This window comes from Staurois parvus, unplaced genomic scaffold (genome assembly GCF_062004578.1).
Source record: "Staurois parvus isolate SC_StPar_1 unplaced genomic scaffold, SC_StPar_1.0 ptg001984l, whole genome shotgun sequence".
Classification (NCBI taxonomy): Eukaryota; Metazoa; Chordata; class Amphibia; order Anura; family Ranidae; genus Staurois; species Staurois parvus.
The window spans coordinates 2781-74869 of record NW_028319780.1 but is presented as its reverse complement, the minus strand read 5'-3'; the positions used below and the strand labels follow the sequence as shown (position 1 = coordinate 74869).

Below are 72089 nucleotides of genomic sequence, written 5' to 3'. Positions count from 1 at the left end.
AGAGACCACCACCAGCCTACAGGGGGCCACCAAGGACAGTCACCACCCTACAGGGGGCCACCAGAGACCATCACCACCCTACAGGGGGCCACCAAGGACAGTCACCACCCTACAGGGGGCAACCAGAAATCATCACAACCCTACAGGGAGTCATTACAAACCACCACCACCTTACAGGGGGCAACCAGAGATCATCACCACCTTACAGGGGGCAACCAGAAATCATCACAACCCTACAGGGAGTCATTACAAACCACCACCACCTTACAGGGGGCAACCAGAGATCATCACCACCTTACAGGGGGCAACTAGAGACCATCATCACCCTACAGGGGGCAACTAGAGACCATCATCACCCTACAGGGGGCAACCAGAGACCATCACCACCTTACAGGGGGCAACCAGAGATCATCACCACCTTATAGGGGACAACTAGAGACCATCATCACCCTACAGGGGGCAACTAGAGACCATCATCACCCTACAGGGGGCAACTAGAGACCATCATCACCCTAGATGGGGTCATTACAAACCACCAACACCCTACAGGGGGCAACCAGAGACCATCATCACCCTACAGGGGGCAACTAGAGACCATCATCACCCTACAGGGGGCAACCAGAGACCATCACCACCTTACAGGGGGCAACCAGAGATCATCACCACCTTATAGGGGACAACTAGAGACCATCATCACCCTACAGGGGGCAACTAGAGACCATCATCACCCTACAGGGGGCAACTAGAGACCATCATCACCCTACAGGGGGCAACTAGAGACCATCATCACCCTACAGGGGGCCACCAGAGACCATCACCACCCTACAGGGGGCCACCAGAGACCATCATCACCCTACAGGGGGCCACCAGAGACCATCATCACCCTACAGGTGGCAACCAGAGACCATCATCACCCTACAGGGGGCAACCAGAGACCATCATCACCCTACAGGGGGCAACCAGAGACCATCACCCTACAGGTGGCAACCAGAGACCATCATCACCCTACAGGGGGCCACCAGAGACCATCATCACCCTACAGGGGGCAACCAGAGACCATCATCACCCTACAGGGGGCCACCAGAGACCATCATCACCCTACAGGGGGCAACCAGAGACCATCACCCTACAGGTGGCAACCAGAGACCATCATCACCCTACAGGGGGCAACCAGAGACCATCATCACCCTACAGGGGGCCACCAGAGACCATCATCACCCTACAGGGGGCAACCAGAGACCATCACCCTACAGGTGGCAACCAGAGACCATCATCACCCTACAGGGGGCCACCAGAGACCATCATCACCCTACAGGGGGCCACCAGAGACCATCATCACCCTACAGGGGGCCACCAGAGACCACCACCATCCTACAGGGTGCGCTAGAGACAGGCACTACCCTACAACCCTATTTTGTCTTTTTTTATTCTATTCTTTTCTGTTCTATTCTTTTATTTTCTATTTGATTTTTTTTATATCCTTTTCTACTCATTTATATGCTATTCTTTTCCATTCTATTCTACTCTATTATTTTACTTTCTATTCTTTTCTTTTCTAGTCTCTTCTACTCGATTCTTTCCTATTTTTTTTCTTTTTTGTTCTATTCTGTTCTTTTCTATTCTTTTCTCATCTATTCTACTCTATTCTTTTATTTTTTATTCTGTTCTACTTTTCTGTTTTTTATTTTATTCTTTTCCATTCTGTTCTATTCTATTATTTTCTATTCTGATCTATTGTTTTCCTTTCTATTCTACTCTATTATTTTCTATTCTATTTTTCTTTTTTTTATTCTATTCTTTTCTATTCTATTCTTTTCTCGTCTGTTCTACTCTATTCTTTTATTTGATATTCTGTTCTATTTTTCTGTTTTTTTAATGTTATTCTTTTCTATTCTGTTCTATATTTTCTGTTCTGTTCTATTCTTTTTCTTTTCTATTCTATTATTTCATTTTCTATTGTATTATTTTCTAGTCTAATCTACTCTATTATTTTATTTTTTTTATTCTATTCTTTTATACTCTATTCTATTCTTTTCTCATCAATTCTACTCTATTCTTTTTGTTTTTATTATGTTCTCTTTTTCTGTTTTTTTTAATTTAATCTCTTCTATTCTCTTCTATTCTGTTATTTTATTTTCTGGTCTATTCTATTTTTTTCTTTCTTTTCTATTCTTTTATTTTCTATTGAATTCTTTTTTAGTCTATTCTACTCTATTATTTTATTTTCTATTCTATTTTTTTTTTAAATTATATTCTTTTGTATTCTATTATTTTCTTGTCTATTGTACTCTATTCTTTTATTTGTAATTCTGTTCTATTTTTCTGTTTTTTTATTTTATTCTTTTCTATTCTGTTCTGTTCTATTTTATTATTTTCTGTTCTATTCTTTTTTTTATTTTCTATTCCGTTCTATTCTATTTTTTTATTTTCTATTCTATTTTTCTTTTTTTGGAAATTATATTCTTTTGTATTCTATTCTTTTCTTGTCTATTCTACTCTATTTTTTATTTGTTATTCTGTTCTATTTTTCTGTTTATTTATTTTATTCTGTTCTATTCTATTATTTTCTATTCTATTCTTTTTTCATTTCTATTGTATTCTTTTCTAGTCTATTCAACTCTATTATTTTATTTTCTATTCTATTTTTTCTTTTTTATTCTATTCTATTCAGCAGCCTAAGTAGGAATCATCATCTTATTTCACTTTTACACCTTGCTGCAATATGTTTCCAATTCGAATTCGGATATCTCTCTTTGTTGGAATCCACTTTGGATCGGCTGCAGCAATCACTTGCGGAAGTTGCGGCTGCTCCTGCGATGATGCGATCCCACCCGCAGTGACCGGCATTTGATTGGATATCAGAATTGGCCACTAGAGGGAGACCGTTGAATGGAGGGGGGAGGAGTCTGTTTATTGCAAATGGAAACATTGTACCAAATCTTTAGAATCACGGCTGTGATAGGAGTGTTCAGGACAGGCTGGGAAAACATGGAAGAACATTCTAAGGCCTTGTTTACCCTTGGCGTTGGGGGATGGTGTTAAAAATGTGTCTTTGAGCCGCATTTTTACCTCCCCCCAATCCCCCTTTCCTTAAAGCTATACTAAAGTCTCCAATTCAAAAAACTGCGAGCAGGCAGCAATTTATTACCGAAGAGACGGGAAGATTCTTTTCTGCAAGAAAATACACCTACCTGCCTGCTTGCAATTTTTTTTTTTAAAGGCTTGTTCGAGGGCTGCTGCTCCTCTGAAAAGCAATTCGCTCCCAGATCGCTTTTTTTTTTCTGTTAGAGATGTTTGACAGACGGCAGGTGAGGAGGCGATATACACCTACAGGGGGCAACTAGAGACCATCATCACCCTACAGAGAGTCATTACAAACCTCCACCACCCTACAGGAGGCAACCAGAGACCATCACCACCTTAAAGAGGGCAACTGGAGATCATTACCACCCTACAGGGGGCAACTGTAGATCATCACCACCTTACAGGGGGCAACCAGAGACCATCATCACCCTACAGGGGGCAACTGTAGATCATCACCACCCTACAGGGGGCAACCAGAGACCATCATCACCCTACAGGGGGCAACTGTAGATCATCACCACCCTACAGGGGGCAACCAAAGACCATCATCACCCTACAGGGGGCAACTGTAGATCATCACCACCCTACAGGGGGAAACTGTAGTTCATCATCACCTTCCAGGAGGCAACCAGAGACCATCACCACCCTACAGGGGGCAACTGTAGATCATCACCACCCTACAGGAGGCAACCAGAGACCATCACCACCTTAAAGAGGGCAACTGGAGATCATTACCACCCTACAGGGGGCAACTGTAGATCATCACCACCTTACAGGGGGCAACCAGAGACCATCATCACCCTACAGGGGGCAACTGTAGATCATCACCACCTTACAGGGGGCAACCAGAGACCATCATCACCCTACAGGGGGCAACTGTAGATCATCACCACCCTACAGGGGGCAACCAGAGACCATCATCACCCTACAGGGGGCAACTGTAGATCATCACCACCCTACAGGGGGAAACTGTAGTTCATCATCACCTTCCAGGAGGCAACCAGAGACCATCACCACCCTACAGGGGGCAACTGTAGATCATCATCACCCTACAGGGGGCAACTAGAGACCATCATCACCCTACAGGGGGCAACTAGAGACCATCATCACCCTACATGGGGTCATTCCAAACCACCACCACCTTACAGGAGGCAACCAGAGACCATCACCACCCTACAGGGGGCAACTGTAGATCATCACCCTACAGGGGCAACTAGAGACCATCATCACCCTACAGGGGGCAACCAGTAACCATCACCACCTTACAGGGGGACAACTAGAGACCACCACCACCCTAGAGGGGACAACCAGAGACCATCACCGCCCTACAGGGGACAACCAGAGACCACCACCACTTTACAGGAGGACAGCTAGAGACCACCACCACCCTACAGGGGACAACCAGAGACCATCACCGCCCTAGAAGGACAACCAGAGACCATCACCACCCTACGGAGGCAACAAGAGACCTTCACCACCCTACTGGGGGTCATTACAAACCACCACCACCCTACAGAGGACAACCAGAGATTGGCATCACCCTACATGGGACCACTAGAAACAGCCATTATCCTACAGGGGACAACCAGAGATCACCCTCCTTCAGGGGACAACCAGAGACCACCCCCCCTACAGGGGACTACTAGAGACCACCACCACCTACAGGGGGCCACCGAAGACAGTCACCACTTTACAGGAGGGCACTAGAGACAGCCACCAGTCTACAGGGGGCTAATAGAGACATCCACTATTCTACAGGGGACAACCAGAACCCACCCAAGACAGTCACCACTTCGAGGACTGCTGCTCCTCTGATAAGCGATTCGCTCCTGGATCGCTTTTTTTTTTTTTAGAGATGTTTGACAGACGGCAGGTGAGGAGGCGATATGTTGCCACCTCAGGACCTGATTGTACCCTTCATAAGCCACACTGCTGCTCCACAATTGCGTGCATCATACGCCATGGCGGGGCAGTTGCATGGTGGCTCCGTAGAACAGCATTAGTTGCGTTCAGCAGCAACACGCGCCAAAAGCGACATGATGTTTCATTTTTGCTGCGCCATGTCATGTCACACGGCAGGCGAAGGGTCGGGGGGAAGGTTCTACTGCCCTCTGAAGTTTTTGCATGTACACTAAACTCCAGCGAATGCACAGGAGTGATGTCATCCTGCGTTGGCCAATGAAGACAGCTGCAGCACAACACCCAGAAGACGCCGGGTAGAAGATTTGGTGCTAGCGAAGGATCTCTGACCGGTTGAGGAAGGGCAGACTTTAGTAACAGTAAAGTGGCGAGCGAGCGACCAGATACGATTATTGCACCACATCCCTTAAAATTGCAAATATTCAATAGCGAAGATGGGACTTTCAGGGTTCATGAACATGAATACCAAACATATTAAAAAGTTATATCATTTTTATTTCGTACTTTAAAAAAAAAAAGAAAAAGGAAAAAATACAGAAACATAAAAACAATTTCAGTACTAAGAGTGGAACTGAGATTCAAACTTGATTATATAATTGTAGTTACTCCCTACATGTTTCGTCCTCACGGGCTTCTTCAGGGGCTGCAGTTGAAATCTCTTCAAAAATCTTCCCTGAAGAAGCCCGTGAGGACGAAACATGTAGGGAGTAACTACAATTATATAATCAAGTTTGAATCTCAGTTCCACTCTTAGTACTGAAATAGTTTTTATGTTTCTGTATTTTTTCCTTTTTTGTTTTTTTTTGTTTTTTTAAATAAGAAATAAAAATGATATAACTTTTTAATATGTTTGGTATTCATGTTCATGAACCCTGAAAGTCCCATCTTCTCTATTGAATAATTGCAGACTTTAGTTCCACTTTAGGATGTACACATGCTGCAGACGCAATGTTTGCATGTGGTGTAGCAAAAATGATCCCTACGGTGCATTTGGCTCCAGCAGAATGGGGATGTACCACAACCGTCCATTCACATAAAACACCTACCTAAACGATCCCATTTGTATCCAATAAGGCGGGCCCCTGCGCTACATACACTATATTGCCCAAAGTATTGGCCCCGCCCTTCCAATCATGTGATTCAGGTGTTCCAATCCCCTCCATGGACACAGGGGTATACAATCCATCCCCTAGACATGCAGACGGCTTCTACAAACATTGGTGAAAGAATGGGTCGCTCTCAGGAGCTCAGTGACTCCAAGCGTGGTCCCGTGATAGGTGGCCACCTGTGCAATAAGTCCATCCGTGACATTTCCTGGCTACTAAATATTCCACGCTCAACTGTTAGTGGGATTATAAAAAAGTGGAAGCAACTGGGAACAGCAGCCACCAAGTGGTAGGCCACGTCACATGACAGAGCGCAGTCAGCGCATGCTGAAGCGCACAGTGCGCAGAAGTCGCCAACTGTCTGCAGAGTCAATAGCTAAAGACCTCCAAACTTGGTGTGGCCTTCAGATGAGCCCAACAACAGTGCGTAGAGAGCTTCATGGAATGGGTTTCCATGGCTGAGCAGCTGCATCCAAGCCTTCCATCACCAAGTGCAATGCAAAGCATTGGATGCCATGGTGTAAAGCACGCCGCCACTGGACTCTAGAGCATGGAGACGTGTTCTCTGGAGTGACCAATCATGCTTCTCTGGCAATTCGATGGATGTGTCTGGGTTTGGTAGTTGCCAGGAGAACAGTACTTGCCTGACTGCATTGTGCCAAGTGTAATGTTTGGTGGAGGGGGGATTAGGATGTGGGGTTGCTTTTCCGGGCTTGGGCTTGGCCCCCTAGTTCCAGTGAAGGGAACTCTTAAGGCAACATTTTGGACAATTTCATGCTCCCAACTTTGTGGGAAGAGTTTGCGGATGGCCCCTTCCTGTTCCAACATGACTGCACACCAGTGCACAAAGCAAGGTCCATAAAGACATGGAGGAGCCAGTTTGGGGTGGAGGAACTTGACTGGCCTGCACAGAGTCCTGACCTCAACCCCATAGAACACCTTTGGGATGAATTAGAGTGGAGACTGCAAGCCAGGCCTCCTCCCCCGCAATCAGTGCCTGACCTGACAAATGTGCTTCTGGAAGAATGGTCCAACCTTCCCATAGACACCCTCCTAAACCTTGTGGACGGCCTTCCCAGAAGAGTCGAAGCTGTTATAGCTGCAAAGGGCGGGGCCAACTCAATATTGAACCCTACGGACTAAGACTGGGATTCCATTAAAGTTCATGTGCGTGGAAAGGTCAGCCGACCAATACTTTTGGCAATATAGTGTACTTGCTGCTAGATCTATAGGAGACTCTACAAGTCTTTCTGGCCTTCCTCAGAATGCCCATGATTTTTAATAAACATCTTGTTTTGGCAAGTCTTTCCCTTTGAAAACCCAAACCATAAAATGCAGGTGAGAGGGACAAGGATGGACGACTGACCCTTGAACGGTTTGGCCAGCTGGAATGGGAACAGGATCTTAAAGCTCGAGTTAGCTTAACAGCTAACCATCCTTTCTCAACCTTTTCAATACAGAGGAACCCTTTGATATAACTCTCCGATCTCAGGCAACACCTGCTAAAAATGACTACATTATTGTGCTGGTCAGTGGGAAGAAGGCTCCTTACACTTGTGGTCATTGGGAGGAATGACCTTAGAGAAAGCTAAAAATATCAATGGTGGCAGTGAGAACTTTTTTAAGAGACAGACAGTGCACATTGCTCAAGGAACCCATAGCAACCTCTGGAGGAAACCTGGTTGAGAAACCCTGGTTGGAACCATGGACCTTCTGGCAAAATGGAATCACAGCTAGGATCCAGACCTTCTCTAGAACAATCTGAAATCACCTGGATGGGGGAAAGACATAGGCTGTTAGAACATTGCACTGTCATGATGTCCACCACCATTGGTCTTGGACATGTGAAATATGGGAATCTTTTTGTTGAGTGGTGAGGCATGCAGATCCACCTGTGGAAGTGGCCATGACTGAGCTGCTAGACCAGGGGTGGGCAACCTGTGGCTCTCCAGCTGTTGTGGAACTATATTTCCCATGAGGAATTGCAAAGACACAAGCATGACTCTACTGGTTCCATGAGACATTTCAAAACTGACAGTTATAGCTATGGCTTGCAGAGGCGTGGTGGAACTTGTAGTCCTGCAACAGTTGGAGAGCCGCAGGTTGCCCACCCCTTGTCTTTAAGAATACTTCAATTTTCTCACCTTGTCCTCACCTGGAATTTGGTTTGAGTATTCCCCAGTTAGTTCTTTAATTTCTTTGTCTGTTTCCAGAGCAAAGTCATTTCTGATTCATTAAAAATTAGATACTTTATGGCCATCCATGCTTCTCCTTGTGTCAGGGACCCCGGATCTGGCCGCGATCTCGCACGGGTTTTCGCATGCACGGTGTGCCCGGCCGCACTAGCGTGCGAGCATTGGGACCTGGGCACCCGCGAAGGCAGCGGCGTTCTCGCATGTGCACTCGCGATCACGGACACGCGCCTGGCACCAATCAGGGCGCCCTATTTAAAACAGGTCAGGTCTGGCTCTAATTGCCGTATGGTCTTACCTGTATCCTGTGTTCCTGAAGATTAGATTGCTTTGTTGCCGACCCTGCCTGACCTTTGATGTGCTGATTGTCTCCTGCTCTGATCCCTGGCTTGCCTGACCATTCTCCTGTCTTATCCCACACGTTTTGATCTTCTGTTACCGAACCCGGCTTGTGAGCCATTTATCCTTCTGTCTACTGTTTTGTACCGTGCTGCCTCCACCGCTACCGACCCGGCCTGCCCGACTCCGCTCTTTCTACCTCCTCACATCAGGCTCTCACCTGCTATACACCTCCGGCAAGCGCTTCTACCACAGCTGGGTGAACCCAGGGGCCCGCGACCTGGTTTTGGCTTGCTCCAAGTCCATCCCCACCATCAGGGGCCCTGGTGAACAAGCAGGTCGGGGCTTAGATTCCGCTCCTTGGGGAATTCCGGTCTGTGGAACGCTAGAGGCTACCGCCGGCAGTTCCCTTGTGGCCTACCACTGTTGTATTGTCCATTCCCCAGAAGATTGACGTGTTCAGGATTAGATGAGAGAATGTTCATTGGGCTTTTTCTAGCTCCAGAACATTGGACACCACTCTCTGATCCATGTGGTTGGAATTAAAAGTGGTAGTTGGAAAGGTTGAGTTTGATAGTCCACCACTATAGACTAGAATGTGATAGATTTTTATGTTCTTGTCCAGATCTGTTGCCAAACCTCGCCCTGAAAGAATCACATGTGCTACTGTGCCCACTTCACTATGTGGATGTCTGCCACCATTTTGTCTAGAATTTGTAGACACTTAGGGGTTGATTTACTAAAACTGTAGAGTGCAAAATATGGTGCAGCTGTGCATGGTAGCCAATCAGCTTCTAATGTCAGCTTGTCCATTTGAGCTTTGACAATAAAACCTGGAAGCTGATTGGTTTCTATGCAGAGCTGCACCATATTTTGCACTCTCCAGTTTTAGTAAATCAACCCCAAAGAGCCTCTGAGATGCAACGAGAGCTGAGCTAAAGAAAATGAACCCATGACTGAAAGTCTTGACTTGGGCTCCAAGGTGAACCAAAGTGCTTTAGTTGACATTGATGTAGAACCTCAAAATGAGAAGATTTCTGTCTTGGGTCAGCAGCAAGATGTCATTGAGGTCATGGTGATTTCTTATCACTCTTTGCCTCAACAGAGCAACTATGGGCAAAAGTCATTGGAAGCATTTAAAGAGTTGCATGTGCTACTGTGCCCACTTCACCATGGGGATCTCTGCCACCATTGTGCCTATAATTATTAGATACCGGTACTTTGAGATGCGAAGAGGACAATGCTAGAGAAACTCAACTCTTTATGATTGAAACTGGGTGTCGTGACTTGGGCTGTCAGGTGGATCAAAGGGCTTAAGCTGGTTGGTCACCCATCCAAAGGTGGTTCAAATTTACTTAACGGTGTCTGTATCAAAGGAGAAAGTCTCTGTGTTGGGCTAGCAGCAAGATTCCATTGAGGTAATGATGGATTCTTATCCCTCTTTGCCTCAACAGATTAACTATGGGCAAAAGTACTTTTGTAGAAGTCCGTGAAGACGTTAAAAGAGTTGCACGTGCTACTGTGCTCACTTCACCATGGGGATCTCTTCCACCATTGTGCCTTTAATTTTTAGACACTTAGAGGCTCTGAGTTGCAAAGAGGATTCCACTAGACAAACTCTTTATGACTGGAATTGGAAGCCTTGACTTCTAGGTGAATCAAAGGCCTTCAGCTGATTTTTGTTCGAACTGATCACCCATCCAAAGGTGGTCCACATTTGAACCTCATCATTGTATGAAAGGAGAAAATCTGTGTCTTGGGCCAGCAGCAAGATGTCCTTCACCTAATGATGAATTCTCATCCTGGTTTGTCTCAAGAGAGAAACTATTTGCTAAAGTTCTTTTGTAAAAGTCCTTGGAAGACATTGAAAGAGTCGCATGTGCTACTGTGCCCACTTCACCCTGGGGATCACTTCCACCATTGTGACTATCATTTTTAGACACGTAGAGGCTCTGAGATGTGAAGAGGACATCGCTAAAGAAACTCAACTCATATGACTATAACTAGAAGTCTTGGATTGGGCTCATTTTCGTTTCAACTGATCACCCATCCAAGGGTGGTTCAGATTTGTTGAACCTCATCGTTGCTTGAAAGGAGAAGGTCTGTGTCTTGAGCCAGCAGGAAGATGTCATTGGGGTAATGATAAATTCTTATCCCTCAAGGTCATCCAGTGGCCAAGGCAAAGATGCAAAAACCACGCGACCCCCCCCCCCCCCTCCCCATTAATCATGTTCAAACTTAGGGATCCTAGTGCTGGGCTGATAGAAGTAGTGGTGCCTGTCAGCCTTGTAACAGAAGGAAGGTGCCCTCATCCCTATAGTAAACCTTTGCGCCCAGGGCAGCCACCCCTTCCACCAACCCCTTGTCCTGGCCCTGCTCTTTACCTCAGCAGAGCAGCTATAGGCAGAAGTAGCTGGAGATGTTGAAAGAGTTGCATGCGCTACTCTGCCCACTTCACCACAGGGACCATTGATGTAGAGGTCCTTGGACACCATGAGGGTCCGTAAGGAAGGTAGGTGATTTTGTAGTGGTCCTTACCAATTGCAAAGGGAAAATAGGATCGAAAGGCAGGGTCTCCTGAGACTCGCAGATAGAGGTCTCCTAAGTCTAAGGAAAACAGCTGGTTGTAGTGACCACACAATTTACTTCAGAGACTCCATGGGGGGTTATTTACTAAAACAGGAGAGTGCAAAATCTGGAGCAGCTCTGCACAGAAACCAATCATCTTCCAGGATTTACTGCCAAAGCTTAAGGCTAGGTTCACATCTCCGAGTTCCTGCGGGCCGAGCTTTGCGCGGGCACGAGAGCCCATTCATTTGCCCCGGGACACGTAGAGAAGAAGTCCTTGCACTTCTTCGGAAAACGTAGCCTGCACAGGAACCTCTGTTCCCAGTACGGTTGCGACTTCCAGTTTGGGCGGCGTGCCATTAGAAGTAATGGCACCCGCCCGTGGGTCCGCATTCCTCTGTGCGGGTGGTGCGGCTGCACGGATTTTTGTGTGGAATCGCAGCGGCACCACCCGCACAGATTTGAACCAGGGGCAACTGAACAAGCTGAGCAGGGGTGGACTGACAACTCATGGGGCCCCCAGGCAATAGGGGATCATGGGGGCCCTGTGTCCTTGCCCACACTCAAAAAAGCCTATGAAAAAGGTACCAGGGGCATCTCATGGGGCCCCCTACTGACCCCGGGCCCTCGGGCAGTGCCCGAGTTTCCAAATGGTCAGTCCACCCCTGAAGCTGAGTGTAGAAGCGGATTGGCTCCCATGCACATCTGCACCAGATTCTGAGTGCTCCAGTTTTGGTGAATGTCCCCCACATTGATCTTCTGTCTGCACATGTTCCTATTGAGGCCAAAAACGTGTTTCAGCTGCTGGATTGTTTTACTATGAAAATGGAGAAGTGTACTAGAGATGTGCACAACGGAAATGTTTGTTTTCTTTCATTTCGGATTGATTCGTTAAATTATTGAATTTTGCTTCATCATATTCATTATGTTTGAATGATTCGTTTTCGGAATTAATTTCATATATTCGGACTCAGCAAGGCAGGCTCAATGGAGGGACTCAGCAATGCAGGCTCAATGGAGGGACTCAGCAATGCAGGCTCAATGGAGGGACTCAACAACACAGGCTCAATGGAGGGACTCAACAACACAGGCTCAATGGAGGGACTCAACAACGTAGGCTCAGTGTAAGGACTCAGCAATGCAGGCTCAATGGAGGGACTCAGCAATGCAGGCTCAATGTAAGGACTCAGCAACGCAGGCTCAATGGAGGGACTCAGCAATGCAGGCTCAATGGAGGAACTCAGCAATGCAGGCTCAATGGAGGGACTCAACAACACAGGCTCAATGGAGGGACTCAACAACGTAGGCTCAGTGTAAGGACTCAGCAATGCAGGCTCAATGGAGGGACTCAGCAATGCAGGCTCAATGTAAGGACTCAGCAATGCAGGCTCAATGGAGGGACTCAGCAATGCAGGCTCAATGGAGGGACTCAACAACGCAGGCTCAATGGAGGGACTCAACAATGCAGGCTCAATGGAGGGACTCAGCAACGCAGGCTCAATGGAGGGACTCAGCAACGCAGGCTCAATGGAGGGACTCAGCAATGCAGGCTCAATGGAGGGACTTAACAATGCAGGCTCAATAGAGGGGCACAGCAATGCATTCTCAATATAAAGACTCAGCAATGCAGGCTCAATGGAGGGACTCAGCAACACAGGTTCAGTGTAAGGACTCAGCAACGCAGGCTCAATGAAGGGACTGAACAACACCGGTTCAATGGAGGGACTCAATAACGCAGGCTCAATGTAAGGATTCAACAATGTAGGCTCAATGTAAGGACTCAGCAACGCAGGCTCAATGGAGGGACTCAACAATGCAGGCTCAGTGTAGCGACTCAACAATGCAGGCTCAATGGAGGAACTCAACATCGCAGGCTAAATGGAGGGACTCAAGAACACAGACTCAATGGAGGGACTCAGCAACGCAGGCTCAATGGAGGGACTCAAGAATGCAGGCTCAATGGAGGGACTCAAAAACGCAGGCTCAATGGAGGAACTCGACAACGCAGGCTCAATGGAGGGACTCAAGAACACCAGTGCATGCATGGTATAGGCATTAGAACGCTCGTTGTGTGCATTGCGGCATGCGTTCTCATTGTGCACCAGCGCATGCATGGTATAGGCATTAGAACGCTCGCTGTGTGCATTGCGGCATGCGTTCTCATTGCGCACCAGCGCATGCATGGTATAGGCATTAGAATGCTCTCTGTGTGCATTGCGGCATGCGTTCTCATTGTACACCAGTGCATGCATGGTATAGGCATTAGAACGCTCGCTGTGTGCATTGCAGCATGCGTTCTCATTGCGCACCAGTGCATGCGCACTATACACACAATAATGCGCACTTTGTGGTTTAACAAGCCCTTACAATCTGGAAACATATAAAAAGGAGGAAAATAAAGCACTTCAGCGCACAGTCTCACTGCACACCAGCGGACGCATGTTGTACGCACAATAATGCACGCTGCGTGGTTCCAATTACCGCCTTATTTACTGGAAGCATAGAAGGTGAATAGAGTAAGGATGCGTCAGGGAGAAACGATGGGATAGTCCTGACCCGTGTGACCGGTTTGCCGCCGTTTTCATTGATTCGATGTTTTTCTCTTTTCGGCGAACCATCTGTTACATTGTAGCGTGCCGAGATTTGCATCTTGGAACAAAAGCGTCCTACCAGAGGGGCTCCAGCAGGTGGCGCTACTATTCCTGCAATGGCACTGACATCTCCATTCAGGAGGGGGGCTCTGGCTGCAAGGCTGTCAGCAAATCACAATGCCCGTGTGTTCTCCCCCCCCCTTGGAAGGCCAGAGCTGGTTGGATCAGCCGCATGGAGATGTCTGTGAGCTGAGACTCAGGATCAGCCCTCTCCTTTCAGTGTCTCCTGTCTCTCATCAGATGCTCAGCACTGCCTTCCCCCTGACCAATGCGGCAGATCTGCGCTGCCCTGCACCTCCAGCAACCACTGACAGCTCAGGTCTCAGGGGGGGCGGCTGCATTGGGGTGCCGCATGTCCATCCAGTAGACTGTCTTCGCTCATCAGCCTTCATCCTAAGGGAAGACCCCCCCCCCCCCTGCCTGCATCAGCTTCAGCATCACGGAGGTACCAAGACCCTCGTCTGACAAAAGCTGGACAACCCCCTCTTTTCGTTTCCCCCCCCAACGCTCCCCGCCTGGACTGCACTACAAAGGCTGGATCATCCAAAGCTCACTACGGATTGCTATTCCTCACCAATACCCCCCCCCCCTTTATCTAGGTGGGTCCTCTTTTATCCAAAGACCAATGGCTCATTCTGCATAAACGCAGGCTCGGTCCATATTGCCACCACCCCCACCAAAGATCGAGGCTTGGCTATCTTCATCAACGCCGCTCACAGTTAGTATTTTGCAATGAGCAAACCAAGGACAGATCAATATAGAATTTGTTGAAGGTGCGAGTGAGCCAATCTCTATCTACATTCCATTTCATCCTTGGCAACATCAACCCCCCCCCCCACCCCCTTCCCCTCCAGCTATCTGCAGTCCACATCGCAGATTGCAAGGAGGACCACCGTGCAGCATCTGACTAATACCATCACCCACCCCCCCCCCTCCACATCACGGGAGACCCACAGCTAATGAATCAGCTGGCTAATTGAATTATTTCTTTTGAAAGGACTTTCATTGGAGCGTTGGGGGGGGGGGGGGGAAGAAGAGACCACTGAGCTCTTGTTTACCACCAGCGTGCCGTATTCGGGGGAGAAAGCTGCATGTGTCCTGCAATGCAGGCAACAAAGAACTGCCAGTTTCATTCCTCCGCTGGTAATTAATTCTCCCCGTGAAGATTGGATCTTTATTGGACTAATTGCTTTCCTCTGAGGTTGCTCAGACTCCTCCCATTCCCCCGGTTTTCTGGTGAAGATCTTCGTTAGCATGGGCACGGTCCTCTCTCTGTCTCCGGGTTCCCGGAAGGCGAGCCTCTACGACGATGGTTCTGGATCCCTGGCGCATTACACCAGTGTCAGCAAGGGCAGCGGGCAGAAGCCCGATAAGGGTTTAAAGCGGCACTCCATGTTTATCCCTGCGCTGACCTGGAAAAGGCTGGTGGCCTCGACCAAAAAGAAGACCTCAAGGAAAGGAACCGCCAACAGCAATTACCAGAAAGACGTCGCCCATTTAAACCACGAGAATGTGAAAAAGTCCTTATCCTGTGCCAATCTCTCCAGCTATGACAGTCCAGCCCCTTGCCCCGCTCACGTCCAAGCAGATATCCTCCATCAAGAAGGTCTCCAACACTACTGGTGGTGGCTCTCCAAAGAGGGTTATAGTCCAAGCCTCCACCGGAGAACTACTCAAATGCCTTGGGGAATTCCTTTGTAGGAGGTGTTACCGGCTGAAACATTTGTCACCAACAGACCCAATTCTATGGCTGCGCAGCGTGGACCGCTCCTTACTTCTTCAAGGCTGGCAAGACCAGGCCTTCGTCACTCCCGCCAACGTAGTATTTGTCTACTTGCTTTGCAGGGATGTCATCGACGGGGACTCTGTGGCCACTGAACATGACTTGCAGGCCACTCTGTTGACCTGCCTGTATCTCTCCTACTCTTACATGGGCAATGAGATATCTTACCCTCTCAAGCCTTTCTTGGTGGAAGCCGGCAAGGATGCCTTCTGGGACCGATGTCTTTGCATCATTGATGCCATGAGTGCCAAGATGTTGAGAATTAACGCTGACCCACATTACTTCACCCAGGTGTTTGCTGACCTAAAAAACGAGGGCAACCGCGATGAGTTTTCCAGAGTATTAGACCGGTGACTGTCCATGGAGAGACCAGGTCCAGCTCTTTCACAGCACTTGAAGGCCAGATCCTACACATAATGTTGCTGGCCAACCTTGATCCAGTAGCCAAAAAAAAAAAGAAAACAAAACGGGACCACATTCAACCTTTTGTGCATTGCCTACGTTGAACAGTGGTGGAAATTCGAGGCATCTTGGCCACCATCCAACGTGCATCTTTTATTTTGTAGGCCAAAAAGTGCCTGACGCTCACCACCTCTTTTTCCCACTTAGTATTCTCCGAGGGCTGCACGTTGTTTTTTTTTTTTCTTCACTACACCTTGGTAGTGGCTGCTCATACTCATTCCAAAGCGAATCCCCAAACCTTTCCTATTTTTTCTGTACAAATGTACGATAAGGAACCTGAATTGGCCAGTCAACGTCAAGAGCCTTCAATCCCATCTTCTCCATCCGGCCAATTGTGGTTGGAGTCAGCAAGCTTGCAGGATTAAAGAGGCCGCTGAGGCAGGAGGATCGTTATGGGGCCCTGTTGGACTTCTTCAGTTCCTTTGCATCCACGAATGTGACGATATATGGATTAGACTTTGGTTTTATAACACCACATCGGTAACAATACGTCTGCTTTATTGCTCATTTCCTTTCATGTGGGGTACCACCAGTACAATTCCGCATGAGAAGTTACTTTCAGATCCATAACACCGATCTGATAGGGAGCGTTTGCAGTCCAGTCGTGCAGATTACGAGAACAATTTTGCATTATGCTGAAATTGGGTCATTTTCTTCTTTCGGTTTTTTTTTTCGGCAGTCAGGAAATCCCCTGCTGAGTGATTTATTTATGCTAGGGACCTTGTCAGGGGGGAGGTTATCTTTGGCAAAGACTTGTTTTTAATGTGTTGTAATGCTAGATAGAGCGCAATTGCTGCAGGCCATGCCAAATGTGCCCTCGGTTCCATGGAGGCTGCCACTAGCGATGCTTGCTGGGGGATGGGGGGGGGGGGGGGGGCAATGTTATTTGAAAGATGAAATTTCATGATACCGGCCTTGTTCTACGTGTGTTTAAAGGGAAGGTTCACCTCTGCGCCAACACAAGGCTCAGACGATGTAGCCTGCTAACCGGCTCCCGGGGATTATTGCCTGCCTTGGAGGGGGGGGGGGTGGTATGCTGAGCTGGCTTTACATTAATGAGGAATAGATTGGTGTACAGGAGGAGTGTGACAGGCAGCTCACATGCTTGTCTGCTGTATTACATGGATTACATGCATGGGCTGACTACACGCACCCCTCCGGTCATGTAGATTTACTGGACAGGGACCCTTACTAAAACTGGTGCATTCAGAATCTGGTGCTGCTGTGCATAGCGGCCAATCAGCTTCTAACCTCAGCTTGGCCAATTAAGCTGTGGCAATAAAATATGAAAACTGGTCTCCATGCAAAGCTAAACCAGATTTTACACCATGCAGTTTTAGTAAATAACCCCCTCCATGTATGTCTGTGTAGAGGAACACTGGGATATTTTACATGCGGGTACACGGCTATCTCCATACTTGATTCTACTATGGCTTGCTGGAACAAAGAGGGAGATTGTTCGGCTGCTTCCCATCACTCCCTCCCTGCATCCTCCTCTCTTCCTCTTTGTCATCTCTTTTCACCGTTCGTATCTGACACTTCTCCTCCAGGATCCCGGAGTCTGTTCTGTGTTTCCTCCATCTCTCCTCCAGGGCCCCGGGGTCTATTCTGTGTTTCCTCCATCTCTCCTCCAAGGCCCCAGGGTCTATTCTATGTTTCCTCCATCTCTCCTCCAGGGTCCTGGGGTCTATTCTATGTTTTCTCCATCTCTCCTCCAGGGTCCTGGGGTCTATTCTGTGTTTCCTCCATCTCTCCTCCAATGCCCCAGGGTCTATTCTATGTTTTCTCCATCTCTCCTCCAAGGCCCCAGGGTCTATTCTATGTTTCCTCCATCTCTCCTCCAGGGTCCTGGGGTCTATTCTATGTTTTCTCCATCTCTCCTCCAGGATCACGGGGTCTATTCTATGTTTCCTCCAACTCTCCTATTATATCCTTTACCCCCCACCACCACCATTCTTAACTGCCATTTCTCCTCCAGTACCCTGGGGTCTATTCTACATTTCATCCATCTCTCCTCCAGTATCCCGGGGTCTATTCTATGTTTCCTCCATCTCTCCTCCAGAATCCCCGGGGTCTATTCTATGTTTCCTCCATCTCTCCTCCAGTATCCCGGGATCTATTCTACGTTTCCACCATCTCTCCTTCAGGATACCGAGGTCTATTCTATGTTTCCTCCATCTCTCCTCCAGTATCCCGGGATCTATTCTACGTTTCCACCATCTCTCCTTCAGGATACCGAGGTCTATTCTATGTTTCCTCCATCTCTCCTCCAGGTTCCTGGGGTATATTATATGTTTCCTCCATCTCTCCTATATTATCCTTTATCCCCCCCACCATTCTTATCTGCCACTTCTCCTCCAGTATCCTGGGGTCTATTCTACGTTTCCTCCATCTCTCCTCCAGTATGCCGGGGTCTGTTCTACATTTCCTCCGTCTTTCCTATATTATTCTTTATCCTCCCCACCATTCATATCTCTTCCACTTCTCCTCCAGGGGCCCAGGATCTATTCAATGTTTTCTCCATCTTTCCTCTATTATCCTCTCCCCCCCCCCCACATTACTCCCTCTCTTCCTCCCTATGATCCTTCTATTCCTCTCCTCCTATTCATACAGTTTAATTCCCTCATTCTTGGCTTTGTATTCTCTCCTCTTATTCTAATGGCGGCCATACACCGACCAATTTTTTATATGATCGTATTGTTGATCAATTTACTGTTTGATTTTCTTTCTGGACTGATCAGAATCCTTTCAATGAAATTGATCTGTTTTACTCAAAATTGATCAACACCACATATTTTGTATCTTTTCAATAATCCATAGGTCTGATCGTATTACACGAGTCTGGGAAGAATCATTCCATCAGATTGTTACAAGTATGACCACCATGCCTTTGTCTCCATCTCTCCCTTTCTCTATCTCTCTCCCTCCCTTTCTCCCACACCTCACTCTTTACCCACCCTTCTTCCTCACTCCCCTCTTCTTTCCTTCCTTCCTCTACACTTCTTCCTTCCTTCTTCTCTCACTCTCTTTCTTCCATCCTCATCCTTTCCCCTTCCTGCTTTGTTATTTCCTTCCTTCCTATCTGCCCCTTCTTCCTTTCTTCCTTCCCACCTTCCCTCTACTTTTTTTCTTTCTTTCCTCTCCCTTTCACTTTTTTCCTTCCTTCCTCTCCCTTTGACTTTTTTCCATCCTTCCACTCCCTTTCACTTTTTTCCTTCCTTCCTCTCCCTTTCACTCTTTTCCATCCTTCCTCTCCCTTTGACTTTTTTCCATCCTTCCTCTCCCTTTCACTTTTTTTTCTTCCTTCTTCTCCCTTTCACTTTTTTTCCATCCTTCCTCTCCCTTTCACTTTTTTCCATCCTTCCTCTCCCTTTGACTTTTTTCCTTCCTTCCTCTCCCTTTGACTTTTTTCCATCCTTCCTCTCCCTTTCACTTTTTTCCTTCCTTCCTCTCCCTTTCACTTTTTTTTCTTCCTTCCTCTCCCTTTCACTTTTTTCCTTCCTTCCTCTCCCTTTCACTTTTTTTCCATCCTTCCTCTCCTTTTCACTTTTTTTCCATCCTTCCTCTGCCTTTCACTTTTTTCCATCCTTCCTCTCCCTTTCACTTTTTTTTCCATCCTTCCTCTCCCTTTCACTTTTTTTCCCATCCTTCCTCTCCCTTTCACATTTTTCCATCCTTCCTCTCCCTTTCACTTTTTTTTCCATCCTTCCTCTCCCTTTCACTTTTTTTCCCATCCTTCCTCTCCCTTTCACATTTTTCCATCCTTCCTCTCCCTTTCACTTTTTTTTCCATCCTTCCTCTCCCTTTCACTTTTTTTCCCATCCTTCCTCTCCCTTTCACATTTTTCCATCCTTCCTCTCCCTTTCACTTTTTTTTCCATCCTTCCTCTCCTTTTCACTTTTTTTCCATCCTTCCTCTCCCTTTGACTTTTTTTCCTTCCTTTCTCCTTCCCTCTCCATCTCTTTCTCCATCTTTCATCCCCCCTTGCTGATTTGTTTGTTAAGGTGCATGTTCCAGGGTGGCAATCCTCATCATTCCTTTACAACTCGGTGACTCTCCTGGAACAAGCATGTGCATATCAAGTGTCAGGGTGATGCCTCTGGAGTTGCACCTTCACAGGCAGGTTGGCAATGGCGTCTAACATATTTCTGCTGTTGCAGGTTCATTGGTTGATGATTGATCCCTCACTAGAGCCGAGTGTTCTGATGGACATGGCCACTGTACAGGGTGGGAGATGATCAGGAGTTTTGCGTTGTTGCATTGTATTTTGCACACATCTTTATATACCTGTCAGTATTCCTAATCTGTGTGCTGTTACGAGGTGCCTGCCAGGATTGGTATGGACACCCCATGGGCATTCTCATGGGCACCATGATCCTTGTCTATACCGGGTTTGCAGTATTACCTCCTTGAGAACAAACACTGGCAGGTACGACGTATAAAAACTGGAGCCCAGGGTTCCTGCTATCCATATCAACCAATCAGATTTCAGGATTCGTTTCTCCAATACAGAATAAGGAAGAACAGAGAAAATCTGATTGGTTGCTTTGGGCAACATCATTATTTTCCCCAGGTCCAGTTTTTAGAGGTCTTCTGTCTTCATGGGAGCTGTACCTGATACAGACCCCCCACAATGTGAATGGTGATTGTGTTATTCTGGAAGTGTAGATGCTGCTTTAGCAATCTATCGTATTTCACCTATTATTCTTCAAACTACACTGGAAACAAAATGCTACATTTTTATTGGTTGATGTAGGCAGATCATCTGTTCAGCTGCTTTCAACCATTGGTGGCTATAAATGACATGGCAAGCTGGCTAAAGGGTTCTTTGTACACCTGTACACAAGTGGTGGGAATTGTCTTTATGCAGAATGCCTACATGAGAAGCTGCTGATTGACCAGGGGCGGACGGACAACTCATGGGGCCTCCGGGCAATAAGGGATCATGGGGCCCCTGTGTCCTTGCCCAAACTCAAAAAAGCCTATGAAAAAGGTACCAGGGGCATCTCATGGGGCCCCCTACTGACCCCGAGCCCTCGGGCAGTGCCCGAGTTTCCAAATGGTCAGTCCGCCCCTGTGATTGACACAACCATTCTGACTTCCAGGCAGCCTAGGAGTTTGGTGGTCAGAGGGCTCTTCACTTTGACTCGATGACTCCAAAGGTTGCAGGTGTTTCACCGGTTTTTATATAAGTCTGAAGGGAGAGCATCTGTGTTGTCCACTGCAGCCAAATAGAAACCAGGTTTGAGAATTAAAGCTTTTAGTTGCCATGCAACACCACAAATGAATTTCCTTTCTCCGACCTTGGCTGGTGGAGGCTGTTAATGGAGGAGCTGAGGAGTTTTGTGCTTGGCCCCATCGTGCATTTGGGTGGGTAATGTGAGATGTGAGATGCCGGGAGGTGGACACATTAAAAATGAGCATATGGCTTTTTCCTGACCTCTTTGATGTCCATTCATAGGGGAGGGTTAGCGGTTTTGCATTCCAAATGTTTTATAATGAATGTCTGAGCAATGAAGACATTTTATATAGTGTCTGTTCCAAACAAAAAAAAACATGAGAATCCCCCCCTTCTAAGTTAGGTAATCCTGGTGTGTCCAGTGAGGGCTACTGTTAATACTGCAATATACAAAGACATTGTAAACAATTGTGCTGTTCCAACCTTGTGGTAACAGTTTGGTAAGGACCCTTTTCTGTTCCACCATGACTGTGCCCCGGTGTACAAAGCCAGCTCCATAAAGAAATGGTTTGACCAGTTTGATGTTGAGGAACAAATGCCTTTCAAAGGGCCCTGACCTCAACCCTACTGAACACCTTTAGGATGAATTGGATTGCTGATGGTCTTCTCGTCCAACAACAGTACATGACCTCACAAATGGACAACGTTTCCAACAGAAACCCTCCAAAATCTGGTGGAAAGTCTTCCCAGAAGAGCAGTGGATGTTATAGCCACAAAGGAGAACCAACTCCATAATAATATTCATGGTTTTTGAATGGAGGACAAATCCATATTAATGATCATGGTTTTGGAATGCGATGGCCAACAGCTCAACATCATGGGAACAGTTTGTTCAACCAAGAGTGTACCCCTGTGTAGAATCCAATTCATAAAGACATGGTTTGACTAGTGTGGTGTGGAGGAACTCAAGTGTCCTGCACAGAGCTCTGACCTCAACCCTACTGATCACCATTGGGATGAATTGGAAGGTCGAATTGTGAGCCAGGTGTTTTATTTTGGGCCCAACGTGGAGCACAACATGTAAGCAAGGTCTTTTCATCCATCATCAGACCCTGACCTGACAAATAGGCACAAATTTCCACAGACATCCTCCAAAAACTTGTGAAAACTCTTCCCAGAAGAGTAGAGGATGTTATAGCTACAAATTGACCTGCAATCTGACTCCATATTAATGGCCATGGTTGGACTGGGATGTGCACCTAGCTCACAATTGGACTCCATATTAATGGCCATGGTTGGACTGAGATGTCCACCTGGCTCACAATCGTACTCCATATTAATGGCCATGGCTGGACTGAGATGTCCACCTGGCTCAGTCAGACTTCATATTAATGGCCATGGCTGGACTGAGATGTCCACCTGGCTCACAATCGCACTCCATATCAATGGCCATGGATGTACTGAGATGTCCACCTGGCTCACAATCAGACTCCATATTTATGGCCATGGTTGGACTGAGATGTCCACCTGGCTCACAATCAGACTCCATATTTATGGCCATGGTTGGACTGAGATGTCCACCTGGCTCAGTTGGACTCCATATTAATGGCCATGGTTGGATTAAGATGCCAATTATGTTGCTATCAAAGTGGTGTTCAGGTGCCTTCAAAAATGTGCCCATATAGTACATATGTTTGACTCTCTAGAGGATCTGTGACTAGCATGGGATACAATGTTACAGTTTATTCTCTTCCCTAAAAAACATAGAACTCCCAAATAAAAACTAGTCAATAAATTACTAAAGTCCCCAACATTCACGTTGGAATACCCTTCCCAAACTGCTGATCTTAAGCAGTGGTCTCTAACTGCAGCCTGAGGGCCAGATGTGGCCCTTTGTTTGCCTTTATCTGGCCCTTGGGGCACTATTCCACAAATGATGGGACACCATTCCTGACTCCATAGATGGCACCATTTTTACCACTGATACCAACATTCCCCCCATTAATACCAATGATGGTTCATTGTTTATGCCTACTGATGTCGGGGCATTTTCTGCTCCCACAGGTCACAGTCCAGCCCCCCAGTAAATTGGCCCTGTGCTTAGAAGATTTGGAGAGCCTTGATCTAGAAAAAGGAAATGCAGAATCTGGAAGTGAAACAGCTGCCAATTTAGCTTCATACTGGGGACAAAATACTTCCCTGACCCTATTATTCAAGGGGTCCAGAGATGGGTCCACTAATAACAGGTGGAGATATAATTTTTAGTAGGAAAGGCATCCATTTGTCATTTCAGATCATAAACACTGCTGGTCATTAGATGGTGGCTTTTGACGGTGGAATGTCTGATTCTAGGGTGGCTTACAACAGTTGAGTGATGTTCAGACAGGATGTTCCAACTGTCTGTGGAGACAAGGAACCATTTCTTACCACCACCCAACCCCCATGTCGAGGAAGACATCTCAGAGGGTCTTGGTCGAGTGGCGTTCTCATCCAGGACAGTCGTCTTACTGCCTGATGTTCCTTATGAGGCTTCTGACTGTCGTTGGTTACCCAACACACCCTGCACACCCAATCAGATTCCAGCTACTATTGCCATATCAAAGGTAAGCTGCTAGGAGCAGAAATGGCAAGTTGATTTGTTCCAATTTATTTCCTTGGGACAGAAGACAGTTTGCCTTATCAATTGCAGCCGTGGAATAATGAGAGCTGGAATCTGATTGGTTGTACTGGGAAGCCAATCCAATTTTCTTTGAAAGCTTTCCAAATTTTGTTTGGCCATATCACTGCTTCCTGGCTGTGGCAGGGCATGCTGGGAGACAAAGTTAATATTATTGGTGCGTCTGTAGGGTTTTCTACTTCAAATGTTATCTTCAGTTCTTCTATTTGATGCAGAGTTCATTGTAAAATATTGGCCATCCTATCGTAGTCATTGGCCATTATACCACCATTGCCACAGAAACATCTGGATTCTGATGCAGGTTGACATAGAATTAATAGAAAAAAAATTGACCATCCTATCGTAGTCATTGGCCATTATACCACCATTTCCACAGAAACATCTGGATTCTGATGCAGGTTGACGTAGAATTCATTGTAAAACATTGGCCATCCTATCGTAGTCATCGGCCATTATACCACCATTGCCACAGAAACATCTGGATTATGGTGCAGGTTGATGCAAAATTCATTGTAAAACATTGGCCATCCTATCGTAGTCATCGGCCATTATACCACCATTGCCACAGAAACATCTGGATTCTGATACAGGTTGAGGTAGAATTCATTGTAAAACATTGGCCATCCTATCGTAGTTATTGGCCATTATACCACCATTGCCACAGAAACATCTGGATTCTGGTGCAGGTTGACGTAGAATTCATTGTAAAACACTGGCCATCCTATCGTAGTCAACGGCCATTATACCACCATTGCCACAGAAACATCTGGATTCTGATGCAGGTTGACATAGGATGGTCAATGTTTTACAATGAATTCTAGGTCAACCTGCATCAGAATCCAGATGTTTCTGTGGCAATGGTGGTATAATGGCTGATGACTATGATAGGATGGCCAATGTTTTACAATGAATTATATCATAGTCATCAGCCATTATACCACCATTGCCACAGAAACATCTGGATTCTGATTCAGGTTGATGCAAAATTCATTGTAAAACATTGGCCATCCTATCATAGTCATTGGCCATTATACCACCATTGCCACAGAAACATCTGGATTCTGATGCAGGTTGACGTAGAATTTATTGTAAAACATTGGCCATCCTATTGTATTGATCAGCCATTATACCACCATTGCTGCAGAAATGTCTGGATACTGATGCAGGTTGATGTAGAATTAATAGAAAAAAGTTGACCATCCTATCGTAGTCATTGGCCATTATACCACCATTTCTACAGAAACATCTGGATTCTGATGCAGGTTGACGTAGAATTCATTGCAAAACATTGGCCATCCTATCATAGTCATTGGCCATTATACCATCATTTCCACAGAAACATCTGGATTCTGATGCAGGTTGACGTAGAATTCATTGCAAAACATTGGCCATCCTATCATAGTCATTGGCCATTATACCACCATTGCCACAGAAACATCTGAATTCTGATGCAGGTTGACATAGGATGGTCAATGTTTTACAATGAATTCTAGGTCAACCTGCATCAGAATCCAGATGTTTCTGTGGCAATGGTGGTATAATGGATGATGACTATGATAGGATGGCCAATGTTTTACAATGAATTATATCATAGTGATCAGCCATTATACCACCATTTCCACAGAAACATCTGGATTCTGATTCAGGTCGATGCAAAATTAATTGTAAAACATTGGCCATCCTATCATAGTCATCAGCCATTATACCACCATTGCCACAGAAACATCTGGATTCTGATGCAGGTTGACGTAGAATTAATAGAAAATAATTGACCATCCTATTGTAGTCATTGGCCATTATACCACCATTTCCACATAAACATCTGGATTCTGATTCAGGTTGATGCAAAATTCATTGTAAAACATTGGCCATCCTATCATAGTCATTGGCCATTATACCACCATTGCCACAGAAACATCTGGATTCTGATGCAGGTTGACATAGGATTAATAGAAAAAAATTGACCATCCTATCGTAGTCATTGGCCATTATAGCACCATTTCTACAGAAACATCTGGATTCTGATGCAGATTGACGTAGAATTCATTGTAAAACATTGGCCATCCTATCGTAGTCAACGGCCATTATACCACCATTGCCACAGAAACATCTGAATTCTGATGCAGGTTGACATAGGATGGTCAATGTTTTACAATGAATTCTAGGTCAACCTGCATCAGAATCCAGATGTTTCTGTGGCAATGGTGGTATAATGGCTGATGACTATGATAGGATGGCCAATGTTTTACAATGAATTATATCATAGTCATCAGCCATTATACCACCATTTCCACAGAAACATCTGGATTCTGATTCAGGTCGATGCAAAATTAATTGTAAAACATTGGCCATCCTATCATAGTCATCAGCCATTATACCACCATTGCCACAGAAACATCTGGATTCTGATGCAGGTTGACGTAGAATTCATTGTAAACATTGGCCATCCTATCGTAGTCAACGGCCATTATACCACCATTGCCACAGAAACAACTGGATTCTGATGCAGGTTGACATAGGATGGTCAATGTTTTACAATGAATTCTACGTCAACCTGCATTAGAATCCAGATGTTTCTGTGGCAATGGTGGTATAATGGCTGATGACTATGATATAATTCATTGTAAAACATTGGCCATCCTATCATAGTCATCAGCCATTATACCACCATTGCCACAGAAACATCTGGATTCTGATGCAGGTTGATGTAGAATTCATTGTAAAACATTGGTCATCCTATCGTAGTCATCAGCCATTATACCACCATTGCTGCAGAAACAGCTGGATTCTGATGCAGGTTGATGCAGAATTCATTGTAAAACATTGACCATTCTCTCCTACTCATCGGCCATTATACCACCAGTGCCACAGAAATGTCTGGATACTGATGCAGGTTGACGTAGAATTAATAGAAAAAAGTTGACCATCCTATCGTAGTCATTGGCCATTATACCACCATTTCCACAGAAACATCTGGATTCTGATTCAAGTTGATGCAAAATTAATTGTAAAAAATTGGCCATCCTATCCTAGTCATCAGCCATTATACCAACATTGCCACAGAAACATCTGGATTCTGATGCAGGTTGACGTAGAATTCATTGTAAAACATTGGCCATCCTATCGTAGTCATTGATCATTACACCACCATTGTCGCAGAAACATTTGTATTCTGTCTGGCGATCCTTTTTACATGTGAGAAATGTTTTTCCTCCCCCTCGCAGTGTAAATGGATCTGAGTCACTTGTGTGGGTGGAGTGATGCCACAAGCCTACAGAGATTTCACATCAGAGTTGACTGCGTTGATCTACCTACGATAGGTATTCTTAGCATCTGTTGTAGGAATCCCTCATGGTCAGATCACCTCTGTGGGTGACGTCATGAAGCAGATCATTGCTTTTTATACAATATTTATAAAATATACCTGTATATTATATTATATATGTGTATTAGGTATATATACCTGTATAGCACCATCAATTTACGCAGTGCTTTACGTATACATACAGCCTATTGTACATTCACATCATTCCCTAACCCTCAAGGTGTGGCCAATCTAAGGTCCCTAACTCACATACTGGGTCCAATTTAGACAGGAGCCAATTAACCTCCCAGAATGTCTTTGCAGTGTGGGAGGAAACCGGAGGAAATCCACGCAGGCACAGGGAGAATATGAAAACTGCGGGCAGGTGGTGCCTTTGTTGGGATTCAAACCAACGACCCTAGTACTGCCAGGCGGAAGGGCTAACCACTTAGCCACTGTATAATGTCACATAGTTCACAGGACACATTGTCAAAGACATCTGCAGATCTATGACGATTCTGTACCAAAATTCTCCCTCATCATTGGTGATGTGCCTTTATGTGGGCCATATGGAGCAGCTTCCCCTATTTAAATTATGAGGTATATTTAGTGGCGGACATTTATATTTCCAGCCTGGAAGAAGTCCCTCCTTTCTTTCAGTACCATTAGACCTGATCTCACCCTTTAATTTCCAAAAAAAGAGGCCTATACAAAATATCAGATCCCAAGATGAGGGTAAAAAAACGGTGATTCTTCGGGGTTAGACGTGAATTTCCCAGTGCCTGGTCGGGTCATATGACAGAGAAAAATATTCTGTTAGTTGTGAAGAATGAGAAGCTTCCGCTTTGTGGTGATGTGTCAAGTAAGAAGAGCTAGTACTCTATGACGTCTAGAGTCACCGGGTGTTATCGGGAAGAAATTAGTTCTCCATCTCTGGTGAGGAGGATCATGGATATTGGTAACCAATATGGCCAAATCCTTAGACTTTGACTTGACAAATGGCTTTATTTTAGCTCATATGATAGGAGTTGAGATGCATTTGCTAGAACGGTTCCTTGTCTACTCTGTCCTCTCCTGTTGCTCACCCTACTATCAGTAGGTGGTGGTGGTAAGAAATGGTTCCTTGTCTCCACAGACAGTTGGAACATCCTGTCTGAACTTCACTCAACTACTGCAGACTGTCCACGTTTGAATTTATTATCCACATATTTGTTGTTCCAGCCATAAACCTAAAACCGGGTCTGTCTGTTTTCAATCTAATTTCTCAAGTGAGAGTCTCCAGCAGACCTTGGGGGAAAGATTGGTTGGACGGGCTGGAAGTTGCTGTTTTGATTCCTAACAATTCCCACCTTGTTGAGTTGTTACCAGAAGTGTCTCCTCCTCAGTCCTTTGTTTCTGCTCCATACCTATAAACATGCATTTGGGGGATTAGAACATCCATGATTTAAAAAAAAGACCTTAGAAAAATGGTGCATCTGAGAGTTCTCTGTCCACCATTGTTCATTACCATCATTGGTGATCTTAGCCAGGTTTATTTTTTACCAAATTATCGAACCTAACTGAAGTGTCCTCTCCTTTCGAGTTTGGTATTTTCCAAATAATTCTGTTTTAGACTAAATTAGCAAAGCCATTTGAGGTGTCATCTCCTCCACAGTTTGGTATTTTCCATAAAAGTCAACTAGCAGATTTGCAATGGAGATATGGAGATCATTACCTCCACATTTAGAGGTACACTTTAGCTGCCAACAATGGAATATTTGAGAGTCCTCTACCCACCATTATTCAGCAAAGAGCCAAGAATGGTGATCTAAGCCAGGTTTATCGTTGGCCAAATTAGCGAACCTAGCTGAGGCGCCATCTCCTTCAGAGTTGTTATTTTCCAAATAATTCCGTTAGTGATCTCTGTATCCCCATGGAGAATCTTCTCCCTCCAAATTTAGAAGTAGGCTTTGATTGTTAACGCTGGTATATCTGGGAGTCCTCTACCCACCATCATTCGGGAAAGAGCCAAAGATGGTGATCTTAGCCAGGTGTATTCTTGGCCAAATTAGCGAACCTAGCTGAGGCGCCCTCTCCTTCAGAGTTGGTATTTTCCAAATAATTCCGTTAGTGATCTCTGTATCCCCATGGAGAATCTTCTCCCTCCAAATTTAGAAGTATGCTTTGATTGTTAACGCTGGTATATCTGGGAGTCCTCTACCCACCATCATTCGGGAAAGAGCCAAAGATGGTGAAGGTCTATTCTTGGCCAAATTAGCGAACCCAGTTGAAGTGTCCTTTCGTTTAGAGTTTGGGATTTTCAAAATAATTCCGTTAGAAGATTCTCTATGGGGATATGGAGATCACTACCTTCAAATTTAGAAGTATGCTTTGATTGTTAACACTGGTATATCTGGAAGTCCTCTACCCACCATCATTCTTGATGAAAATATGGAGATCGTTATCCATAGTTTGTTATTTTCCATAAAAGCCTGTCAGCAGACTCTCATTGGGGATATGGAGATCACTACCTTCAAATTTGGATGTGCACTTAAGTTGCCAATAATGACATATCTGGGAGTCCTCTACCCACCCTCTTCCCACCATTATTCAGCAAAGAGCCAAGAATGGTGATCTTAGTCAGGTTTATCTTTGGCCAAATTAGCGAACCTAGCTGAGGTGTCCTCTCCTTTAGAGTTTTGTATTTTCCAAATAATTCCGTTAGAAGATTCTCCATGGGAATATGGAGATCACTACCTCCAAATTTAGAAGTAGGCTTTGATTGTTAACACTGGTATATCTGGGAGTCCTCTACCCACCATCATTCGGGAAAGAGCCAAAGATGGTGATCTTAGCCAGGTTTATTCTTGGCCAAATTAGCGAACGCATTTGAAGTGTCCTCTCCTCCATAGTTTGTTGTTTTCCATAAAATCCTATCAGCAGATTCTCATTGGGGATATGGAGATCACTACCTCCAAATTTGGATTTGCACTTAAGTTGCCAATAATGACATATCTGGGAGTCCTCTACCCACCATTATTCAGCAAAGAGCCAAGAATGATGATCTTAGCCAGATTTATTTTTGGCCAAATTAGCGAACCTAGCTGAGGTGTCCTCTCCTTTAGAGTTTGGTATTTTCCAAATACTTCAGTTAGAAGATTCTCCATGGGGATATGGAGATCACTACCTCCAAATTTAGAAGTATGCTTTGATTTTTAACACTGATATATCTGGGAGTCCTCTACCTATCATCATTCTTGATGACAATATGGAGATCATTATCTCCATATTTAGAGGTACACATTGGTTGCCAATAATGGCATATCTGGGAGTCTTCTACCCACCATCATTCGGGAAAGAGCCAAAGATGGTGATCTTAGCCAGGTTTATTCTTGGCCAAATTAGCGAACACATTTGAAGTGTCCTCTCCTCCATAGTTTGTTGTTTTCCATAAAATCCTATCAGCAGATTCTCATTGGGGATATGGAGATCACAACCTCCAAATTTGGATGAGCACATAAGTTGTTAACAATGACACATCTGGGAGTCCTCTACCCACCATTATTCAGCAAAGAGCCTAGAATGGTGATCTTAGCCAGGTTTATCTTTGGCCAAATTAGCGAACCTAGCTGAGGTGTCCTCTCCTTTAGAGTTTGGTATTTTCCAAATAATTCAGTTAGAAGATTCTCCATGGGGATATGGAGATCACTACCTCCAAATTTAGAAGTAGGCTTTGATTATTAACACCAGTATATCTGGGAGTCCTCTACCCACCATCGTTCTTGATGACAATATGGAGATCATTCCCTCCAAATTTAGAGGTCTACTTTGGTTGCCAATAATGGCATATCTGGGAATCCTCTACCCACCATCATTCGGGAAAAAGCCAAAGATGGTGATCTTAGCCAGGTTAAATTAGCGAACCCGGTTGAGGTGTCCTCTCCTCCATAGTTTGTTAATTTCCGTAAAGCCCAATCAGCAGATTCTCATTGGGGATATGGAGATCACTACCTCCAAATTTGGATGTGCACTTAAGCTGCCAATAATGACACATCTGGGAGTCCTCTACCCACCATTATTCAGAAAAGAGCCAAAAATGGTGACCTCAGCAAGGTTTATTCTCGGCCAAATTAGTGAACCCAGGTGAGGTGTCCCCTCCTCCAGAATTTGGGATTTTCCATAAAAGTCTATCAGCAGATTCTTGATGGAAATATGGAGATCATTATCTCCAAATTTAGAGGTATACTTTGGTTACCAATAATGGCATATCTGAGAGTCCTCTACCCACCATTATTCAAGAAACAGCCAATAATGATGATCATAGCCAGGTATTTTTTTTTTGGCCAAATTAGCGTTTCCAGGATAGGTGTCCTCTACTCCAGAGTTTGGTATTTTCCATAAACGTCTATCAATAGATTCTCAATGGGAATATGGAGATCATTATCTCCAACTTTTTTTAGCTACACCTTGGTTGCCAATGATGGCTTTTCCTCTGCCCACCATTATTCGGGAAAGAACCAAGAATGGTGATCTTAGCCAGGCTTATTTTTTTCCAAATTGAGGAACCCAAGTCCTTCCATCCAGAGTTTGGTATTTTCCAAAAACGTCTATCAAGAGATAATCAGCGGGGATCAATACCTCCAAATTTTTAGATACACCTTGGTTGCCAATAATAGCATATCTGAGTATCCACCACCCAGCATTATTCAGGAAAAAAGCCAAAAGTGGTGATCTTAGCCATTTTTGGCAAGATTATGGATTCCAGTTGAGGTGTCCTTCAAAGTTTTGAGCCTTGGGTTTTTTTTTTGTTTTTTTTAATGGAGATATTACTGCAGGTTTCTTCATACCGTAAACCCAATGTAAAAAATATCTACCCATCACACCCAACCCTACATTGGAGAGAGAGGGAGAAAGGAAGGACACTCCCAGGGTTTCTGTGGGGAACTCTCTAAATTCTGGCTGCAATGGACAACACAGATCTCCGGTCATCAATAGCTTGATTTATTTATTTATTTTTTTGGGGGGGTGGGCTGGAATTGGTCAAATTTTTTCCCACTTTCAGTCCACACCAGGGCGATCATAAAACTCTTGTAAATGTTTACCGTATTGCATTGACGCACATATTCTAACATCTCTAGGGGACAAACCGCTACATGTTACTGATGGGAAGGGTCCGGGGTTGTATTTTTGTTTGTTTTTGAGGAAAATTTCCTGATCCCCCCTCCCCCACCCAAATCAAAAGGCCTGCCTGGGGGCGGGCGAGAAATGCTGTACTGTACATACTACCGATGACGATATTACTATGTTTCCGTGTGTGTGCGTGTGCGTGGTGCATGCAAGACTTTGGTGTTTTTAGGTTTTATTTTATTTTTTTTTTTCTCTCTCACTTTGTAAATTATTTAATTTATAAGGGAACAAAAACGATTCAAAATCGATTTACAAAAAAAAAAAAGTTTCCTCCGTGCAGACGGCAGAATACACGTATTTGTGCGGATTTCGTTCACCTTTTTTTTTTCTGGTTTTGTAAGAATTTTTTTTTTTTTTTTTTTATGCGCTGACACTGGAGCGTTTCGGCTGGAGACGTAGACTGCTGTCCTCGGACCCTCCAGACAAAATCAAAGCCTACTTGCGTTTTTTCTGAAAAAAAAAAAAAATGTGACTGATGGATTTTTGCCACTTATTGTTAAAAAAAAAAAGAAAAAAAAACAAAAAGATAACAAAAAAAAAAAAACAGAAAAAAACAAAAAAAAAAAAACAGTTGGTCTTGCCTTTGTTCTGTCGATGTGGTTTTATGGGCAACACTTGGAAAACGGGACAAGCACTTTTTTTTTTTTTTTTTTTTTGGGATATGGCCGTTTTAAGAGTCACCTCAGGAAGTTTAATGGAGAAAGAAGACGTGGCCGGCTGTGTATGACGTGTTTATGTTCGATGTCAGGTGGATGGCAGGGAAGTGGGAAGGATAAGATTCGTTCTTTGGGGGGTGGGGGGGGGAGTAAGTCGTTTTTAGGTTTGTCGTGTCTTGGCTGTGCGGGATTTGTCTGGGTTTTTGGGTAGATGCAGGTCCTCCCCACCACAGACGGGAATTGTTGGTCCTCTTAATAATGGGACATCAACAGTGGCACTTTTCATGAAAATAAAAACGTAATAAAAATGGAGTCTTTGCTTTGTCGTCATTTTACAAAGATCTGCTGCTGTTCCGGCATCAGACACCGGGGGGCGTGTTCATAAAAAAAAAATTCAGAGCTATTCGTCCTGGGAAACTGCATGTAGATTCGTTCTGTGTGAACGGGGGCAACATTGAATGTTTTTAGGCCATTTTATCTCCGGGTCGAATTTACAAAGGGACGCTCAACGATCTGCTGCTGTTCCGGCACAAATGTGTGCAGCAGCAAAATGATGGGGTCTGTAACCCATATACTGAACGCTGGGAGGCCATTGTTTATGTGCTGAGAGAGCACTTCCCGGCATTCATCTCTCTCTCTCCTTCTGTCTCTCTCCCCCCTCTCTCTCTCTCTCCCCCCTCTCCCCCCTCCCTCTCTCTCCCCCCTCCCTCTCTCTCCCTCCCCCCTCTCTCTCCCCCTCCCTCCCTCCCCCACTCTCTCCCCCCTCTCTCTCTCTCCCTCTCTCTCTCCTCCCTCTCCCCCCTCTCTCTCCCTCTTTCTACATCCCCCTCCCTCTCTCCCCCTCTCCCTCCCTCCCCCCTCTCTCACTCTCTCCCTCTCCCCCATCTCTCTCTCCCTCCCTATCTCTCTCCCCTCTCTCTCTCCCCTCCCTCTCTCTCCCCCTCCCTCTCTCCCCCTCTCTTTCTCTCTCTCTCTCTCTCTCCCCCTCCCTCTCTCCCCCCTCTCTCTCCCTCGCTCTCTCTCTCCTTCCCCCCTCCTCTCTCTCCCCCTCCTCTCTCTCCCTTCCCCCCTCCTCTCTCTCCCTCTCCTACCCCCCTATCTCCATCTCCTACCCCCCTCTCTCTCCCTCCCCCCTCTATCTCTCTTCCTCTCTCTCCCCCCCTCTCCCTCCCCCCCACTCTCCTCCCTCTCTCTCTCCTCCCTCTCCCCCCTCTCTCTCCCTCTTTCTACATCCCTCCCCCCTCCCCCCCTCTCTCTCTCCCCCTCTCTCTTTCCCTCTCCCCCCTCTCTCCCTCTCCTCTCTCCCTCCCTCTCTTTCTCCCACTCCCTCTCTCCCCCCTCCCCCTCCCTCTCCCTCCATCTTTCTCCCCCTCTCTCTCTCCCCTCCCTCTTCCCCCGTCTCTCTCTCTCTCCCTCCCCCCTCCCTCTCCCCCCTTCTATCTCTCTCCTCCCCCTCTCTCCTTTCTCTCCTCCCCCCTCTCTTTCTCTCCCCCCCCCTCTCCTTTCTCTCCTCCCTCCCTCTCTCTCCCCCTCTCTCCCTCTCCTCCCCCTCTCTCCCTCTCCTCCCCCTCTCTCCTTTCTCTCCTCCCCCCTCTCTTTCTCTCCCCCCCCTCTCCTTTCTCTCCTCCCCCCCTCTCTCTCCCCCCTCCCCCTCCTTCTCTCTTCCCCCACCCTATCTCTCTCTCTCTATATATACAGTGTATGTTGTTGAAATGCCTTTTTTATATGTTACAAAATATATGAAAAATATTTTTAAAAGTACATTTTCAAATACTACTGTATGTCCTTAAAAATACATTTAATCTACATTTTTGGAATGCATTTACAAATATATGTAAAAATGGCTTTTTTAATGTTAAAAATAATCTGAAGAATATATGTAAAAAAAATATTTTTCATATATGTTGTAATATATAAAAAACGCATTTTAACATACAGTATATATATATATTGAATACGCCCAAAATTGTAGTATTTCAAATATACGTCAATATATTTGGGAAGAATATTTTTAAATACATATTTAACCTACTGTATATCTTTCTTCCTTGTGGGTAGTGAGGTGTCTTTAAAAATGAGAAATCACGGCTTGACTAAAACTGAGGAGTCGTGGCTGACAGCCATCTAGACCTGGTGATTTGTTCACAATAAATCGGTCTCATCTATTTTGTACCTTCAGTGAAACTGAAGAAAAAAAAAATGATTTAATACTTGTGTCGTTCCCATGTCAGATTTCAGCATACAGTATACACAGTGCTCAGCATACATGACTCCACCCCTTTTGAAAAGTAAGATTTGAATCAATCTCTGAAGGAACACAAGAACGATCTCCACCATTGGGACAGATCGGAGTTTTATCGATCGTCTGTTCGGCTCATGACATGGAAGGTTCATAATAGAACTTAGATGACAAAATCTTCAGTTTTACTCCAATGAGTCGATGCAAAAATGAATCCCCCCCCCCACAACAAGAACTCCTCCATCGAGTATTCTGTAGGACCTCCATGATTGGTGAGGACGGCACCGAGTCTTCCAGGCATGGAATGAACAAGTTGGCGACATACTGCAACATCGATCTTTTTCCATTCTTCAAGAACGACCTCTTTTGGACCCTGGATGGAGAGCGATGCTCAGCTTGTCTCTTCAGAATCCCCCCATAGGTGTTGGATTGGGTTCAGATCAGGAGACATACTTGGCCATGGAATCCCTTTCACCCAGTTTTGGATCGTTGTCATGTCGGAAAAGTGCCCGACGACCGAGGGCACGGAGTGATGGGAGCATCTTCTCTTTCAATATAGAGCCATACATCTGTGAATTCATGACACCATCAATGAAATGCAGCTCCCCGACACCAGCAGCACTCACGCAGCCCCACAGAAGTACACTGCCACCACCATGTTTCACAGTAGGCACCATGCATTTTTCTTTGTACTTCTCACCTTCGCGACGCCATATAGTTTTGAAGCCATCAGTTCCAAAAACATTTATCTTGGTCTCATCACTCCAGAGTGCAGAGTCCCAGTAGTCTTCTTTTTCAGCATGGGCCCTGGCAAATTCTAGGCGGGCTTTTTTTTTCATGGGCTTTAGGAGAAGCTTCCTTTGTGGATGACACCCATGCATGCCATTCCTCTGCAGTGTACGCCGTGTTGTGTCACAGGAAACAATCGTCCCAGTTTGGCTTTCTACTTCTTTAGCCAACTGCAGTGAACTTGCATGGCGATTTTCTTCAACCCTTTCCATCAGAAGACGCTCCTGTTGAGGCGTTAACTTCCGTGGACGGCCTGGGCTTCTCTGTGAGATGGTTGCAGATCCATCTTTGTTACATTTTTGTATCACTTTTGCTCCAGTATTCTGACCGATAAGTAAAGCTTTGCTGATCTTCTTGTAGCTGTCACCTTTCTTGTGGATTTTCATCAACCCTTCTCATCAGAAGACACTCCTGTTGAGGTACTAACTTCTGAGGACAGCCTGGACGTCTCTGTGACATGGTTGCAGTTCCATCTTTGTTACACTTTTGCTCCAGTATCCAGTAAGACTTTGCTGATCTTCTTGTAGCTGTCACCTTTCTTGTGTAAAGAAATTATTCTCTTTCTCTGGCCTTGTGACATGTCTCTTTCATGTGGTGCCATTGATGACAACGTAAAATGGGCGGGGTTTTCTTTGTTAAGTCACACCCTTTTATAATCACCTGTCCTCTGGACACCTGTTTAATGAATAATTAGACTCACCTGGAGCTGAATTCTCGTTCATTAGGATTTTGTTGTGTAAAATTTAGCTTTGCTCCTAAGACTTTCATTGGGGCGTGTTCATTTTTGCAACATGGTCTTGGATAAATTTGTTAGGAAAAATACTTTTTTTGTGTGCGCAAATCAACAAATCTTGTCTGCAATCAACGACCCGCATTGGTGGGAGGATTTTGTAGTATAGGGTCCCATAGAAAATGTGGATTCTGAAAGGAAAGGTTTTCTGAGCGATCTGTTGGGGTGGACGCGTGTATGTCGAGCTCTGTGTATACATTACACACGATAACGATTGTACATTGCTCTCTGCAGAGAATGAAGGTGGAAAGTTGCGGGAAATGTTCACACAAATCCTCGAAGGTTTCTAATTGAATAACTTTATTATCACATTATTATAATACAAGATTTATATGGCGCCATCAGTTTGTTGGGTTGTCTGTCCGCGGTGGAGGAGGCGGTCCCTCAATTCTTGGGCCAGTGTAGTACCAGGCCATTGCGCCCTTTGCAGAAGTCCGGCGTGGTGATATCACTCCGGGTCTCCACCGACACCAACCTCCGCCTCCCCCGCATGCTCATCTGGATGCAGTCCGTCACCTTCACAGCCAGATCCCATCTCTGCCTGCAGGAACAGAGAGGAGAGTGAGACCTCAGACACCGAGACCCCCCCCCCCACCGAGGAGACACAGATCCTGCTGTACAGCGCCGCGGTATATGTCAGAGCTATATACATGTATAATAATAGTGTGAGGGGGAGGGGGCATTAGAGTGTAAGCTCCTCCGGTACAGAGACTGATGTGACTGTGGGGGAGGGGACATTAGAGTGTAAGCTCCTCCGGTACAGAGACTGATGTGACTGTGGGGGAGGGGACATTAGAGCGTAAGCTCCTCTGGTACAGAGACTGATGGGACTGTGGGGGAGGGGACATTAGAGTGTAAACTTTTGTTTATTAAAAATCTTACAAACAAAAACATCTTACTTCAGCAAAGAAAACAAAACAGAACAAATCATATTTTAACTCCTCACCTACCGGACACTTCTACCCCCTTCCTGCCTACAGGACACTTCTACCCCCTTCCTGCCTACAGGGCACTTCTACCCCCTTCCTGCCTACCGGACACTTCTACCCCCTTCCTGCCTACAGGGCACTTCTACCCCCTTCCTGCCCACCGGGCACTTCTACCCCCTTCCTGCCTACAGGGCACTTCTACCCCCTTCCTGCCCACCGGACACGTCTACCCCCTTCCTGCCCACCGGGCACTTCTACCCCCTTCCTGCCTACAGGGCACTTCTACCCCCTTCCTGCCTACAGGACACTTCTACCCCCTTCCTGCCTACAGGACACTTCTACCCCCTTCCTGCCTACAGGGCACTTCTACCCCTTCCTGCCTACAGGGCACTTCTACCCCCTTCCTGCCTACAGGGCACTTCTACCCCCTTCCTGCCTACAGGGCACTTCTACCCCCTTCCCTGCCTACCGGGCACTTCTACCCCCTTCCTGCCTACCGGGCACTTCTACCCCCTTCCTGCCCACCGGACACTTCTACCCCCTTCCTGCCCCTCGGGCACTTCTACCCCCTTCCTGCCTACAGGGCACTTCTACCCCCTTCCTGCCTACAGGACACTTCTACCCCCTTCCTGCCTACAGGGCACTTCTACCCCCTTCCTGCCTACAGGACACTTCTACCCCCTTCCTGCCTACAGGACACTTCTACCCCCTTCCTGCCTACCGGCACTTCTACCCCCTTCCCGCCTACAGGACACTTCTACCCCCTTCCCGCCTACAGGACACTTCTACCCCCTTCCTGCCTACAGGACACTTCTACCCCCTTCCTGCCTACAGGACACTTCTACCCCCTTCCTGCCTACAGGGCACTTCTACCCCCTTCCTGCCTACAGGACACTTCTACCCCCTTCCTGCCTACCCGGGCACTTCTACCCCCTTCCTGCCTACAGGACACTTCTACCCCCTTCCTGCCTACAGGACACTTCTACCCCTTCCTGCCTACAGGGCACTTCTACCCCCTTCCTGCCTACAGGGCACTTCTACCCCCTTCCCGCCTACAGGGCACTTCTACCCCCTTCCTGCCTACCGGACACTTCTACCCCCTTCCCCCCCAGGCCAATTTCCAGCTTTCAGCGCTATCACACTTTGAATGACAATTGCGCAGTCATGCAACACTGTACCCATATAAAATTTTTTGCATTTTTTTGTGACAGAGCTTTCTTTTGGTGGTATTTAATCACCTCGGGGTTTTATTTTTTTCCTAAACCAAAAACCACAGAAAATTAAAAAAAAACAAGAAATTTTTTCTTAGTTTTTGTTATACAATTTTGTAAATAAGTGATTTTTCTCCTTCACTGATGTGCGCTAATGAGGCTGCAGTGATGGGCACTGATAGGGGGCACTGATGAGGAGGAACTGATGAGCACTGATGAGGAGGCACTGGTAGGTGGCACTGATGGGCACTGATGAGGAGGCACTGGTAGGTGGCACTGATGGGCACTGATGAGGAGGCACTGGTAGGTGGCACTGATGGGCACTGATGAGGAGGCACTGGTAGGTGGCACTGATGGGCACTGATGAGGAGGCACTGGTAGGCTGCACTGATGGGCATTGACAGGCATGACTGATGGGCACTTAAAGGCAGCACTCATATATGGCACTGATAGGTGGCACTGATCGTCAGCACTGATGGGCACTGACTGGCAGCACTGATAGGTGGCACTGATGGGTGACACTGACTGGCACTGATAGGCGGCACTGACTGGCACTGATAGGCGGCACTGAAAGGCAGCTCAGATGGACACTGACAGGTGGCACTGCTGGGGCTACACTGATGATCAGTGTACATGTCCCCTCCGAGGAATGCCGATTACCGGCTCTCCGCTCCTCTCCTCTGTCAGCGTGACAGCTCTTGAGGAGTGAAATGCAGATAACCGGCATTTCCCTGTTTACATGTGATCAGCTGTGATTGGACACAACTGATCACATGACCGAGCCGACATCTTCGGCTCTTTCTGTGGATCAGTAATCCGCTGTGTCCGAAGAACACAGCACACCGCCGATTGCCGTGCTGCGCTCTCTCTGAGCCACACATGCGCAGTGAGAATGGAAGGACGTCATATGACGTCCTATCAGAATGAGAGAACCACCTTGTGTCCGTCATTGGACTATAGAGCGGGCGGGAGGGGGTTAATATTATTATTATCTTTATATTCAGGGGCGGACTGACAACTCATGGGGCCCCCGGGCAATAGGGGATCATGGGGCCCCCGGGCAATAGGGGTTCATGGGGCCCCCGGGCAATAGGGGTTCATGGGGCCCACGGGCAATAGGGGATCATGGGGCCCCCGGGCAATAGGAGTTCATGGGGCCCCCGGGCAATAGGGGATCATGGGGCCCCTGTGTCCTTGCCCAAACTCAAAAAAGCCTATGAAAAAAGTACCAGGGGCATCTCATGGGGCCCCCTACTGACCCCGGGCCCTCAGGCAGTGCCAGAGTTCCCGAATGGTCGGGAAATGGTCGTGGGGAAAAAAAGAACAGAAATTTCATTTAAGCGCAGCGTTGCATGACCGCGCAATTGTAACGCAGAGCCGTATCGCCAAAATATGGCCTGGTCAGGAAGCGGGGGGGGAGGGGGGTAAATGCTCAGGAGGGGGAGGGGTTAAAAAGCACCTATCTATGCTACTCTGACTAGCCTCCACTCCTCCTAAATTGATGATGAAATTTGATTTTTTTTTAGTCCAAAATATAGTATTTTTCAAACAAAATTTTTTTTTTAAGTGCAAAAAATAAAAAATGCACATGCGATCAAATACCACCAAAAGAAAGCGCAATTCGTGGGGGTAAAAAAAAGGAAGTCGATGTCTTTTGGGTGCAGCGTTGCACAACCGCGCAATTGTAATGCCAAACATGGCCTGGTCCGGAAAGGGGGGCGGGGTAAATGCTCAGGAGGGGGAGGGGTAAGCACCTCGCTGGAAAGCGAATCCCGTGTCGTGCCCTGGCCACGCCTCCACTCCTATATTGATGACGAAATTTGATTTTTTTTACTGGACGTGTTTAATCGCAAAAAGTAAAAAAAATTATTTTCTCAAAATTGGCGTTTTTGTTTTGTTTTTTATAGCTCAAAAAATATAAAATATATAAAATATGAAAATAAACGCAGAGGCGGCTAAATTCCACTGAAAGAAAGCTCCATTTGTGGGGAAAAAAAGGACAGAAATTTCATTTGGGTGCAGCGTTGCACGACCGCGCAATTGTAATGCAGTGCCCAGGGGCGGACTGACAACTCATAGGGCCCCCGGGCAATAGGGGATCATGGGGCCCCTGTGTCCTCGCCCACACTCAAAAAAGCCTATGAAAAAGGTACCAGGGGCATCTCATGGGGCCCCCTACTGACCCTGGGCCCTGGGGCAGTGCCCCAGTTTCCAAATGGTCAGTCCGCCCCTGGCAGTGCCATATCACCTGGTCAGGAAGGGGGGGGGAGGGGTAAATGCTCAGAAGGGGGAGGGGTTAAAAAGCACCTATCTACTCCGACTAGCACCTCGCTGAAACGTGAATCCCACACCTCCGCTGATGACAAAATCAGATTTTTTACATTTGCATAGAGAACCACAGAGACCCAGTGTTGCCATCACTGGATCTAAAATAAGGTCTGTAATGATAATGGAAATGTTTTATTGAAAGATTTCATTACCATGGTGATGAGAGGTGAGGGGAGAGGGGAAGGAGGGAGGGGGGGGGGAGAAGGGGGGGGGGCAATAAGAAATATGCAGATTAAACGCCAACTTTAACACACAAAAAAATGTCATATTTTCCCATTTGGACGACAATAAAACGTGATTTCTGTATAAAACAAATCGCTTTTCCTTGGAGGATCCGACAGACGAGGGAGCTGTGGGGGGTGTTCAGGGTCTAGGACCCCGCTGACATCATCTCCGGACCTCCCGAGGGCCCGGTCTGTGGCCCCCGAATGGCAAGAAGAATGGAAGCCAGACAATGGGACAAGAATGCCCCCGAGAGGAGGAGCCGGAGAAATCCCACCAATGGGAACAGAGAGAGGACTGTGTTCCAGCAATCTCCAAGGTATCTGCCCATTATGAGGGGCTCCCACCATCCCTGTGCTGAGTTCCCGGGTCTGTACACCCGCTGTGCCCATTATGAGGGGTTCCCACCATCCCTGTGCTGAGTTCCCGGGTCTGTACACCCGCTGTGCCCATTATGAGGGGTTCCCACCATCCCTGTGCTGAGTTCCCGGGTCTGTACACCCGCTGTTCCCATTATGAGGGGTTCCCACCATCCCTGTGCCGAGTTCCCGGGTCTGTACACCCGCTGTGCCCAATATGAGGGGTTCCCACCATCCCTGTGCCGAGTTCCCGGGTCTGTACACCCGCTGTGCCCATTATGAGGGGTTCCCACCATCCCTGTGCCGAGTTCCCGGGTCTGTACACCCGCTGTGCCCATTATGAGGGGTTCCCACCATCCCTGTGCCGAGTTCCCGGGTCTGTACACTCGCTGTGCCCATTATGAGGGGTTCCCACCATCCCTGTGCCGAGTTCCCGGGTCTGTACACTCGCTGTGCCCATTATGAGGGGTTCCCACCATCCCTGTGCCGAGTTCCCGGGTCTGTACACCCGCTGTGCCCATTATGAGGGGTTCCCACCATCCCTGTGCCGAGTTCCCGGGTCTGTACACCCGCTGTGCCCATTATGAGGGGTTCCCACCATCCCTGTGCCGAGTTCCCGGGTCTGTACACCCGCTGTGCCCATTATGAGGGGTTCCCACCATCCCTGTGCCGAGTTCCCGGGTCTGTACACCCGCTGTGCCCATTATGAGGGGTTCCCACCATCCCTGTGCCGAGTTCCCGGGTCTGTACACTCGTTGTGCCCATTATGAGGGGTTCCCACCATCCCTGTACTGAGTTCCCGGGTCTGCACACTCGCTGTGCCCATTATGAGGGGTTCCCACCATCCCTGTACTGAGTTCCCGGGTCTGTACACTCGCTGTGCCCATTATGAGGGGTTCCCACCATCCCTGTGCTGAGTTCACTGTAATCTGTAATTAATGCTCTAAATCTGGTAAAAGCTGCAAACCGGCATTTTTTGTACATTTCGGGGGACATCAGAGCCGCCGGCCGGCAAGCGGTTGAACTTTCATTTTTGTGGTCACCATTCCTTCCTCCTTTGTCTCATCTCGGTGCTGATCTCCCAGTGACGTCTCCGCAGCCACTTCCTGTCTCATGGGGCCCCATGATCCCCTATTGCCCGGGGGCCCCATGACTTGTCAGTCCGCCCCTGGTGACAACAGTGGACCAATCCTGCACAATGGGCGTTGAAAAAAGGGCCACTCGCAGTCTCCATCGGAAGCCGGTGTGACCCGGGTGACAACGCAGAAGTACAGAAGGTGGAGCGTTGTCACCCTCACAGGAAGTAACTTCAGGTTCACATCTATGCAGGCGACGGTTGAAGGGTGTTTCCTCGGCGTTATGCGTCTTTGATGCGCCAAAGGTGGTGCGACTCTCATGTGACTTCACACACTCTGCGCTCATCAATTCGATTCAATACAAATTCCAGCATGACAACCCTCCTGCGCTTCTGATAATATACGGGGCGATGCGAAGAGTCGGTCGGCCATATTGGGAATTTCAGCAAAAATTTTCACAGTGCCTCTGCTGGTTGCCAATCCCGTCACCACAGCGCAGCTCACACAAGTTTTTGTAAAGTATTTTCATCTTTTTTATTCTATTCATATCTATTCTATTCTATCCGTTTCTATTCATTCTAATCAAAATTCGATTTTCAGAAGGCAGTTATATTCTTTCTATTCTATTCTATTCTTTGATTCTCTATTTCAGTTTTTTCTATTCTTTTGATTTTATTCTGTTCCTTTATTTTCTATGCTATTATGCTCTGTTTAACTCTATTCTATTCTATTCTTTGTTTTTCTTTTCTAATCTATTCTATTTTTTGATTTTCTAATTTAATCTTTTGTATTCTTTTCTATTCTATTCTTTGATTATCTAATACAATTTTTTATATTCTTTTGATTCTATTCTGTTCCTTTATTTTCTGTTCTATTATGCTCTTAACTTTATTCTTTTCTATTCTATTCTAATTTATTATATTCTTTTCTATTCTATTCTTTGATTCCTTATTCTAATATTTTGTATTATTTTCTATTCTATTCTTCGATCTTCTATTCTATTCTAATATATTCTATTTTTTGATTTTCTAATTTAATCTTTTGTGTTCTTTTCTATTCTATTGTTTTATTCTCTATTTCAATTATTTATATTCTTTTGATTCTATTCTGTTCCTTTACTTTCTGTTCTATTATGCTCTTAACTCTATTCTTTTCTTTTCTATTCTTTAATTTTCTTTTCTATTCTTTTCTATTCTATTCTAATTCATTATATTATTTCCTCTTCTTTTCTTTGATTCTTTATGCTAATATTTTATATTATATTCTATTCTTCAATCTTCTATTCTATTCTATTCTTTGATTTTCTATTTTAATAGTTTGTGTTCTTTTCTATTCTGTTCTTTGATTTTCTATTCTATTCTGATTGATTTTATTATTTTCTATTCTATTCTTTAATTCTCTATTCTAATTTTTTCTATTCTTTTCTTTTATTTTCTATTCTATTCTAATCTTTTCTATTCTATTCTAATTGATTCTATTATTTTCTATTCTATTCTTTGATTTTCTAATTTGTTTTTTGTATTCTTTTCTATTCTATTCTTTGATCTGCTATTCTATTCTAATCTATTCTTTGATTTTCTAATTTAATCTTTTGTGTTCTTTTCTATTCTATTCTTTTATTCTCTATTCTAATTTTTTATAGTCTTTTGATTCTATTCTGTTCCTTTATTTTCTGTTCTATTATGCTCTTAACTCTATTCTTTTCTATTCCTTGATTCTTTATTCTAATATTCTGTATTATTTTCTATTATATTCTTCAATCTTCTATTCTATTCTTTGATTTTCTATTTTAATATTTTGTGTTCTGTTCTTTGATTTTCGATTCTAATTTTTTCTATTCTCTTCTTTTATTTTCTAATTTAATCTTTTCTATTCTAATTGATTATATTATTTTCTATTCTTTGATTTTCTATTCTAATCTTTTCTATTCTATTCTAATTCATTTTAATATTTTCTATTCTATTTTTTGATTCTCTATTCTAATTTTTTCTGTTCTATTCTTTTATTTTCTATTCTGTTCTAATCTTTTCTATTCTATTCTATTTGATTCTATTCTTTGATCTTTGATTTTCTATTCTATTCTAATTGATTCTATTCTTTTGTATTATATTCTTTGATTTTCTATTCTAATCTTTTTCTATTCTTTGATCTTCTATTCTATTCTAATCTATTCTACTCTAATCTATTCTAATCTATTCTATTCTAATTGATTCTATTCTTTGATTTTCTATTCTATTTTGTTCTGTTTTACTCTATTATATTCTACTGTATTCTGTTCTATTCTTTTATTTTCCATTCTGTTCCCCCCCCCCCCATTTGTTTCTATTCTATTTTCTTATTTTCTATTCTATTTTATTCTTTTTCTAATTCCTTATTTTCTGTTCTATTTTATCCTATTCTTTTTTTTCGAATCAAATTGGTTTTTCGAATTTGTTTTCGAATTCGAACGCGTTTTTTAATGTGATTTCGAATTCGAATCGATTTGAATTTCATCCGAATTTTGTTATCTCAGATTCATTTAAATTCGTTCCTACTTCCATTCGGAATTCGGATACATCGGAATCTCCGGATAACGGAAAATTCTTCTGAATTTTCGATTCGGAACAAAGCGCACTGCATGTGTCTAACACGGGCACAAAACCGCGCAAACACGATGACGTCATAGTGTGAACGCGGCCTGAGGCTTCTATGCGATGTCAGCGATCGGCTTTGGGAATCGATCACGTGACGCAGCGGCCGGACAAGAGATGTCTATGGAGCTTCAAACCACCGCCTTCGTTTTCCTGATTGCTCGTCTCCCGTGCGTGGGTCGATCTCCAGGATTTGGCACCGGAGGGGTTACGCGGAGAGCGCAGAGGGTCGATGGCGGCGGGCGCAGGTCTCCATCTGGCCGATCGTTCCCCGGGCTCTCCCTCCTCTCCTGTGAAATATTTATAGAACGCAGACAGATCTGGGCCGAGGTGCCCCACGCGCGGCTAATGTGAACGCGGCACAGAAACGAGGGCACGGCCGCATGGTGCGCAGTGTGTGGAGGAGGGGCCACGCCCACGGCGACAGCGACAATCGCACATCCGCCTATGTTGTGACCCAGAATGGGGGGGGGGGAGGGGATGGCTGCCCAGAGCTTACAAATGTATCTGTACAACACCACAGTATATGTCAGAGCTATATCCATGTGTAATAATCATAGTGTGTGACTGTGGGGGAGGGGACATTAGAGTGCAAGCTCCTCTGGTACAGAGACTGATGTGACTGCGGGGGAGGGGACATTAGAGCGTAAGCTCCTCCGGTGCAGAGACTGATGTGACTGTGGGGGGAGGGCACATTAGAGCGTAAGCTCCTCTGGTACAGATACTGATGCGACTGTGGGGGAGGGGACATTAGAGTGTAAGCTCCTCTGGTACAGAGACTGATGTGACTGTGGGGGAGGGGACATTAGAGTGTAAGCTCCTCTGGTACAGAGACTGATGTGACCGTGGGGGAGGGGACATTAGAGTGTAAGCTCCTCTGGTACAGAGACTGATGGGACTGTGGGGGAGGGGACATTAGAGTGCAAGCTCCTCTGGTACAGAGACTGATGTGACTGTGGGGGAGGGGACATTAGAGTGCAAGCTCCTCTGGTACAGAGACTGATGTGACTGTGGGGGAGGGGACATTAGAGTGTAAGCTCCTCTGGTACAGAGACTGATGGGACTGTGGGGGAGGGGACATTAGAGTGTAAGCTCCTCCGGTGCAGAGACTGATGGGTCTGTGGGGGGAGGGGGCATTAGAGTGTAAGCTGCTCTGGTACAGAGACTGATGTGACTGCGGGGGAGGGGACATTAGAGCGTAAGCTCCTCTGGTACAGAGACTGATGTGACTGCGGGGGAGGGGACATTAGAGTGTAAGCTCCTGTGGTGCAGAGACTGATGTGACTGCGGGGGAGGGGACATTAGAGTGTAAGCTCCTCTGGTGCAGAGACTGATGTGACTGTGGGGGAGGGGACATTAGAGTGTAAATTTTTTGTTTATTAAAATCTTGCAAACAAAAAACATCATAAAAATCATATTTACATATATACAGAATAAAAATATGTATTTTTAAACAAAACCAGCTTACTTCAGCAAAATAACAAATCCTGACCGTCACCTAAACACCCCCTCAGGCTAAGAAACGATTAAACATTCACCCCATACATTGATCCCACACATTCATCCCATACATCGATCCCATGCATGCAGCCTTTCTTCAAAAATCTGATGTTACAAAATCTAGGGGACGTGAAAGGACAGAAAGAGAAGCCACGCCCCCAGAGACTGACAGACAGCAGCTACGGGGACCTGACATTCCTCCACGCCTTTGTCCAGGCTCCCGGCCGCCACCTGTCCTTCTCAAGACCCCGAATCTTCCCAACCTCACCCAGAATGTTGTTCACCACCACCTCGACAGGAAGGACTTTTTTGCGAATGGAAACCTGACACCGTGCATTCCACGTGTAGTAACGGACTACTAAGCTAACTAGAAAAAGTGTCTCAAAATCAAAATCCCGGTGAGTCTGAAAGGCACCGTAAGACCACTCCGCGTAACTCAAGCGGGAAAGGAAAGGGATCCCCAGAGCCCCACCCACCCGCTTGTAGACTTCTATATTGAAGGGGCACTGAAGCAAGAAATGGTCCATCGTCTCCTCCACCCCACCTCACTCCACTCTTGGACAACCACGGTTCTCCGCAGAGCGATGCTTCAGGTTGCCCTTCACATAGAGTCTGCCATGGAACGAGAGCCAGGCCAAATCCCGAAACTTTAAAGGGATTCTCTCCAGATTCATCAAACGCAGACCCTCCCTCATAACTGGGCCTGGGCAATCCCTCAAGGCCAATGGCTCGCTAAAGGCAGATTCAACAACCCTCCTCTCCAGGGCCTTCCTAGGAAGAGATTTAATTTCCTCCGCCGTCACTCGCCATTGCCGAAGCATTTTCAGACACGGGGCAACATAAGCCGGGAGCTTACCATGTTGGACCCTCAGGCTTTTCACTGGCCCACCATTCTCCCAGCTCCGTAGAAAAGGCCTAAACCAGGACTGAAAAATACCAACCCACCCAGGCGGTTCCTCTGCCAGCATGCTACCAAAATTATGTTTCAAAAACATCAGAGAAAAGAAAACCACCGGGTTGACCATACCTAGGCCACCCATCCGCCTGGGAAGGTAGGTTACAGACCTCTTAATGAGGTTCAGTTTGTGCCCCCATAACAGCTGGAAGAAACAACTGTAGATCCTCGCATAGAGAGACACTGGCAAAACACAGACAAAGCTGACATACAGAAATACCGGGATCAGGTAAGTTTTAATCAGGTCAATCCTTTCCCTGTAAGAGAGTTTCCAATCCTTCCAGCTGGCCACCTTGGCATCGGCATCTTGTAGCCTGCTTACCCAATTTGCAAGGCCGTAATCACCGGGACCAAATCTGATGCCTAATACTTTAATTTCCTGCTGGGGCTCTGGGAAGGCGTCCGGAAGGGTAAAGCCTTCACCTTCCTCTCCCATCCAGAAAACCTCACTCTTATCCTGATTGATCTTTGAGCCAGATGCCTCAGCATACTGTTCCATCACCGAGACCACCTCCTCCACCTCCTGCCTCAGCATACTGTTCCATCACCGAGACCACCTCCTCTGCCTCCTGCGTCCCGGAGATGAAAACAGACACGTCATCAGCATAGGCCACGACCCTCAGAGGGGGCTCCCCAGGAATGCCCAAAGGAACTCCACACAACGGTCCGCTCTCTAACCTCCGAATGAAGGGATCGATTACAAACGCATATAGCAGAGGACTCAAAGGACACCCCTGACGCACACCTGAGCCAACCTCAAAGGGTCGTCCAATCCAACCATTCACAAGCATGAAGCTTTCAGCCCCTCTGTATAAGGTCTTTAGCCAATCGATAAAGCCCCCCTCCAGGCCATACTTGCCAAGAAGCAGCCATAGATACTCATGATTGACTCGATCAAAAGCTTTGGCCTGATCCAATGCCAGCAGGAACTTTCCCCAGCCTGCAGCCCTGCACCGCTCCAGGGCCTCCCGGACAGCTAACACCGCTGAAAAAGTGCTTCTTCCCTGAACCGAACAGTGCTGATGGCGAGAAAGTAAATTGCCCGCAACAGACGATAAACGCCAGAAAATAATTTTTGCCAATATCTTCCTATCAACATTGAGAAGGCTAATGGGCCGCCAATTCTCAATTCTCGAGGAATCCTTACCCTTTGACAGAAGAATCACTGCAGATTGTCGCATGGAGGGAGAGAGCGAACCCTCTCTCAGACAGCCATTAAACACCTCCACCAAATATGGGGCCAGAGTCACCTTAAAGTGCTTATAAAACTCGGCTGTCAATCCGTCTGGCCCAGGCGACTTCTTCATGGCAAGCTGATCAATAGCTTTCACCACCTCATCTGCCGTGATGTCCTCTGTCAAACTCACAAGAGAACTGCCATTTCCCAGTCCTGGAGTAGAGTCCAGAAAACCCGACATGCTCGCTCGATCGAGGTCCCTCCTACCCAGGAGGTCAGCATAATATGACCTGGAGGTTTCCAGGATCCCTGACTTGGACTTTGTCAGGGAACCCGTACTGTCAACCAGGCCTACAACTGACTTAACTGCTCTACCTTGTTTGCAGTTCTGGTAAGGGTCGGGCGAGTGATATTTCCCATAATCCCTCTCCAGAACCAAAGAGGCATGCCTGTCATATTGACACTGCCTGAGCAAGAGTTTAACCTCAGAGATCGCTTCTGGATCTCCATTATTCGAGACAAGCCGATCGAGCTTCCTCCGCAGACGCTGGTAGGTGACATACTTATCAAGCTGTTGATTCCTTCCTATGGCCTTGAAAAACCCAACGATCCTTCGTTTTGTAAGCTCCCACCACTCAGACTTACTGCTGCAAACGTCCATGATTGATACCTGTGCCTGAAAAAAATCCTCAAAGGATTGACTCACCTTCTCATCGTCCAGGAGTGCCGAATTCAGCTTCCAGGTACCCCTCCCCTTAGGTGGTGTATCGGGGCCACTCAGAGTCACAGACAGAATACAGTGATCGGAAAACTCTACCGCCTGACACACTGGTGCCGAGAAGGCGGAGTTCCCCTTTAAAAAAAACCTATCTATTCTACTCTGACTGGAACCTCGCTGAAAAGTGAATCCCGTGTCGTCTGGGCAGCAATGAATGTGCACATCAACCAGACCTGCCTCTCTAGCTATTTTGTTTAAAAAAAACCCGTCACAGTCCAGCCTGACTCCGGTCCCTCTCCTGTCCTTAGTCCTAGTGACGGTGTTAAAGTCACCACCGAAGACAACTTGCTGGGCTGTAAAAAGGAAAGGCTTGATCTTCATGAAGAGGCATTTCCTGTCCCATTTTGTCTGGGGCCCATAGATGTTAATCAGGCGCAGGTCCTGCCCCCCCATGGAGACGTCTAAGACCATGCATCTCCCCATTTCTACCTCAATAATCCGCCGACAGGTTACCATGCCGGAAAAAAGTACCGCAACTCCAGTGTAAGGCTCGGCCGCAAGAGACCAGAAGGAGGGGCCGCGCCTCCACTCCTTCTTCGCCATATGGACATCCCCCAAACTGGACAACCTGGTCTCCTGCAAAAAGAAAATGTCAGCATCAAACCTGCTGAGCAAAAATAAGGCCATGTTACGAGCGCTTACTGATTTTATGCTGGCGACATTAATGGTCGCCACCTTCAAAGGAGTGGGAACCGCCATCAGGATGATCGAGGTACCCGTTTCTTAGCCTGCTTACCCCCCTCCCTACTTGGAGACCCTACACGCTTCATAGTCCTCTGTGTTTCCTCCTCCATGGAAACCAGAGACTCATCCCCTGAAGATCCCTCATCCTCCACCTCAGATAACACTTCAAATGTGTTTGACACCTCCACCCTCCCAGGGTCAGGTACAGGCACATCCTTCTTCCGCTTCTTCTTCCCAGACTTCCTTTTTGCCTCCAACCACTCCATATCATCATTTGATAAACCGGCCCGCAAAGCCCCCTCCCCTTCCCTTCCACCATCACCAACAACATCATCCACCCCACTCTCTCCACTCACCACAGCAGTCCCCCCAACCTTCACCCCAACACCCCCACCATCATTCACTCCACCCCCCAGCGCCTCACGCGCTCTGACCCTCCGACGCCGGGGAGGGGGGGTCGGTGCAACCATACACATTGGTCCAGTTCCCTCCACAGCCCCCACTACCTCTGGGGAAACTGACACAGGAGGATCAGACACAACATCCACGGACACTGACTCAGGGGGCACAACACACGGAGATGACACATTAGAGGGACCATCAGACACTGGGACCACAGGGACAGAGACATTGGGGACCCCTGGCACAGCCTCCCTCTCCTCTGCCTCCTCCATGTCCAGACGAAAAAACTCTTCCACCAAAGCTGACTGGTTGTGCATGGCCTCAGGGCACCGGTTGTATGAATGGCCAACCTTATCACACAGATTGCACCTGATGATATTACAATCCTTAGCCAGGTGCCCCAGATCCTGACATAGGGAGCACTTCATCTCTGGGCATGAGGAGGCCAAGTGACCCCGAGAACCGCACTTATTGCAGAGCTTGGGCTGCCCAGGGTAGAACACCACAATCCTGTCCTTCCCAATGAAGGCTGAGGAGGGCAGATGCTGGACCACATTCCCACACACATACAACCTCATCTGCACCGACCACCCACCAGTCCATATCCCTCTCTCATCCACAATCTTCTTCAGGGGTGCAAGTAGCTCCCCAAATCTCCTCAGCCAGACAGCCAAGTCAGCCGAAGGAATGGACTCATTCCGTACTAGAATGGTGACCGTCTTCACTAGAGGTTGGCGTGAGACCACCTTTGGGACGAGTCCCCTCCACTCCGGCAGACCCTTATACATGTGTTCATACTTCTCCCAGAATATATCCAGAGACTCGGGGCGCACAAAGGACAAATCATATTCATAGGATCCTACAGGGCTGATCAAGGCGAAGATGTCATCCGCCCTAAACCCCATCTCCAAAATCCTGTCCACCACCGACATCCTGACCGGGGGAGCACCCCCACCTTCCCATCTGAGCTGCACCAAATTCCTCCTCCTGAAGGACAGGGGTGCAGATGGCAGACCTGCAGCAGACCTCCCCCCAGAGCTGACAACATGATGTAACCCCCTCCTCCCAGCCAGAGCCCCAGCATAGGTCTTATTTGCAGCATTAGATGTAGTGGACCTTAAAGCTGCACCCCGCCCATTGGTTGCAGGAACCTCAGAGCCCCCGCTCTGCAGACCACCATCAGAGGCAGCAGCAGTCCCTCCATCCACCAACACACAGGCATTCCCCTTTCCAGCATTGCAAGCACTCTTATCATCCATATGTTTCCTTTCACTCGTGGCACTACTGCTCCCAGCAGACCCACTCACACCAGATGCTCCTGTCTCCCCCTCCCCCAACATACTCCTCTTAGGCAAAAGCCTTCCACTCCTGGTCACTCTCCCCTGGGTTTCAGCAACCCCTTTCAGAGTGCTGCTGACAATTTCCCTCCCACCATTTTCTGCTGCATTTGCAGCCATCAGCAGAGGTTGTCCAGCAATAGTCTCAGATCCCCCCTTTACCTTCCCCCCAGCAGAGTCCACAGTCACAGGGTTCCTGGTATCAGAGTCCTCAGTCCCAGCAGAGTGCAGTCCTGCAGGCACAGCAGCCATCTTCCCTGCAGAGCTCTGTGCACACACAGGAGGATTTCCCTCCAAAACACTGCAGTGCACATGGCTGTCCACACTGGAGTCCAAAATGGCACTTTTAATAAAGCGTGGCTTTTCTGTTTTTTTCTCCTTTACAGGACCAGGTACAGAGTCCTCACCGTCATCTTCATCCTCAGAGTCCTCAGAAAAACGGAAAGTTCTTCCAATTAGGGAAGACTCCAATTCCTCAATGTACTTTAGCAGCCCTCCACCATATTCCTCTACCTCCTGTGCTGTTCCTCCAGCTTGCTGTGGAGGGAGGGGGGCAGAGGCTGACATTTCCTCCAGGGAAGCAGATCCTGAGGTGGATGGGATAGCAGGGGCAGCATCCAGGACCCCCTCCTCACTCTCCACCCGTACTGCCACCGCCGATGCTGGATCCTTACCGGAGTCTCCCTTCATCTTCCTGAACCTTTCCTCATTCCGGAACTTTTCTCTGAAAGCTCCGCTCTTCTCCTTCAGCGTCTTTACCAGATTCTGCTGCTTCTTAATGGCGACCTCCAAACCCTTCATCTCCGGCTTCATGCTCTGCCTCTTGCTGCTCCATGACTTGTCATGGAGAACTTTCTTCTTCTTGTAGTCAGTTTTCAGACTCACCAACTTTTCCTCCTCCTTTGCGATTCTCACCAGATAATCAGCAACCCGTTCTCTAAAGACAGGGAGGGATTCCCCACTTTTAGGGCCACAGCCAAGGTCTTCAGGTGCTGGTGAAGTATGGGAAGGCAAGCTGGGTCCCTCAGGGGGAGCATGGTCTGAGCCTAGCCCAGAAGAGGCCATGTTTCTGGTGCCAGGCGAGCAGGCCTGGCCCCCTAGTGTCTGGAGAGGGAGAGCAACTGCAGCACAACCTCTCTGGTGCAGAGTGTAAGCTCCTCTGGTACAGAGACTGATGTGACTGGGGGGAGGGGACATTAGAGTGTAAGCTCCTCTGGTACAGAGACTGATGGGACTGTGGGGGAGGGGACATTAGAGTGTAAGCTCCTCTGGTACAGAGACTGATGGGACTGTGGGGGAGGGGACATTAGAGTGTAAGCTCCTCTGGTACAGAGACTGATGTGACTGTGGGGGAGGGGACATTAGAGTGTAAGCTTCTCCGGTGCAGAGACTGATGGGTCTGTGGGGGGAGGGGGCATTAGAGTGTAAGCTGCTCTGGTACAGAGACTGATGTGACTGCGGGGGAGGGGACATTAGAGCGTAAGCTCCTCAGGTGCAGAGACTGATGGGTCTGTGGGGGGAGGGGGCATTAGAGTGTAAGCTCCTCTGTACAGAGACTGATGTGACTGTGGGGGAGGGGACATTAGAGCGTAAGCTCCTCTGTACAGAGACTGATGTGACTGTGGAGGAGGGGACATTAGAGTGTAAGCTCCTCTGGTACAGAGACTGATGTGACTGGCTCAGTGTTCTCTGTATTATGAGAATGAACAGTGACTAGTAGGTTGTGCTGGGACTTGTAGTAGCTGAGAGCGGCAGGTAGAAGGCAGCTGTGTGGGTTTATCAGTGGGAAGGTGAGATGCACATCCTCACGGTGAGTGTTAGGTGTATGACAGTCGCCGGTATCGTGTTGGATGGTTGCCATGGTAACAATGGAGGTGGCAGAATCTTGGCAGTCCTTTCCCTGCTGAGCCATGGGCTGTGTGAAGATAAATGATCCTGTGCTTCAGATGAGCAGGCTGATCCTTGAATCCCAGAGGAGGCCTGAATCCCTAAATACGGATTGCGGTATGTCAGTGATTATATACATGAATTATAAGGAGGAGGGTGCAAGGAGGAGGGTGCTGAAGACTTGTAGGAACATCCATAACTCTTAAAATTCATATCATAGTTCAGCACCATATAATGGACAGCTCCAACACCTATGTGAGAAGGTCCTTCTCCACTGACCACCTATACGGGAAGGTCCTTCTCTACTGACCATCTATACAGGAAGGTCCTTGTGCATTGACCACCTATAAAGGAAGGTCCTTCTCTACTAACCACCTATACAGGAAGGTCCTTCTCCATTGTTCACCTGACTATCTTCTCCATTGACCACCAATACAGTTATATAAGAAGGTCCTTCTCTAATAACCACCTATACACCTATACAGGAAGTTCCTTCTCAATTGACAACCTATACAGGAAGATCCTTCTCCATTGACCACCTATGCAGGAAGGTCCTTCTCCATTGACCACCTATATAAGAAAAGTCTTTCTTCATTGACCACCTCTACAATTATATAAAGAGGTCCTTCTCCACTGACCACCTATAAAGCTACATAAGGAGGTCCTAATCTACTTACCACCTTCTGTATACACCTATATAGGGAGGTACTTCTCAACTGAACATCTGTGCACCTATATAAGAAAGTCCTTTCCCACTGACCACTTACTGTATATAAGAAGGTCCTTCTCCATTGACCTCCTGTTCAGTTATATATGAATGTCTATCTCCAATGACCACCTATACACTTACAATTATATAGGAAGGTCCTTCTCCATTGACCACCTATACACCTATATAGGAAGGTCCTTCTCCATTGACCACCTATACACCTATATAGGAAGGTCCTTCTCCATTGACCACCTATACACCTATATAGGAAGGTCCTTCTCCATTGACCACCTATACACCTATATAGGAAGGTCCTTCTCCATTGACCACCTATACAGGAAGGTCCTTCTCCATTGACCACCTATATAGGAAGGTCCTTCTCCATTGACCACTTATACACCTATATAGGAAGGTTCTTCTCCATTGACCACCTATATAGGAAGGTTCTTCTCCATTGACCACCTATATAGGAAGGTTCTTCTCCATTGACTACCTATATAGGAAGGTTCTTCTCCATTGACCACCTATATAGGAAGGTCCTTCTCCATTGACCACCTATATAGGAAGGTCCTTCTCCATTGACCACCTATACACCTATATAGGAAGTTCCTTCTCCATTGACCACCTATACACCTATATAGGAAGGTCCTTCTCCATTGACCACCTATACACCTATATAGGAAGGTCCTTCTCCATTGACCACCTATATAGGAAGGTCCTTCTCCATTGACCACCTATACACCTATATAGGAAGGTCCTTCTCCATTGACCACTTATACACCTATATAGGAATGTCCTTCTCCACTAAACACCTATACAATTATCACCATTAATGAGTTCGCTGCACTCCATGTTTCATCATTGGTTTGAGCATTGCATGGCTTTAGGAAAATTTCAGCCACTGCTTGTCTCAGTATCTACGGAACAGAAGCAGGTGGATAATTGAAACAAAGTTTCTAAATATATACTGATGAATTGGATATCAAAATGATCAAATATGGAGCTAAACCTACTCACATGACCTCAGATTTAAAGTTGTATTATAGGTTTGTTCCCCACAGCCATGTGAAAGCATTCAAGAAATTTGACCTGCTAGTGGCCCCTGAGGACAGGTTTGGGGGACACTGATAAGCTTTTGCTTTCTGAGCATGAAAAGTGATCTGCTTTTAATTAGTAACTGATGGGTAATAGTGTATGTTTTTGGTGAGATCTTTAGGTTTCCTTCACACTATAACTTTCTTTAGGCCGAGCAAGGAGAGAATTCATCAGAGAAGCAGCCGAGAGGCCCATGGGAACTCTGGAGGAGCTGCAGAGATCCACAGCTCAGGAGGGAGAATCTGTCCACAGGACAACTATTAGTCGTGCACTCCACAAATCTGGCCTTTATGGAAGAGGGGCAAGAAGAAAGCCACTGATGGAAGACAGCCATAAGAAGTCCGGTTTGTGAGAAGCCATGTGGAAGAAGGGACACACAAACATGTGGAAGAAGGGACACACAAACATGTGGAAGAAGGGACACACAAACATGTGGAAGAAGGGACACACAAACATGTGGAAGAAGGGACACACAAACATGTGGAAGAAGGGGCTCTGGTCAGAGGAGACCAAAATGAAACTTTTTGGCCTAAAAGCAAAATGCTATGTGTGGGGGAAAACTAACATTGCACATCATCCTGAACACACCATCCCTACCGTGAAACATGGTGGTGGCAGCATCATGTGGAGGGGATGCTTTTCTTCAGCAGGGACAGGGAAGCTGGTCAGAGTTGATGGGAAGATGGATGGAGCCAAATACAGGGCAATCTTAGATGAAAACCTGTTAGAATCTGCAGAAGACCTGAGACCGGGGCGGAGGTTCACCTTCCAGCAGGACAACGACCCGAAACATCCAGCCAGAGCTACAATGGAATGGTTCCGATCAAAGCATCTTCATGTGTTAGAATGGCCCAGTCACAGTCCAGACCCAAATCCAATGGAGAATCTGTGGCCAGACCTGAAAATTGCTGTTCCCAGACGTTCTCCATCCAATCTGACAGAGCTGAGCGATTCTGCAAAGAAGAATGGGCAGAAATGTCCCTCTCTAGATGTGCAAAGAGACATCCCCAAAAAGACTTGCAGCTGGAATTGCAGCCAACGGGGGTCCTACAAAAGTATTGACTCCGGGGGGGCCAAATACAAATGCCGCCACACTTTTCACAGATTTATTGGTCACAAATGTTGGAAACCATTTCTCATTTTCCTTCCACTTCACAATTATGTGCTACTTTGTGTCGGTCCATCACATCCAATCCCAATAAATACATTGTAACATGACAACATGGGGGGGGGGATACATTGTAACATGACAACATGGGGGGGAATACATTGTAACATGACAACATGGGGGGCATTTCAGGGGGGGAAATACATTGTAACATGACAACATGGGGGGACATTTCAGGGGGGGGATACATTGTAACATGACAACATGGGGGACATTTCGGGGGGGGGATACATTGTAACATGACAACATGGGGGACATTTCGGGGGGGGGGGGAATACATTGTAACATGACAACATGGGGGACATTTCAGGGGGGGGAATACATTGTAACATGACAACATGGGGGACATTTCGGGGGGGGGGGATACATTGTAACATGACAACATGGGGGACATTTCTGGGGGGGGGAATACATTGTAACATGACAACATGGGGGGGGAATACATTGTAACATGACAACATGGGGGACATTTCAGGGGGGGGAATACATTGTAACATGACAACATGGGGGGGGGGAATACATTGTAACATGACAACATGGGGGACATTTCAGGGGGGAGGGGGAATACATTGTAACATGACAACATGGGGGACATTTCAGGGGGGAGGGGGAATACATTGTAACATGACAACATGGGGGTCATTTGGGGGGGATACATTGTAACATGACAACATGGGGGGGGAATACATTGTAACATGACAACATGGGGGACATTTCAGGGGGGGGAATACATTGTAACATGACAACATGGGGGACAATTCGGGGGGGGGGGAATACATTGTAACATGACAACATGGGGGACATTTCAGGGGGGAGGGGGAATACATTGTAACATGACAACATGGGGGTCATTTGGGGGGGATACATTGTAACATGACAACATGGGGGGGAATACATTGTAACATGACAACATGGGGGACATTTCAGGGGGGGGGATACATTGTAACATGACAACATGGGGGACATTTCAGGGGGGGGGGGAATACATTGTAACATGACAACATGGGGGACATTTCAGGGGGGGGGGAATACATTGTAACATGACAACATGGGGGGGGAAATACATTGTAACATGACAACATGGGGGACATTTCAGGGGGGGGGAATACAATGTAACATGACAACATGGGGGACATTTCAGGGGGGGGAATACATTGTAACATGACAACATGGGGGACATTTCAGGGGGGGGGGGAATACATTGTAACATGACAACATGGGGGACAGTTCAGGGGGGGGGGGGGAATACATTGTAACATGACAACATGGGGGACAGTTCAGGGGGGGGGGAATACATTGTAACATGACAACATGGGGGACAGTTCAGGGGGGAGGGGGAATTCATTGTAATATGACAACATGGGGGGACATTTCAGGGTTGAGGGGGAATACATTGTAACATGACAACATGGGGGACAGTTCAGGGGGGGGGGAATACATTGTAACATGACAACATGGGGGACATTTCAGGGGGGGGGGATACATTGTAACATGACAACATGGGGGACATTTCAGGAGGGAGGGGGGATACATTGTAACATGACAACATGGGGGACATTTCAGGGGGGGGAATACATTGTAACATGACAACATGGGGGACATTTCAGGGGGGGGGAATACATTGTAACATGACAACATGGGGGACATTTCAGGAGGGAGGGGAATACATTGTAACATGACAACATGGGGGACATTTCAGGAGGGAGGGGAATACATTGTAACATGACAACATGGGGGACATTTCAGGGGGGAGGGGGGATACATTGTAACATGACAACATGGGGGACATTTCAGGGGGGGGGAATACATTGTAACATGACAACATGGGGGACATTTCAGGGGGGGGGGAATACATTGTAACATGACAACATGGGGGACATTTCAGGAGGGAGGGGAATACATTGTAACATGACAACATGGGGGACATTTCAGGGGGGGGGAATACATTGTAACATGACAACATGGGGGACATTTCAGGAGGGAGGGGAATACATTGTAACATGACAACATGGGGGACATTTCAGGAGGGAGGGGAATACATTGTAACATGACAACATGGGGGACATTTCAGGGGGGGGGAATACATTGTAACATGACAACATGGGGGACATTTCAGGGGGGGGAATACATTGTAACATGACAACATGGGGGACATTTCAGGGGGGGACACTATCAAGGCGCTGTATACATATATATATGTTCTTTAATGTCTATACTGTATATATATATATTTTATTTCTCTAGTTATATACAGAGTGTTGCAGGGCAGGTTTTCTCGCACACCTCCACTCTCACTGCCGTTCCCGCCCCGTGTAGGTGTCACGCAGTGGCAGTTGTGGTAATACGCGGAATCCTCTGTCACCCCCCCCCTCCCTGGCAGACTCCTAATTTAGCCTAAGCCATTAATGAGCATTCCCGTGGTCACCTAGCAACCGACCAGCCAGCCGTCTGTAAATGGGGACAGCAAGGCCTCGCCGGAGTATTGATTGATGTCTGCGCCTCCACCGCCGTGCTCCCATATCCGGGACCGTGACAGGCATGTGAGGATGGCGACATGGGCGCGTTATCCCGCCGAAGCTTACTGATAGGGCGAGGGAGAAGAGGAGATGATGTTGAAGGAGAAGACTGGAAGTTCCAGATTACCTACCCTCGTCTGATCCATGTTTATAAACAATGTTACTTTGTATCTCTCTATCTCTTGTCTGATCAATATTTACTACTGGGGGTTACTACTGAGTGGGGGATCAGCAGAGCTGGGGGTTACTACTGAGTGGAGGAACAGCAGAGCTGGGGGTTACTACTGAGTGGAGGATCAGCAGAGCTGGGGGTTACTACTGAGTGGGGGATCAGCAGAGCTGGGGGTTACTACTGAGTGGGAAATCAGCAGAGCTGGGGAATACTACTGAGTGGAGGAACAGCAGAGCTGGGGGTTACCACTGAATGGGGGATCAGCAGAGCTGGGGGTTACTACTGAGTGGAGGAACAGCAGAGCTGGGGGTTACCACTGAATGGGGGATCAGCAGAGCTGGGGGTTACTACTGAGTGGAGGATCAGCAGAGCCGGGGGTTACCACTGAATGGGGGATCAGCAGAGCTGGGGGTTACTACTGAGTGGAGGATCAGCAGAGCTGGGGATTACCACTGAATTGGGGATTAGCAGAGCTGGGGGTTACTACTGAGAGGGGGATCAGCAGAGCTGGGGGTTACCACTGAATGGGGGATCAGCAGAGCTGGGGGTTACTACTGAGTGGAGGAACAGCAGAGCTGGGGGTTACCACTGAATGGGGGATCAGCAGAGCTGGGGGTTACTACTGAGTGGAGGATCAGCAGAGCCGGGGGTTACCACTGAATGGGGGATCAGCAGAGCTGGGGGTTACTACTGAGTGGAGGATCAGCAGAGCTGGGGATTACCACTGAATTGGGGATTAGCAGAGCTGGGGGTTACTACTGAGAGGGGGATCAGCAGAGCTGGGGGTTACCACTGAATGGGGGATCAGCAGAGATGGGGGTTACTACTGAGCGGGGGATCAGCAGAGCTGGGGGTTACCACTGAATGGGGGATCAGCAGAGATGGGGGTTACTACTGAGCGGGGGATCAGCAGAGCTGGGGGTTACCACTGAATGGGGGATCAGCAGAGATGGGGGTTACTACTGAGTGTGGGATCAGCAGAGCTGGGGGTTACCACTGAATGGGGGATCAGCAGAGCTGGGGGTTACTACTGAGCGGGGGATCAGCAGAGCTGGGGGTTACCTCTGAATGGGGGATCAGCAGAGCTGGGGGTTACTACTGAGTGTGGGATCAACAGAGCTGGGGGTTACCGCTGATTGGGGGATCAGCAGAACTGGGGGTTACTACTGAGTGTGGGATCAACAGAGCTGGGGGTTACCGCTGATTGGGGGATCAGCAGAGCTGGGGGTTACTACTGAGCGGGGGATCAGCAGAGCTGGGGGTTACCGCTGAATGGGGGATCAGCAGAGCTGGGGGTTACTACTGAGTGTGGGATCAGCAGAGCTGGGGGTTACCACTGAATGGGGGATCAGCAGAGCTGGGGGTTACTACTGAGTGGAGGATCAGCAGAGCTGGGGGTTACCACTGAATGGGGAATTAGCAGAGCTGGGGGTTACTACTGAGAGGGGGATCAGCAGAGCTGGGGGTTACTACTGAGAGGGGGATCAGCAGAGCTGGGGGTAACGACTGAATGGGGGATCAGCAGAGCTGGGGGTTACTACTGAGCGGGGGATCAGCAGAGCTGGGGGTTACCACTGAATGGGGAATCAGCAGAGCTGGGGGTTACTACTGAGCGGGGGATCAGCAGAGCTGGGGGTTACTACTGAGAGGGGGATCAGCAGAGCTGGGGGTTACTATTGAGTGGGGGATCAGCAGAGCTGAGGGTTATTAATGAGTAGGGGATCAGCAGAGCTGGGGGTACTACTGGGTGGGGGATCAGCAGAGCTGGGGGTTACTACTGAGTGGGGGATCAGCAGAGCTGGGTGTACTACTGGGCGGGGGATCAGCAGAGCTGGGGGTACTACTGGGCGGGGGATCAGCAGAGCTGGGGGTACTACTGAGTTGGTTATCAGCAAAGCCGGGGGTACTACTGATTTGGGATCAGCAGAGCTGGGGGTAATAGTGAATGGGGGATCAGCAGAGCTGGTGGTAATACTGAGCTGGGGTTCTACTGGGCCCCTCAGCCCTCAATCCTGATGCAAGCAGAGGGTGGGGTCTTGGGAGGAGTTATGCAAATATCAAAATGCCTTGATGGGTGGGTGTGAGGCTGGAGGACTGGACATTCCTACGCAGGTTAAATTTGCACACACACCACCCTATGTTAAACCCGCATATGATACTGAACCTCTGTGATTGAAAGACCCGAAATGCAGGGGCGGTCCAGGGTTAAACAGGCTGAGGAGGGAAGAGCTAGATGATGCTGGACGTCCGCCAGCCAGGAAATGAGGCGGAGCTCTCTCTGGCTTGCTGCAGCTTCCAATGCACATTGTACCATCAGTATTGGGGAGTGTGGAAGGCGGTAGAAGAATCTTCCTCTTTGTTTTACTGAATGAGCCCCGCAGTGAAAAAAAAAAATGGATGCGTCATGTGACCACGGTGGTGGTGGGGGGGGGAGGGGAGTGACATTTGTTTTTCAGTCACAGCAGCGAAGTGCCGTCTTCCTGCATATTAGGACGAGGCTGAGCTGAGGAAATGATAGTGAGAAAGACACGGGCCCCCGGGGGCTCCCCCGGCTCTTATCTAATGATTCCAAATACAGCTCAGCGCAGATTCGATTTATATACCCCGAGGGGCCCCGAGAGACCGACCAATACCGAGGAGGAAAAGCAAACAGAGCCGCGGCCTGCAGATCCACCGCACTCTGAGTATGGAGAGAGAGGAGACACTGAGAACGTATTCACCGTCCGCCATTGTTATCTGACCCGTTCATCCAGTCCAGTTACCATGTTACTTTGTATCTCCCGTCTGATCGATGTTTATAAACAATGTTACTTTGTATCTCCCGTCTGATCGATGTTTATAAACAATGTTACTTTGTATCTCCCGTCTCCCGTCTGATCGACGTTTATAAACAATGTTACTTTGTATCTCTCTCTCCCGTCTGATCGATGTTTATAAACAATGTTACTTTGTATCTCTCTATCTCCCGTCTGATCGACGTTTATAAACAATGTTACTTTGTATCTCTATCTCCCGTCTGATCGATGTTTATAAACAATGTTACTTTGTATCTCTATCTCCCGTCTGATCGACGTTTACAAACAATGTTACTTTTTATCTCTCCATCTCCCGTCTGATCGACGTTTACAAACAATGTTACTTTTTATCTCTCCATCTCCCGTCTGATCGATGTTTATAAACAATGTTACTTTGAGTCTCTCTATCTCCCGTCTGATCGACGTTTATAAACAATGTTACTTTGAGTCTCTCCATCTCCCGTCTGATCAATGTTTATAAACAATGCTACTTTGTATCTCTCTATCTCCCGTGTCATCGATGTTTATAAACAATGTTACTTTGTATCTCTATCCTCGTCTGATCGATGTTTATAAACAATGTTACTTTGTATCTCTCTATCTCCCGTCTGATCGATGTTTATAAACAATGTTACTTTGTATCTCTCTATCTCCCGTCTGATCGATGTTTATAAACAATGTTACTTTGAGTCTCTCCATCTCCCGTCTGATCGACGTTTATAAACAATGTTACTTTGTATCTCTCCATCTCCCGTCTGATCGACGTTTATAAACAATGCTACTTTGTATCTCTCTATCTCCCGTGTCATCGATGTTTATAAACAATGTTACTTTGTATCTCTCTATCTCCCGTCTGATCGACGTTTATAAACAATGCTACTTTGTATCTCTCTATCTCCCGTGTCATCGATGTTTATAAACAATGTTACTTTGTATCTCTCTATCTCCCGTCTGATCGACGTTTATAAACAATGTTACTTTGTATCTCTCCATCTCCCGTCTGATCAATGTTTATAAACAATGTTACTTTGTATCTCTCCATCTCCCGTCTGATCGATGTTTATAAACAATGTTACTTTGTATCTCTCTATCTCCCGTCTGATCGATGTTTATAAACAATGTTACTTTGAGTCTCTCCATCTCCCGTCTGATCGACGTTTATAAACAATGTTACTTTGTATCTCTCTATCTCCTGTCTGATCGATGTTTATAAACAATGTTACTTTGTATCTCCATCTCCCGTCTGATCGACGTTTATAAACAATGTTACTTTGTATCTCTATCTCCCGTCTGATCGACGTTTATAAACAATGTTACTTTTTATCTCTCCATCTCCCGTCTGATCGACGTTTATAAACAATGTTACTTTGTATCTCTATCTCCCGTCTGATCGATGTTTATAAACAATGTTACTTTGTATCTCTATCTCCCGTCTGATCAACGTTTACAAACAATGTTACTTTTTATCTCTCCATCTCCCGTCTGATCGACGTTTACAAACAATGTTACTTTTTATCTCTCCATCTCCCGTCTGATCAATGTTTATAAACAATGTTACTTTGAGTCTCTCTATCTCCCGTCTGATCGACGTTTATAAACAATGTTACTTTGAGTCTCTCCATCTCCCGTCTGATCAATGTTTATAAACAATGCTACTTTGTATCTCTATCCTCGTCTGATCGATGTTTATAAACAATGTTACTTTGTATCTCTATCCTCGTCTGATCGATGTTTATAAACAATGTTACTTTGTATCTCTCTATCTCCCGTCTGATCGATGTTTATAAACAATGTTACTTTGTATCTCTCTATCTCCCGTCTGATCGATGTTTATAAACAATGTTACTTTGAGTCTCTCCATCTCCCGTCTGATCGACGTTTATAAACAATGTTACTTTGTATCTCTCCATCTCCCGTCTGATCGACGTTTATAAACAATGCTACTTTGTATCTCTCTATCTCCCGTGTCATCGATGTTTATAAACAATGTTACTTTGTATCTCTCTATCTCCCGTCTGATCGACGTTTATAAACAATGCTACTTTGTATCTCTCTATCTCCCGTGTCATCGATGTTTATAAACAATGTTACTTTGTATCTCTCTATCTCCCGTCTGATCGACGTTTATAAACAATGTTACTTTGTATCTCTCCATCTCCCGTCTGATCAATGTTTATAAACAATGTTACTTTGTATCTCTCCATCTCCCGTCTGATCGATGTTTATAAACAATGTTACTTTGTATCTCTCTATCTCCCGTCTGATCGATGTTTATAAACAATGTTACTTTGAGTCTCTCCATCTCCCGTCTGATCGACGTTTATAAACAATGTTACTTTGTATCTCTCTATCTCCTGTCTGATCGATGTTTATAAACAATGTTACTTTGTATCTCTCTATCTCCCGTCTGATCGATGTTTATAAACAATGTTACTTTGTATCTCCATCTCCCGTCTGATCGACGTTTATAAACAATGTTACTTTGTATCTCTATCTCCCGTCTGATCGACGTTTATAAACAATGTTACTTTTTATCTCTCCATCTCCCGTCTGATCGACGTTTATAAACAATGTTACTTTGTATCTCTCTATCTCCCGTCTGATCGACGTTTATAAACAATGTTACTTTGTATCTCTATCTCCCGTCTGATCGATGTTTATAAACAATGTTACTTTGTATCTCTATCTCCCGTCTGATCGACGTTTACAAACAATGTTACTTTTTATCTCTCCATCTCCCGTCTGATCGACGTTTATAAACAATGTTACTTTGTATCTCTCCATCTCCCGTCTGATCAATGTTTATAAACAATGTTACTTTGAGTCTCTCCATCTCCCGTCTGATCGACGTTTATAAACAATGTTACTTTGAGTCTCTCCATCTCCCGTCTGATCAATGTTTATAAACAATGCTACTTTGTATCTCTCTATCTCCCGTGTCATCGATGTTTATAAACAATGTTACTTTGTATCTCTATCCTCGTCTGATCGATGTTTATAAACAATGTTACTTTGTATCTCTCTATCTCCCGTCTGATCGATGTTTATAAACAATGTTACTTTGTATCTCTCTATCTCCCGTCTGATCGATGTTTATAAACAATGTTACTTTGAGTCTCTCCATCTCCCGTCTGATCGACGTTTATAAACAATGTTACTTTGTATCTCTCCATCTCCCGTCTGATCGACGTTTATAAACAATGCTACTTTGTATCTCTCTATCTCCCGTGTCATCGATGTTTATAAACAATGTTACTTTGTATCTCTCTATCTCCCGTCTGATCGATGTTTATAAACAATGTTACTTTGTATCTCTATCCTCGTCTGATCGATGTTTATAAACAATGTTACTTTGTATCTCTCTATCTCCCGTCTGATCGATGTTTATAAACAATGTTACTTTGTATCTCTCCATTTCTCGTTTGAGCGATGTTTATAAACAATGTTACTTTGTATCTCTCCATCTCCCGTCTGATCGATGTTTATAAACAATGTTACTTTGTATCTCTTCATCTCCCGTCTGATCGATGTTTATAAACAATGTTACTTTGTATCTCTCTCTCCCGTCTGATCGATGTTTATAAACAATGTTACTTTGTATCTCTCTATCTCCCGTCTGATCGATGTTTATAAACAATGTTACTTTGTATCTCTCCATCTCCCGTCTGATCAATGTTTATAAACAATGTTACTTTGTATCTCTCTATCTCCCGTCTGATCGATGTTTATAAACAATGTTACTTTGTATCTCTATCCTCGTCTGATCGATGTTTATAAACAATGTTACTTTGTATCTCTCTATCTCCCGTCTGATCGATGTTTATAAACAATGTTACTTTGTATCTCTCCATTTCTCGTTTGAGCGATGTTTATAAACAATGTTACTTTGTATCTCTCCATCTCCCGTCTGATCGATGTTTATAAACAATGTTACTTTGTATCTCTTCATCTCCCGTCTGATCGATGTTTATAAACAATGTTACTTTGTATCTCTCTCTCCCGTCTGATCGATGTTTATAAACAATGTTACTTTGTATCTCTCTATCTCCCGTCTGATCGATGTTTATAAACAATGTTACTTTGTATCTCTCTATCTCCCGTCTGATCGATGTTTATAAACAATGTTACTTTGTATCTCTCTATCTCCCGTCTGATCGATGTTTATAAACAATGTTACTTTGTATCTCCTGTCTGATGTTTATAAACAATGTTACTTTGTATTCCATCAGCTCCTTTGTAGCAGAAGTCAGTGTGGGGAGGGATGGTGGGAACTTGAGGTTGTTTGCTTTGATTTGATGAGGAAAGGTGAGGATCGGTGTTCTTGGTGCGCGGTGCGATATTCCTCCTGCGAGAAGATCGATGTGGCAGACAGAAGTGGCGGCTCAGTTCAGTGTAAATTGCAGTCTAGCTGTGAAAACTTCCTGCTTCGGATTTAGTTGCTATTTTACCATCTCACCACCCCCCACCCCCTCTCTTACCACCCCCCATCCTTCTGTCATCACAACAGAGCCGTCCGCGGTGCAGCAGCCTACTGATCGATGTGCCCGCATCACTCACAGCGACCCAATCATCCCATCCCTCCACTACACCGAACTGGTGGAAGGGAAGAGAGGATCTGATTGGCTGCTACATGAACAGTCTGAGCCAGTTCTCCCTTCCTACTGAACAATGCAGTCCGGGCTAATTCTAGAATCCAAGGAGGGGAAATGAACAATTATTGTGATAGTATGTAGTCTGTGTCTCTGCCCCTCCCACAATGGGGAGATTTCCCCCAGTAGTCTGTGTCTCTGCCCGTCCCACAATGGGGAGTTTTCCCCCAGTAGTCTGTGTCTCTGCCCCTCCCACAATGGGGAGATTTCCCCCAGTAGTTTGTGTCTCTGCCCCTCCCACAATGGGGAGATTTCCTGCAGTAGTTTATGCTTCTGCCCCTCCCACAATGGGGAGATTTCCCCTAGTAGTTTGTGTCTCTGCCCCTCCCACAATGGGGAGATTTCCCTGCAGTAGTTTGTGTCTCTGCCCCTCCCACAATGGGGAGATTTCCCTGCAGTAGTCGGTGTCTCTGCCCCTCCCACAATGGGGAGATTTCCCTGCAGTAGTTGATGTCTCTGCCACTCCCACAATAGGGAGATTTCCCGCAGTAGTTGGTGTCTCTGCCCCTCCCACAATGGGGAAATTTCCTTCCAATTGTCCGTGTCCCTGCCCCTCCCACAATGGGGAGATTTCCTTCCAATTGTCCGTCTCCCTGCCCCTCCCACAATGGGGAGATTTCCTTCCAGTGTTCCGTGTCTCTGCCCCTCCCACAATGGGGAGATTTCCTTCCAGTTGTCCGTGTCTCTGCCCCTCCCACAATAAATGTGTTGCTGGCTCCACTATTATCTGCTTAGTCTACTACATCCATCAGGGGAGGGGACACCATCCTTTGGCTCTGTAATGTCAGTTGGGACCTACATCCATCGGGGGAGGGGACACCATCATTTGGCTCTGTAATGTCAGTTGGGATCTACATCCATTGGGGGAGGGGGACACCATCCTTTGGCTCTGTAATGTCAGTTGGGACCTACATCCACCGGGGGAGGGGACACCATCATTTGGCTCTGTAATGTCAGTTGGGACCTACATCCATTGGGGGAGGGGGACACCATCCTTTGGCTCTGCAATGTCAGTTGGGACCTACATCCATCGGGGAAGAAGACACCATCCTTTGACTCTGTAATGTCAGTTGGGATCTACATCCATTGGGGGAGGGGGACACCATCCTTTGTCTCTGTAATGAGTTGGAACCTACATCCATCGGGGGAGGGGACACCATGCTTTGGCTCTGTAATGTCAGTTGGGACCTACATCCATTGGGGGAGGGGGACACCATCATTTGGCCCTGTAATGTCAGTTGGGACCTACATCCATTGGGGGAGGGGACACCATCCTTTGGCTCTGTAATGTCAGTTGGGACCTACATCCATCGGGGGAGGGGACACCATCCTTTGGCTCTGTAATGTCAGTTGGGACCTACATCCATCGGGGGAGGGGACACCATCCTTTGGCTCTGTAATGTCAGTTGGGACCTACATCCATCGTGGGAGGGACACCATCCTTTGGCTCTGCAATGTCAGTTGGGACCTACATCCATCGGGGGAGGAGACACCATCCTTTGGCTCTGTAATGTCAGTTGGGACCTACATCCATCGGGGGAGGGGACACCATCCTTTGGCTCTGTAATGTCAGTTGGGATCTACATCCATTGGGGGAGGGGGACACCATCCTTTGTCTCTGTAATGAGTTGGAACCTACATCCATCGGGGGAGGGGACACCATGCTTTGGCTCTGTAATGTCAGTTGGGACCTACATCCATTGGGGGAGGGGGACACCATCATTTGGCCCTGTAATGTCAGTTGGGACCTACATCCATTGGGGGAGGGGACACCATCCTTTGGCTCTGTAATGTCAGTTGGGACCTACATCCATCGGGGGAGGGGACACCATCCTTTGGCTCTGTAATGTCAGTTGGGACCTACATCCATCGGGGGAGGGGACACCATCCTTTGGCTCTGTAATGTCAGTTGGGACCTACATCCATCGTGGGAGGGACACCATCCTTTGGCTCTGCAATGTCAGTTGGGACCTACATCCATCGGGGGAGGAGACACCATCCTTTGGCTCTGTAATGTCAGTTGGGACCTACATCCATCGGGGGAGGGGACACCATCCTTTGGCTCTGTAATGTCAGTTGGGACCTACATCCATCGGGGGAGGGGACACCATCCTTTGGCTCTGCAATGTCAGTTGGGACTGAGGTTTCTCTGCTGGAACATATGAAATGTTGGGGGACAGAACGGACTGAACCTTTTATTATGACTTTAGTCGCAATCTCATCACTTTGAGGATTGGTTGTCACCAGCCGCCTTTGATGCTCCCCGGGTCCCCTCCCCCTGACTCCGCCCCCAGGCATGGGAGCACAATGCACCGTCTGCTTCTTGCCAAGGACAGCTGCGGGGGCATTGTAAGGACATGACACCCATTAGAAGGACAGACAATTGTTTGCTGTCCTTGTGGAGGTCCGGAGACCCCCATCCTTCCCAATACTACCCCCCCCCCCAGGATAGGGACAGTGCCGGGACAGAGGCCAATAGGACGGGGCTCTGGTGTCGATCAGCCCGGAAGCTCCCCCAATCTATTCCCCAAATCCGGAGTCATTATCCCCGACTGACTGTCTGAACCCAACAAAGGCTCTTCTATGGTGGCCACCACTTCCCTTTCCTCTACAAGGTCCTCCATTCCACTGACTCTGCCTCGTAGGCCTTCAACTCGGAGTCCCCCCCCCCCCAGCCAACTCAGGAGTTGTATCGCTGCGAGGGGGCTTTGTTGATTGAACTGACTTGAAGGGGAACTCCACCCAAAACTGATATTTCAACGTTTTGTGGATGAACAGAGCTTCAACCAACTGACAGCATCTTCCAGTTCCGGGTCATGCTCAATGTTAGGGGCTACCACTATCCTCCTGGGGGGGTGGGGAAAACAGAGTCGGGAACCATGGCAGGGAGCAACCAAGACGCAGGGATCACATGGCTCCACCTACAACTAACATATCAGCTTTGGGTGGATTGATCCTTTAAAGGCCTATGAACCAAATATCATGCACTGATTATAAAATATACAATCGCCGACCACTTCATTAGGTCCACCTGAAGCACACGGCAGCAACTTGGTGCATTTTGCCATCTAGATGTGGTGAAGACGACTTGCTGAAGTTCAAACCGAGCATCAGAATGGGGAAGGAAGGGGATTTAAGTGACTTTGAATGTGGCGTGATTGTGGGTGCCAGACGGGCTGGTCTGAGGATTTCAAAACCTGCTGATCTGCTGGGATTTTCACACACAGCCATCTCTGGGGTTTCCAGACTCATCAGACCAGGCAACATGTTTTCCAATCTTCTATCGTCCAATTTTGGTGATCCTGTGTGAATTGTGGCCTCTGTTTCCTGCTCTTAGCTGACAGGAGTGGAACTCGGTGTGGTCTTCTGCTGACAGGAGTGGCACCCATTGTGGTCTTCTGCTGACAGGAGTGGCACCCGGTGTGGTCTTCTGCTGACAGGAGTGGCACCCGGTGTGGTCTTCTGCTGACAGGAGTGGCACCCGGTGTGGTCTTCTGCTGACAGGAGAGGCACCCGGTGTGGTCTTCTGCTGAGAGAAGTGGCACCCGGTGTGGTCTTCTGCTGACAGGAGTGGCACCCGGTGTGGTCTTCTGCTGACAAGAGTGGCACCCATTGTGGTCTTCTGCTGACAGGAGTGGCACCCGGTGTGGTCTTCTGCTGACAGGAGTGGCACCCGGTGTGGTCTTCTGCTGACAGGAGTGGCACCTGGTGTGGTCTGCTGACAGAAGTGGCACCCGGTGTGGTCTTCTGCTGACAGGAGTGGCACCCGGTGTGGTCTTCTGCTGACAAGAGTGGCACCCGGTGTGGTCTTCTGCTGACAAGAGTGGCACCTGGTGTGGTCTTCTGCTGACAGGAGTGGCACCCGGTGTGGTCTTCTGTTGACAGGAGTGGCACCCGGTGTGGTCTTCTGCTGACAGGAGTGGCACCCGGTGTGGTCTTCTGTTGACAGGAGTGGCACCCGGTGTGGTCTTCTGTTGACAGGAGTGGCACCCGGTGTGGTCTTCTGCTGACAAGAGTGGCACCTGGTGTGGTCTTCTGCTGACAGGAGTGGCACCCGGTGTGGTCTTCTGTTGACAGGAGTGGCACCCGGTGTGGTCTTCTGCTGACAGGAGTGGCACCCGGTGTGGTCTTCTGTTGACAGGAGTGGCACCCGGTGTGGTCTTCTGTTGACAGGAGTGGCACCCGGTGTGGTCTTCTGTTGACAGGAGTGGCACCCGGTGTGGTCTTCTGCTGACAGGAGTGGCACCTGGTTTGGTCTGCTGACAGGAGTGGCACCTGGTGTGGTCTTCTGCTGACAGGAGTGGCCCCCGGCGTGGTCTTCTGCTGCTGTAGCCCATCTGCTTCAAGGTTGGACGTGTTGTGCGTTCAGAGATGGTATTCGGCATACCTTGGGTGTAACGAGGGGTTATTGGAGTTCCTGTTGCCTTTCTATCATCTCCAGTCTGCTCATTCTCCTCTGACACCAACAAGGCATTTTCCTCCACACAACTGCCACTCACTGGATATTTCCTCTTTTTTGGACCATTCTCTATAAATCCTAGAGATGGTTGTGCGGGAAAATCCTGGTAGATCAGCAGTTTTCTAAATACTCAGACCAGCCAGTCC

The 72089-nt window shown here is 46.9% G+C and overlaps 1 protein-coding gene and 1 pseudogene across 1 annotated transcript; one reads left to right on the top strand and one right to left on the bottom strand.

Moving 5' to 3' along the window:
* Positions 1–13992: 13992 nt before the first annotated feature.
* LOC149433081 (cyclin-dependent kinase 5 activator 1-like) lies at positions 13993–16954 on the top strand (annotated as a pseudogene).
* Positions 16955–37188: 20234 nt separating this feature from the next.
* LOC149433080 (uncharacterized) lies at positions 37189–53430 on the bottom strand (the record flags this gene model as incomplete). Its single annotated transcript, XM_089664677.1, has 2 exons — positions 37189–37446; positions 52656–53430. Coding segments are annotated over 2 exons (868 nt in total), but the record flags the coding sequence as incomplete, so codon positions are not given.
* Between the last annotated feature and the right edge of the window lie 18659 nt (positions 53431–72089).